This window comes from Ailuropoda melanoleuca, chromosome 2, assembly GCF_002007445.2.
Source record: "Ailuropoda melanoleuca isolate Jingjing chromosome 2, ASM200744v2, whole genome shotgun sequence".
Taxonomy (NCBI): Eukaryota; Metazoa; Chordata; class Mammalia; order Carnivora; family Ursidae; genus Ailuropoda; species Ailuropoda melanoleuca.
In genome coordinates, this window is record NC_048219.1 from 29056277 (window position 1) to 29124843 (window position 68567).

Below are 68567 nucleotides of genomic sequence, written 5' to 3' on the forward strand. Positions count from 1 at the left end.
AGTGGTGGCCACACCAATTCCCCAGCAGGGGGGCCTCCTCGCTGGCCCCGTCAAAGGCTGCCAGATGGTCGAAGTCACAGGTCCTGGTCAGGCTGTTGGGACCCTCCAGGTCCAGGTCCAGGAAGAACACCTTGACCTGGTAGCCCGGAGGCAGGCGGATGGTCCAGTGGCAGTGGACGTTGTTAGGGTAGGAGCTGGGGTACCGGGGACTGGAGAAGTTGCCCCGCACGGCCGTGTACACCTCCTGGCATTCTCCTGGGTTGGGGAGAGTGGGACAAAGGAACAATAAGGAGAAGGGTGGGGACTGTTGTCCTCTGCAGTACAGCTTGGGCAGTGGGCACCATAAAGGTCCTAAAACCACCCTGGCCGGTGGTGGGCACCGTGGTCAGCAAACCAGACAGTTGTTCCCAAAGCCTGCTTTAAAAGGAAACTAGCTTAAGGCTAGGACTCTCATTCCAACTGGTAGTCCACTTCACGAGTGCTGGTCCTGTTAGGAATTCAATAACCACACCTAATACTTGTCCTTGGAGTCCAAACTTGGACTTGACAGACAAGATGGCTCATGACATGACCTTGCTCATTTTCTCACTGCCCCTCATCCAGCCCTACCTTCCAGCCTCCACAAACACCTCCGAGCATACGAGCGCACTAAACCCTCTCTGTCCTCCCTGTCTTCATTCATACTGATCTCTCTGCCTGGAATACCCTTCCCTTCCTCCTGCCTCTGGCTAACTCCTTCAAAGCACTACTCCATTCTCTCCTCCTCCAGGAAGTCATCCATGATTCTTATTCTTAACACAGATCACAGTGGGTTGTCATTGTCTATTTCTTTCTCCATCTCCTCCACTGTCTAGCTCATTTCGCTGTCAAGGGTTCATTCATTCAATTGTATACACATTGATCCAATCCCTTCTATGTGGCAGGTACAGAGACAAACCCATAGGAACTCACAGTCAGGGAAGATCAACGTACCAACCACAAACATAAATATTAAGTGTTAGATCATTGCTGCAAAAACAAAAACAAAAAAGAAACAAACAAACAAAAAAACCCACAAAACCTCCAGAAGGAATTGAAAGGACTAATTCTGAGTCAATCAGGAAGACTTCACAGAGGAGGTAACGTGCTTATGCCTTGGCACTGGCCAGGCAGGGACATGCACAACATGCACAGGGGACTCAAGGTACAGCCCCAGCCCCTTCTACCTGAGAAGAAGTAGGCCTTGAAGCCCCGGCCTCCAATGTTAAAGTCGGACTTGAAGACCACCTGCAGCTCGTGGCCCAGTGACGTAAGAGTGGGGGGCCGGGTGCTGCCACAGTAATGATGCTCACGGGCGGGGCCAGGCCCCCCAAGCACAGCCACGTAGTCGTAGGTGCACTCCTCATTGCCCTCCACCTGGAAGTCCACGAACACCAGCTTGACGATGGCAGGGCCAGAGGCCCGGATCACCCAGCGGCACTCCACATTGTTGGGGTAGTTGTCCGGGTACTCGGGGCTGGTGAGGACCCCCGAAAGGCCCGTCAGGACGCCACCACACACATCTGCAAAGAAGCCCTCCTGAGCTGACCTTTCTTCCTCCCCGTGGCTCCCCACCCCCTTCCTTGGAAACTGGACACCCCCCAATGTACCACCTCCATGGGTATCTCATGGGAACCTTGTCACCATCCACTGAGCGCTTTGCTAAGTGGCAGGCACAGACCTGGCACTTGGCACTGATGCTGTCTTTTGATACCATTACTAGCACCCTAGGGGAATGCACAGTGGTTCTCCCCATTCTATGGTTGTGAAAATGGAGGCACGGAGAAGGTCAGTAACTTACCTGGGGGAGTCTGGTTTCACCCAGACAGACCCTGAGACAAGGGTGTGAGCACAAGGAGTTTATTTGGGAGATATAAGGGCCAGTAAAGGGCATTGTCAAGCCAGCTGCTGAGCCCTGCTGGGGAGCCCGGGGAATGGCATCGGGCACACAACTCAGAGTTATGTCACCCGAGAGAAAGGGAGCTGGGGCATTCGTACACCAGCTCCCGAGAGTCCAGGCCGAGGGCTGTGCGGATAGAGGTGACCTGCCAAGACTTCAGAAGAAGCCTTCACATAGAGATGGGGAGGTTGGCAGGAGCCACTGAAGTGACGAGGCCCCGGGAACCTGGGTGGGGCCTTGATGGCAGGCCACCCAGCTGATAACGGGGAAAGCAGGAATTGCCTGGTTGCAGAGCCTCCGCACTTGACCTTGTGATTCTCAATGTCCCCTCCCACCAGGCCCGTGGGGCACAGAGGGTGAGGTGCCCGAGTTCAGGAATATTCTCAAATCTCCCTAACAGAGGAAACTGAGGCCTGAAGAGAGTATCTGGCGAAGTGGAGATGGGCTTGAAGTCTGAAGACAGGTGTCCATCCTCAGCTCTGTCTCCTATGAGGGGTGTGACCCTGGGCAAGTGACCCAGCCTCCCTGAGCCTCGTGGGAATACGAGAAGTCAGAAGACTTGCCCAGCCTGATCCACCAGGCACAGGCTCGTGCAGTTTCGGAGGTTGATGAAAGCCCTTTGGAACCAGGCATTGCCAATCCAGCCCGGAGGTGGGTGATGATGAATGGCCTGACCAGCTGGAGGCACCGGCAGGGAGGGGCATGCTGCTGTTTCCTAAGACTCCAGAATCTCCCCCCAGGGCTTGGCTTGTGAATCAAGCGCTGCTCTGCTCTGGGCTGGGCGGCTAAGCCTTTGTGTCCCAGCATTCCTGCTCTCAGCAGCGTACCCTTGGGAAAACACACTCCCTCTCTGCTCTTAACTTTATTGTTTGTGAAATGAGAGGGCAGGTTTTGACAGTCTGTGAGAAAACCCTTAGCAGAGTCTTCTGAACTGTGCCCGGGAGCCTCGCAGCAGCCCCCTGGGGCATCTCTCTGGCCGTGGTGGGGGGGGGCTGAATTTCCCTGCTATGCTGTATTCCAGCACTCTTTAATGCGCTCAACAAAAGCGTCCACAGTCACAGGTCATACGCAAAAATTTCACTCATTGGAGGCCATCCACATTGACTTGTGTTTTCAGTGATTGGCTTATAATAAGTAAGTGTTAAAAATATGAACTTACAAAATACAGTAATTGCATACCAAGAAAATATTGCCTCTGTCTCTTTTATATATAAGGGATTAACATAAGCTCCCATTTGCTATAATGGTGCTCCTGTTTGTAAAATGCTGGAAGACATTGTTTATGGTATTTTGACTTTGATATCCTAACAGTTTAAAAACCTAAGAGTCTTAAATTCCAAAACTATGATGAGATCAGTCTGTGATTCTTGGGTTTTAGAATTTCGCAGTTCTGTGCCTCTAAAGCCAGCTCAGGGAGGGGTGTCCCACCTGAGCCCCCCAATGGTTGTTTGGGGACCCTGTGCCCCAGGAGCCTCTGCGGTTGTCTGTGGCTTGAGCTGACACGAGTAAGGCCTTGGGTTTGGGCCTTGGGAGAAGGAAGCAGGTTTGAGTATATGCAGAGAGGCCTGGAGACAGGACGCAAGGTGAGGAGAGCAAAGCCTCTGCCCCCCTCACTAGACTAAGGAGCAGGTTTCCAGGCTGAGGGAGGGAGGGTTAGGGATCTGCAATGGAAAAGGCATTAGGTAAGGCTTGGGGAGGAAGACTGTCACTGGCTCCACACAGATGGCCCTCGTGCATCTTTTACTCCAGAGGACTTGGGGTGGGGTGGGAGGGGGGTCCCTGCACCTGTGCAGTGATGGGGTGCCACAGAGGGACGGGCAGCAGGGACAGCATGGTGTCCTCTCATTCATCCTGATGCCACGGCATGGGATAAGAAGGCTGATAGCAAGCATAAGAGGCCTTGCTCCTGGGTACAGTGAGACCCTCCCAGGGCTCCCAGGACTGCCTTCATGAAGGTGGGAACCNCCCCGCCCGCTGCCTGGCCCCCCGTGCCTTTCTGGTAGCCGGCAGAAAAGCCGCGGCTGGCCACGTGCTTGTCTGAGTGGAAGACGACGGACATGACGTGCCAGGAGGAGGTGAAGGGCGGTGGGGGCACCTGGCCGCAGAACCTCCCCAGCAGGCTGCCCTTGTCCCCCGAGGCCCCGTTGTAGACCTCCAGGTAGTCGAAGCCACAGGAGTCGTGGTACTCCAGGTCGAAGGCATGGAAGGTGAGCAGCACCGAGGAGCCCTCGGCCACCACGATCAGCCAGCTGCACTCTGTGTTGTAGGGGTAGAGCCTCGGGAAGTTAGGGCTGGAGAAGTTTCCAGAAGGTGCTGAGAGCACACCCCCACATTTGACACCTGGGCAAGAGGGAAGAAGGGCTCGGTCAGCGCTGGGGTCCTGGGGGGTGGACCCGGGGTGAGGGAACATGAGGCTGTGACCCTAAATCAATTCATTGATGTGTATGTTTGCTCATTCATCTGCTTAATCCTCGAATACTTGGCAAGCACTCTTTTATTCATTCAACAAATACCGTCTGAGTGCTAGGCAATGTTCTGGGTGCTGGGGTTTCAGCAGGGACAGAACAGACAAAACTTCTTGCCTTCGTGGACTCTCCTGTGTGGCTCTGATGGGAACACAGATGATAAACAGTGAGTAAGATATAGAGCATCCTGAAGACTGATTAGTGCTATGGAGAAAAATAAAGCAGGGAGAAGACACAGAAATGTCGGGGCGGACCTGTCATTTTAGATGAAACAGTAATATGCCAGATCCTAGGTGTGTGCCGTAAGGGAATTTAAAAATTACAAATGATAATAGCCCTACCCTCAGTGAAGAGGCACACAGCCTACTGTACCGTCACAAGTACATTCTTTTTTTTTTTTTTAAGATTTTATTTATTTATTTGACAGAGATAGAGACAGCCAGCGAGAGAGGGAACACAAGCAGGGGGAGTGGGAGAAGAAGCAGGCTCATAGTGGAGGAGCCTGATGTGGGGCTCGATCCCACAACGCCAGGATCACGCCCTGAGCCGAAGGCAGATGCTTAACCGCTGTGCCACCCAGGCGCCCCCGTCACAAGTACATTCTTACATGCACATATTTGTTTATATTTTAAAAAGAAAACAATGGAAGGAAACTAATAAAAATGATTCTCTGTCAGGGCTAGGAGTAAACAGAGGGGAGGAAAACAGGCATGAAGCTAGACCTCTTTCAGTGAGACTTGTTTTATAATTTTGACTTTATAATCATGAATAACTTTTAATATAATTTTTAAATAACCCCTAAAAATCCAAAACTGGGGGTGCCTGGGGGTGGCTCAGTCGGTTAAGCATCTGCCTTCAGCTCAGGTCATGATCTCAGGGTCCTGGGATGGAGCCCCATGTCTGGTTCCCTGCTCTGCTGGGAATCTGCTTCTCCCTCTCCTGCTGCCCCTCCCACTCACCCCCCATCCCCCACCCCGCTTGTGGGTGCTCTCTCTTTCAAATAAATAAATAAAATTTTTAAAAAGAAAACACACAAGAAATATTTTTGAAAAGCCCCAAACTGAAACAAATAAACTTAACTATATATATCAAGTTGGAGGCACATTCATATGGGGGGAAATGATTTCAGAGGACTTGGAAATACACTTTTTTGACTATACATTCCTGGTGGGATATATCCCCGGGACAAAATGAAGCACAAAGAAATCTGAAACTTGACTCAGGAGACTTACTGTTTGTAATAACAGTCAGTACCGCTATTTTACAGTATTTTATAAATTGGAATAAAGCACGTCTGTTAATGTCAATAGAAGCTAAGATGTTCCGTGTAAGAGGAGAGCAACACAACCATAAAATTAAAAAATTAAATAGAATGCTTGTGATCCTCAATTTGAATTAAAGACAGTATGAATTTAAGGTTTATTTTTATTTCTAAAAAAAAAAGTAGTTTCTTAGCTCTGTTCACTGAAAAGGCACAAAGCGTGTCGCGGGCCCGGCTGACACAGCACAGGCCCCTCCCGCGGGAGTGCACTGTGGAATGGGGGGGGCGGTCAGCAGTGCTCTCGGGGGCCCGAGGGAGGGGGCTAATCTTGCTGGGCCAGCACTGTTGTGGGGGGACAGGATTCACAGGGAAGGTGATGCTTGAGTTTCACGAGGAGAGACAAGAAGGTTGTTAGCTGGGGACAATTTGGAGGGAGGAAATGGCACGAACTCACAGTCACCTAGCCTCCCCGAGCCTCAGTCACCCATCTGTGAAATGCTGTGAGCACCGATGACACAGAGCTGCTTCTTCAAGGGCCGCAGATGCACACCCAGTTCAGGTTGTCGGCTCCTGGCCTGGGCCCTGCGGCAGGCCGGGCAGGAACCCTGTCTGATTCATGCCATTATGGCAAGAGGACAGAGGGACATTCTGTCCTATGCCTGTCCTCGTCCTTCCCCCAGCCCTGACCATGGGACAGGAAAAGCCCTGGGAGTGTTGGAGCAGAATTCCGGTGGCCAAGGAGGCCCCAGGTGCCAGCAGAAGCGGAGGCCTTGTCCTCCGGGACTCAGCCAGACGCCCCAAACCCCAGGATCACCCTGGGGCTGCTATAGCCCCGGAAGCTGGAAAATGGGAACAGTTAGCTTCTCCCCTTACAGGAAGGAGTGAGACGCCTTAGTACCCAGCCCACCTCTGCCACGGACTAGGTGACAGACACATTCCCCTTTCCTTCTTTGAGCCCTACTTGAGCCTGCAGGAAAACCAGGCCCTGAGGGCTGCTTGCTGACCCCTCACAACATGCATGCCCCTTGAAGACCAGTGAAGTCATATTGCTTCACAGACGGGCACACAACACAACAGGGCTGGAGCAGCGCAAGGTGACCTGGGGCCAGGGTGCTGGCACAGGGTTCTGGGAGCTCCAAGGAGGAAGTATCTGAGGCTGATGGAAGGACGTGGAAGGCTTCCTGGAGGAGGTGGTGTTTGACCTGAGTTTGATAGATGAGCCACATGTTCTCAGAAGGGAAAAGAGAGCAGGGACCTTCCAGATGGAGGGTGAAGCATTTCCAGAAGGGGGTATGGTCCTCTGTCAGAGCGAGGGGTGCCCAAGGGACACAGGGGACCGAGGCTGGGTATTATATAGAGATTGGGGCCAAACCCGGGAGACCCCGAATGCCATCAGGAGGCACTCTGATTTCACCTGGCAGGCAGCGGGGAAGTACAGTAGGCTCTCAGGAGGAGACTAAAGCCTTCCTCCAGCAGTAAACCTTCTATGGTTCTCCGAGCCATTCCCTTAGCCCTTGGTAACTATGCCTCCTTGGACAGGTTACTTAACCTCTCTCTGCCTCAGTTTCTTCATCTGTAAAATGGAGGACTCATACCCACCTTGAAGTTTGTCATGAAGATGAAATGCAATCGTGTTTGTAAAGCATCCAGTGCATAGCAGGCACTCCACAAATACTGTCTTTCACCATCTCAAGCAAATACATCCTCAACTCTGCCAACTCCCCACCAAAAAGGCCTCCTGCTTTCTGGCCTCCCACATGGAAACCTCCTGAGACCCTGGCAGCCACCTGGCCACCCCTCCACGCCCTCCCAGAGCCTGCCTGTCCTCGGGAGCCCCTACCTTTCATGGCGTGGGTCCTGGGGCCTGGGCCCAGCAGCGCCACCGCCAGCAGCAGACAGGACCCCAGCTCTGCCAGCATCTCCTCACCGGGTCCCCCACGGGTTTGCAGAGTTCGGGGCAGGCCGGGAGCTGAAGGTCTGGAGCAGGGGAAAGAGACGTGGGTCTGAGAGGGCCTCCAAGTTAATGGTGGCCTGAATAATTCATCAGCCCCTCGAATTAGTAAGCTGATCCCCAGGTGGTTCCTTTACTCCACCCGAAGGTGACGGATCTAGTGTCACCGGCTTGACACATTCTGAGACTGGCACTGGCTGCACTGTATCGGGAAGGGAAGCATCTCAGGGAGGGAAGGGAATTTGGTGGTGGAGAAAGGGCATGCGTTTTGGGGCTAGGCAGATCTGGCAACCACCCTAGGTCAGCCTCTAGCCTGCTGGGTGGCCTTGAACAAGTCAATAGCTCCTCTGGGTCTCGGTCTTACTCATCCGTCCAGTGGGGCCATTCAGCACCGCCATAGAAAATGGGAGGCGGTGACCTGTACCGCAGCCCGATGGCTGTCCCATCACCCCCTCCCCACAGGGGAGCTGAAGGGACCTTCTAATTAGTGGACAAGTGGGACAAGCATCCTTCAGACATGCTTAGATTAGCTCAGAGGGAGAGCGAAGGAGGCTGTGGTGGGCAGCTGATGAGGGAAAAGTCTATTTTCATGGAAGGAAGCAGCCGGAATGACAGGATGGGAAAACTGCGTTGTGCATCTCCTGAAGCGACCACGGATCTGGGCCACAGTGTAAATTCTGGCGCGGAATATTTGCTATTCCCTCCTCAGCTGATCCACACACCCTGCCTGAGCACCCGTCTGTGCCAGGCTGGGTGTTAGGAGCGAGGCTGCAGGAACGCCCTGGGGTCGGTGACCGACAGGGAAGCAGGATCGGTTTCCTCTGGAAGCCGTGTTTGGTTCGGTTCAGCCCGGCGCTCGTTCGTACGCTCCTTCTCTGCGCGGTGCCCGCTCCGGGGAAACGCGGCGCGTTCCTGCCTCCCACGGCAGAGTCCGGCTCCGGTCGGGCCAGCAAGGTCTGAATCCCAGCTCTGCCACTGCTGCCGGGCTGGGGCCGCCTGGGAAGGCGGCCAACGTCTCTGAGGCCCGGCCTCCCGCGCGAGGAGCGGAGCGGAGAGCTAGGAGCCTGGCGTCTGCTGCGGGGATGCGATGAGACGGGGCGCGGGAAGGCTTAGCCTCCTGGCTCCACGCTAGGGAGAAGACACGAGACTTTTATGGAGCTCAGAGGAGCTCAGAGGGCCATGTGCCAGACCGCATGCTGCTTCTGTCCCGTCCTGGTGTCAGGAGGCCCCCAGGCAGCCCTCAGCTGCCGGCATGGGGTCACCTGCGAGGTGTTCAGCGAAGAGCGCCAGGGAGGCTCGGGCCTGCGGGGTTGGCTTACCTACGGGGTCTGACCGGCAGCAGCTGAAAGGCTCGCTGTCCTGGGCCGCCGGAGGGGACAGGCGCTTTCGTCGCACCCGCTGTGTGTGTGAGCGAGGGCGCGGGGCTCTTCCGACGACGGCACAGTGCGCGTCAGCCGCCCGCCTCGCAGAGGAGGAGCGAACGCCGGAAGCGCCTGAGCCCGCGTTGTGGGTCCAGTCGCGCCACAGGAAGACCCCGTGACAAGGACTCAAGGGCCAGTAGCTTCTTTGGGAGGCGATCCCAGGAAGCACAGGCGGGACAGTGGGCAAGTGAGCCAGGGATGAGAAGAAGCCAGTCAAGGGCATGCGGGTGAGCAGCTGCCATTGTGGACAACCAAGGCTCCACCCCCAGGTGACCTCCGGGGACGGTGGAGACTATGGCCCCACGTTGTTCCAGTGAGGGGTGAGGAATGGCCCAGAAGCGCAGGGGTTGCAGGCCGAAGCCGTCTGCCTGCCCAGGAATGGTGAAGAGCAGGGATGTGAGCGGGCCGTGGTGGCCTCCATGGAGTCATTCAGGACAGAAGACTGTCACCCTTCGCATGGCTTCACCCTTGACCTGCTATCCCTGGAATCAGCCACCTCTGAAGGGTTCATTCCACCCTGCGACAGCCGTCTCTTCCCATGCTCCCTGCAACCCCTGCTGTCTTGCCCCGCCCTTCTCCCCATACCTGGCACGCCCTTTGCCACATCTTCTCCGTTGGGCTCGGAGCCCAGGGTCAGGGCTGGTTTGCTCTTTCACAACATCTGCTGGACCAGCCCAGCTGGCCGCACCCTCCCCTGCGGGTCCGGACCTCTGAGCCCTGCTGGGCAGCGCACTGTCACCGTGTTTGCAACCCTGGCAGCTAGGAGCTCTGTGACCTCGAACAAGTCACTTTGCCTCTCTGGGCCTCTGTTTGCTCAGCTGTGAGATGAGAATGGCGGCCATCCGTCAGGCGCTGTGAGGACCAGACGGATGAAGGCACGTGGAGCGTGGAGAAGAGGGCCAGCACCCAACTCAGGTGCGTGCTCTCTCTTCCCCCACCTGCCGTCTGTGCGGACTCCCGGGGCTCCATGGCCCTCGGGTCAGCTTGCACTGCTCCTTTCACCTCTCCTGCAAGTCTCCTCTAGGTGGGGCCTCCCCTGCCCGGCTGCCCCTCCCTGCCATCAGCAGCCTGGCCTCCGCTTCTCTCCCGGTCCCGGGGGAGGTGGCGGAGAAGGAAGAAAGGCTGCCCGCAGCCTGCCCCCAGGGTTCTTAGGGAGCTGCCCATAGGACGGTCAACCCCAGGGACCCTGTGGCCTTCCAGTGCGGGGCTGTGCAGACTCCCACGGCCAAGCCCTGGGGACAAGCTCTCAAGCTTACAGGGGTGTCTTGGCATAAAGATGACTCTCCTCCCCGTGCCTGGCTCTGCAGCACTGCAGACACCCAGCGGACACAAGGGCTGTCCCTGAGGAGCGCTGTGAGCACGCCTGGGGTGGGGGGATGCTGCCACGTGTGCCTGCCCCCATCACTGTGCGGACTGGTCTGTCTCGGGGTGCACCTGTGTCATCAGCTGGTCGTGCTGCTTCCTCGGGCACACGAGCCCTTCTTCACGTCTAAGCATCAGGCACCAAGTACATTAATCTCTCTGTGGGTGACTGTTTCTGCGTGTGCACATGCCCTTTGCAACTGCACCCAACACCGCGCATTCAGAACTGTTTCTTTGCACACATGGCCATCTCCGTGCATTTGAGCGGATCACACCTACTGCGGCCTCTGCACAGACACGTGTCTCGATGTCTGTGGCTATGCACCGACACCTGCATGGACCCAGCTCTCTCTCTGGATATACACGAGTATTTCCGAGGGAATGTCCATCCCTGGTGTCCATCTGTGTCTTAAGTGCAAACGTCATAGCTGTGTGCATGCATGGCCGTGTCAGGGGATCTGCACCTCCCCACACGTACACGTTTATCTTTACAAGCTCATGTCTATTTCCATGGGTACACAGCTTATAGGTCTGTGTCTCAGTTGTGACCTCTGAGGCTCCTCTCCAAGCCAATTTTGTTTCCCCATCTGCATTCTGTCACTCCCCCTGGGTACGGGGAAGGTACCCACGGGATAGCAAGGGTGCTACCTCAAGCCGCCTTTTCCCAAAAAGGTCTGAGCTGACAAAAGGGGGTGTGGCAGAGGGCAGGGAGCAGGGAGATCGTGCCACACCAGGGGATTCCTGGCTGGGCCTCAGGGAGCCACATCTCTCCATTAACCAGGGCCCTGGGGACTTAAGGGAGCTTCCCATGAGGATGGGCCCGGTGGCAGAGGCCAGGAGGGAGGGACACCCGGGGAGCACCCACACCTCCTCCCGATGTTGGCAGGGACTGGCCCTGCAGGGTGGGAGGTGAGCATGTCACATCCCATACTTTCGCTGCTGGAGCCTGCTAGAAAGCCACGGGGTGGCACGGGGTGAGTGGGCGAGGATGTGAAGGAGGAGCAGAAGGGGAAAGGAGTGGAGATGGAATACGGACAGCCCACAACCAGGAGAACCAGTGAAGGGAAAAGGCGAAGAGCAAGGGGGAAAGCTGAAAGCAGGGGAGTTAGGTCGTGACTGAGACAAGGCCAGTGGTGGGCTGGGGTGGAGTCCCTGCGGGGGACAGCAGAAGGGGGCTGCCCCTCATAGCCTTGAGAGCCACAAACCGGCCTCAGGGCTGGGACACTGTGAAGAGGACACCGCCTCCCTCCCCCGTCTCTCCTCTGTGTCTCTGTTTTTCTCTCAGTCGCTCTGCCCTGTCCTTTCCCAAGGCTCTACTGCGAAGGCCACGTACCGGGAATGATGTCCCAGAAGAACAGATGGCCAAGGACCAGGTGTCCCGGGAGGCCCTGGACAAGGGCATGACCTTCACAGCCTCCAGCTCCTGGGCCAATGAGAAGAAAGTGAGGAGGGGGCCAGGATCGCCCCCATTTGTGGGGCTTGCCAGGCCCTGGGTCCTTCCACACTGTATCTCACTGAACCTCCCAACCACACAGGGAGGGGCTACTGCCCCACAGCACAGCCCAGGAGCAGGGCCTGGTCAGGGTGGACACCCTCCATCCTGGGACAGGGTAAGACCGGGGGCCAAGCAGAGAACGGGCCTCTCAGGGGCCCTGCTCACCCTCAGCAATGCTAGGGCACGGCTGTTAGTCAGGGTTGAGTGGAAAGGGTGGCGGGTCTGAGTTCAAATTGTTCTGGGCTTGGACCTGTGCTTCACATCTGATAGACAATGCAACTTCGGGCAAGTCACTCACTTGCCCCTGGAGCCCCGGTTTCCTCGTGTGTGAAGGGGGCTCACTAATCCCACTCTCCATCTCCCTGGGCTGCTGTGTGGACTAAATGCAAGGTCCGAGAGGCAAAAGGGCTTTGCAAACTGTGAAGACCCGTGCACCGTTGGTGTGGGGGGGGCTACACTAACAACTGGGGTGATCATGATAGTGAGCTGGGAAGTGGGCAGAGCACTTTGTGTAGGTTGGGTCGTCTCCTGTAATCCACACATCCCCTCCACGTAGGGCCCACCATCGCCCAGTGCATGGCCTGGGGCACAGTGATGACCCAGGACCACAGGCCTGTAAGTGGCAGGACTGGGATTCTGACCCAGGACTGTACTAAGTACTGGTGCTGAGTACTGGCTGGGATCTAGGGGAATCTGACCGAAGGGGCTCCCCGAAGAGGATTTGCAGGGCCAGGAGCAGAGGCGCGGGGGAGGCTCAGGAAGGAAGCTTCCTGCTGGCCCAGCTTCTCCCTTCCCCTCTCTTTGATGGCCAATGAGTCCTGCTTCTTTGGCGGGCTTTAACCTTTAACAGGGTTCCAGGGAAACTGCCCTGGTGTCCTTCCCTGCCTCAGGAGAGGAGGCTGGAATGGCTGTCCCAGGATTACAGCCTCCAGGGAGGTGCCTGGAGTCTTCTGCTGCTCCCTCTTACCCCTCTGGGCCCCCCCGTCCTTCTCACCTGCCCCCCACATTCCACCTCTTACAACTCCACCCATCCCCACCCAGAGCTCGCGCTCAGGGGAGCCTTCCAGAGCCTCCTGCCTTCACAGGATACCAAGCCTAAAACCTCCCTGCCTCACAGCAATTGTTGAGCTCCTACTGTTTGCCAGGCACATTCATATCCAGCCATATCCAAGCTCTGTGACCTTGGGCAGGTTCCTAACCTCTCCCTCTGTGCCCTGGCGAGGAGTACATTCTATTTACTAATTTAAATTCATTAACTTAAACAAAGTTAAAAATCTTTACAACGATTTCGCAAGGTGAGGATCACCAAACCCCAGTTTATGGTCTGGCAATCCGAGCTCAGAGAGAGTCGCTTTTATTAGTTCATTTTTTCGACAAGCATTAGGGCGCACCTACTGTGTGCCAGGCCAATGCTCCACATTTGTGCACCTTATCTCACTTCACCCTCACAGCTCTGTGGGGAGGTGTTAGTATCCCCCGAGGTTTCCAGACCCCTCCTGGCAGGCAGGACTACCCTGGGAGAGACCCGTGGCGGCTGTCTGTCTCCCCCAGCCCCTGATCACTGGGAGAACAGACACCTGTACTTTATCGTGGCTGTACTTCAGCCCATGGCACAGAGTAAGTGGTCAATAAATATCTGTTGAGAGAAGGAATAGAAGTATCCCTAGCTGACAGATGAGGAAAGTGAGGTTCAGAGTCACGAAGTGATTTGCCCAAGATCGCACAACTGCTCAGGGGTGGAGCTGGGATTTGAACCTGAGTATGACCAGCTCAAAAGCCCGTGTTCTTCCCATGACACTGATTCTACCCACACGGAGACCCGTTTTTAGGAGGAAGATGAGGTCTGAGCTGGTATGCAGACCTGGGACGGAGGGTTGAAGATGCCTGGAGTGGCAGAGCTGGGGGCCAAGATCCCTGCAGCCTTTTTCATCGAGAGCCCTGGTCCCTCCTGCCTCCCACCTGTCCCCCTGGCTTTCCCCTCAGGCCACTGGCCATCCTGGTCAGGGAAGCAGTGCTCCCTCATCAGGTCCGCCATCAAGAAGAGGGGCCAGCTGAGCTTCAGAAGTTCCAAACACAGAAGCTGCCACACTCAGCCTCCAGGGCCTCATCCTGCTGCTCGAAGGCTTACCCGGCAGTCAAGGTGACAGGGAAGGGCGCAGAGAGGAGGGGTGGGGCAGCCTGAGAAGGAGGGTGGGCTCGGGCCTTGGGCCATCTTGGTTTTTGGAAGAGACTTCAGAGAGCAAGTCCAACCCCCTTTCTCACCCATTTTCTGGCTGTGGAAACTGAGGGCCAGGGAATGCAGAAAGATAAGACAGAGGCCACCTTCACAGACGGTGTCCAGGTTGTGTAGGCAGAATGCCAGGCTCTTTCACATTTATTCTAATAGCTTCTGTGACCCTGGGGGATCGCAGACGCCTCCAAAGTCAGTGTCTTCAAGAACCCAGCAGAAAGCCTGCACACAAGCAGGCATTCAGAAATGCTTGCTGAATACACCAAGGAAGGAGTTACTTAGTTCTCAGAATAATCTGGAGAGGTAGGACTTATCACACCATTGAGGAAACAGGCTCAGAAAGGCGGGAATTGACAACAGCATCGCAGGCTGCTGGAAAATGACACCAGGCACACATGTGGGGTGGGCACCAGAGTGCAGGGGGTGGAGGAGCGAAGGGAGGTGAGAAAGGAGGCCCTGCAAGTTATAGGCAGCTTTTCAAGGAGAGGCTGAAAATATGGGCGGGAGGGAGGGCAGAAAGGTTGAGAGACCGAGGTTACGTTCTTCTCTGCAATAACATGGAGGGAAGACAGGCCATTGCTGGGTTTCATTGAGTTATCATGGGGGAAACTTGGATAGGCTTCAGGGTTGCTTGGACGGAGCCTGCAGAGACTTGCTGGAGACCCCCTGGCGCCCTCTCTCTGGAGCATAGGGGGCAGTTCCCCAAAGGTGGTCATGAACCTGGGCGGAAAGTTTCGCTTCTTGGCGCAGAGCCCTTAGAGGGGGCAGAGGAAGGAGATCACTGCTCACGGAGACCCCATTGCAGACCAGGCACAGCGCTGCACACTTTCCTTACACCAACTCAACCCTAACCCACGGTCATGTGACTCCGACCAGCTCATCCATTCAACAGACACCATGTCAACATTTGCTGGCCAAACATCGTGCTGTCTGGGGTGCTGGGGAGGGAGCAGGCCAGTGATGGACCCCTCCCCTCATGCAAGAACACCACTTTCTCTACCAGGTGCGTCACCTCTTGAGCATCTGTCTGTTTCTTTGCTGTAAAACAGGGAAGCTACTGCTCTCTAAAGATCGTGAGCACTAAGATGCCTTAATGGACCCTGTTCTGGTCCCACCTTTCCCAGACATGCACAAGGAGGAAGCTGCAGAAAGTCCCTACGAGCACCTGGCTCCTGCATCTGTCTGTCTGAGGGCTCCCCTGGCTGCCAGGCACTGAGCCCACCCCCGGGAGGCTGCAGGTGTGGGGAGTTGGTGCCCTGGAGCAAGCCTCACCCCCCTAGGGCACTTACTGCAGGCTGAGCCACTTAGAATCCAGGCAGACCTCTGCACCCTACAGTTACAAAGTTATTCTGTGTTCCTGGTTCTACACTCTATTTTCCATTCCACTGTTCCAAATTGTACGCTGCAACTTGGGGTTCTATGTTCAACATAATTGGCTTCAAGCCCAAATTCGATGTTCCTTGTTGCAAGCCCCCCATTACGTCCCTCCTCCCCTCCTTCCAGGAGCCCTTGTGGTCAGCCAGGCAGGAGGTGAAACTCGCCCCCCTCCAGGTGGAGGAGCTGTTGCAGGCTCACTTGCCCCTGAAGGTGGCGGTAGGCCTCCCACCCGGCCCGTTGTGCCCACCTGGCTGAGTGCTGGGTTCCAGGACCTGGTTAAGGCTGTCACCCCGCCCCGTTATAAGCTAGTGTGCTCCGTCAGCATCGGGAGCAAGGGACAGGATGACACAGTGGTGTCCAGCCAGAGCCTGTGGGATCCATGTGCAGACAGATTTGCCACCTCCCACTGTGTGAACCGCACACTCCCCTGCGTGGCACTGGTCCACGCCATCTATTTAGAGTGAGCCCTGTGGCACGAGCATTCCCGGACCCATGGGGGCCCTGTGCTAAATACCGGCCAGTCAGGGACCTGTGCAAACAGCACCCACCTGGGCAAGGCCCGCGGCTCCCACAACTCAAGGTCAATGCGAACGAGAAAATGAAAGTGATGCATCTGCACGGCCCCTCCTCAGGCCACACAGGCTGTCGCGTTCCTGTGCCTCTGGCTGGAATGATGTCAACCACGTGCAGCGCCCAGCTGGCTGTACAGATCAGAAGCTCTGAGGGGCAGCTAGCTATGTCTTTGATCAATAAAAAATGGGAGATAAATTAATAATGACTTAATACACGCAATTTGGGATCAAAATCTTCCAAAGCATGGGGAAAATAGTAAGAAGGGGAGTTCTGCAGAGTGGAAAGTTTAAGAACGAGTGCTGTTCTCAGAGGCCAGCCCTGAGCCAGGCACTGCTGGGGCCACCAGGGAGACAAGAGAGAGGAGGAGCTAGCTGCGCTCTCACACCCGCTCTGTGCGAGGGGCCCTGCTTGAGCACCGCACGTTCCCTTCCTCCTCACACAGCCCTGGGAGACGGCGCAGCTGCCCCCGTTTTGTAGATGAGTAAACTGAGGCTCAGAGAGGCCAGGTTATTTGCTCTGGATACTTACACCATTGGCAAGAGATTTGAATCTAAGCCTGCCTCACTTAAAAAGGAAAAGCGAAACAAACGAACGAGTCCCAAACTGTGGTGTCTACAGAGTCACTCTGCTTTGCATTTATGAGGGAAAGCAGAGGGAACAGCATGTAAGCTGAATGCCAAGGCTGCTTCTCCTACTTACTGTGGTACCCGGACCAGGGCACACAGTAGGTGCTCACTACAGTTTCAAATAGAAGCCGGACAGGCCTGGAGGCATAAACGGGCACAGCCTGTCCCGAGGGAGGTGGGGATGACTGTGTTTCAGCCTCTCCTTCCTGAAGCACAGTGACTGGCGGCATTTAGTCGTCTTTTTTTAATCTTTCTTTATGAAACGATTTCAAACACAGAAAAAGCAGACATCAGTGACCCCATCACCCAGAGTCACCTGATGTTCGTGTCTGGCCATCTTCATTTCAAATGTTTTTATATTGAAGTGATGCAGATAAAAAAGAACCCTCACCCCACGCCCCACCCCCTCGAGGTCATCACCACCTGTGCAGTCGGTGTATCCCCTTCCTGAGCATTTGGCATTATTTTGTGTTTTTAAACTTTCAAAATATTGGTATCTCACTGTACCATGCCTTCTACAATTTGATTTTCACGCAATTATTATGTTTTCTTTAATTGAGTCTATGTTGATACATGTAGATATAGTTCATTCATTTTAATTGCTATGCGTTATTTTACTGGATGAATATAGAACTGTTTATTTCTCTATTCTCTTATTGATGGACATATGGGCAGTTTTTATTTGCTATTTCAAATAGTGCAGCAAAGAAAATCTTTATACACGTTTCCTGGTGCATTCACATGTCACATATAACCTTTATAACAACGGCAGCATGTGGGAATTCGTGCATCCGTACGTGACCTTGTAGAATTGCTTAATGTCTTGGAAGCTTGGTTTTCCTCATCAGCAGATTGGGGTAATAAAATTTGGGGGACAATCCGGTGCTTCAACACAGAGGAGATACATTTTGCAACCTGTAAAGGACTCCATGTATATCCCCTTTTTATTATGCGGGTATTTGACATTCGGGATGTGCCAAGCACACTCCCACGCTGGGACCCAATGCACAGGCCCCAGGACAGGCCCATGACGTGCTCCCCTGCAAACGAGGCCGTTGGAAAGCCGCCACTGCAGCAGGACGCACGAGAACCCGCTTGCTAACCCGGCCTGCAGTGGTGGAGGCGGGAGCGGCTTCGGAGAGGAAGGGAGAGTGAGCCGAGTAAGTCCTCAGAGGACCAGGAGGCCAAGACGAGTGGAAGAGGGCGGAAGGATGGCCCAGACCCAGAGAGCAGCAAATGGGAAGGGCCGTAATGACTTGAGAGCAAGAGTGCTGGGGCAGAACCTGAGAGCTGGGGGCGAGAGGCCAAGGACCAAAATAAGTCTGGAGAGGAAGGCAGAGCTGCGACGACACTGTATCCTAGGGCAAGAGGGAGCCACTGAAGGACTTTCAGCAAGGGAGTGACGGGCTCAGATCTGCATGAGATCTGCTGTTGAACACTGTACCTTCAGTCGACAATAATGTCCTGCGCACACAATCTGTTAGGAGGGTAGATCTCATGTTGTGTTCTTATCAGAGTTGCAAAACCAGGTCTGGCTGCAGTATGGCAGGCATGAGGGGAGAGGCTGGCGGACCAGTGAGGGGAACGTGGAAGTGCTGCAGGCAAAACACCGAGGGGCCCAAACTCAGGCATCCTTTGGCTACCATCACCCTGACAGCATGCCCCCCCATGCCATGCGGTGGGTGTGGCTTCATCAGGAGGGATGGGCAGAACTGGCCAGCCAACAGAGCCCATCCTCATACACCCCAACTCGTGCCCTTCCTTGGCTCACTTACCATCTTGCAAGGCAGGAGCTTTCCAGTCTCTGGATGATATGAGCCCTTTTGGCATTTTGGTACCAAGGGCATGGCTGGGTCTTCACCATCATCCCACGATAAGAGACCCCACTGTATCCAGACTGTATGGATGCCATGTGGGGTGAGGGGAAGGGGAGGGTGGCACATTCTAGGACAAGAGGGGCTGATGGCTATTGTGGAGTGGCTGTGTCTAACATCTTAACATCCAATATATAAAATGGGACAAAGACACAAAAGAACCACCCCACACCCTCATTTCTTATGTGGGGACTCCCTACCACCCCGAACTCTGAGTGACAGTATTGCCTTTGAAGCCTCTACCCTTGGGGCAGTGGCATGTCCCTGGCCCCCTAGAATAGGCGAAAAGCCCTTGCTAGGTATTCATACTTCCCTTTCTAGAACACTCATCCCTTTTAGAATTAGGGGTTTAATTTCCGCACTCCTTGTCGGGCTATAAGCTGTGTGACGGAGTGACCCTGGTGCCGAGAACAGAGTCTGGCTGAGGACAGGCCCTCCAGGAGCATCTGTGAGGAGCATCCATCAACAGAATGTACTGGGGGAGGGGAAAGGCGGGAGGAAGACGCCCACATTTCAGAGGCCTGGAGGGAGAAGTGTCTTGCCCAAGTCACAGGAGAGGCAGGAAGAGATCACAGCTCCTGCTCGGGACCTCTGAGGCTTTAGTGCGGGCCTTGCTGCTCACTAACCCTGCTGCAAGGGCGCCGTGCCACAGACCAGCGTGTCCCAGAGCACAGTCCACGGAATGCTGGTCTCAAAAGATTCTAGTGGACAGACCTATTCTACAGGTAAATGAGCTTGGGAAACTGAGTTAAACAAAATGAAAAAAATCCCTGGACCGCTGTACTTTTCCAATCTGCTCACGTGTGTAGGATTCTTGGGGAAGTTCCCAGGCAGTCTTCCCCATCTCTAAGTGACCGTCGAATCCTGCGTGGGAATCACAGTGTGAAACCTCGGGCACTGTCCCCCAGATGCCCGCCAGGGCTGTTTCCTGGACACAGCCCAGCACGGAGATGTGCTGCAACTTTTTGGGCTGTGCAGGAATACCCTTTCTCACAAATGGAGATGACTGCTAACTCTGATATATTAATGGGATATCCAGAACTGCTCTGGTTGCAGGGGGTCTGGAGACCCCGTGTGGCTGTCCCCTCACTGCTGCCATGCCTGGAACCCTACTGTCCTATGGAGTTCAGTCTGAAAATCACCGGTTACCCAACTCTCAGTACAGGTAACATCAGGGGACCTGGCTTCTCATGCCAGCTCGGCCGCGAACTGTTTACCTTGGGCATATCTCTTCGCCTCACGGGGCCTCCTTGCTTTCCCCATTCACACAATGAGTCTATTAGACGGGATGCTTTCTGGAGTCCTGAACTTTAATCTCTGGGATGAGGGGGGCTGTGATTCCATGACTATAAAGTTCTCACTCTGATTCTGTGATTTCATGGCTTAGTATTCCGATTCCGGGAGTACCCGTAGCCAGCCCGAGCCGGGGCAGCACAGTGGAGGCCGGGCGCTGGAAAGCACGATTGGTTACCGGCAGTGCGCTGCCTGGGAGCGCCAGGTCCCGGGGGAGGGCTTGCCCCACGCAGGATGGAGGGGCATGGTGGGGAGGGCAGTGGGGGTGGAGCGGAATCAGCAGCGGCTCAGTGGGCAGAGCAGCGAGAGGGACCCAGGTCTCCTGGCTCCTGCTCTATCTTTAGATCTCCATAGCAACTGTCACCAGGGCTGCGGAGCTGAGGGCGGGCTGAGCTGGCCGCCTGCAGGAAGGAGGGGTGTTTGTTTCTGTACCTCTTTGGGTCAGGAAGGACTCTGGGCTGGGCTCTTGAGCCACGGAAGGGAGACGGAGAGCCAAGCTGTTTGCAGCAGGAAATGCCTGGGCCCAGTACAAAATAAAGGTAATCCAGGGCCCACCTTACTTGGAGAATGCGGTCAGGTCATGGAGCCTGAGACTGCCGTGTCAGGCTGGAGGCAAGTTCCTCCTCCAAAGAGCTCTTAGCTACCCCTATGGTCATTCCCTGAACACTCAGCAAGCAACGCATCTGAGCCAGCCCTGAGGCCACAGCAGGGACACAGTTTCCAGGGGAAGCAGGCTTTAGAACAGGCATTTCTAGGGCAGGGTGGGATGGGAGTGCCCAAACCCTCTCATCTGAGGCATCTGGGAAGCCCCTCCTGCACCTTCTCCTGCCAGCTCTTACCCGTCCGGGGCCTGGCATAGACCTGGCTTTCTCCCTGGAGTCCTAACGGATTCCCACACCCCCGTCCCTGGGGCTCCTGCAGCCCCATCTTCCCTCCACACAGCAATCCGTCTGCCTGAGGGAGTTGGCAACCTGGAGGGGTAGATGAGAGCTAGAGGTGCACAGAGGTAGACATTCCCCTAAGGTCACCTGGCCAGTGAGTGGTGGGGCCAGGCCTGCACTCCATGTCTTCTGACTCCAGTCTGTGCTTCTTCCAGTGTTCCAGGGGCAGGATCCGGGCCAGGGCTTCGGAAGGGAGGCCAGGGCTAGAAGAGGAAGTAGGAGTCTTCAGCCAGGCCTGCGCGCAGCAGGCACCTGGCCATGTCCTTGGTAAACTCGGCTGAGCCACAGACCAATGCAAAGGGCTTTCTGCGACAGGAGCCAACCAGCTCTTCAATCAGGCCCTGGGCCAGGCGGCCAAAACGGGTCTTCTCCCGGTAACTCCAGGGAAGCTTCTCCAGGGAGTTCTCCTGAGACAATGAGAAATAGTGCAGGTGACTACTGGGAAGTCTTCAGAGTTCACGCAGTTCACAGTTGAAAGAGGAAACTGAGGCAGAGGGGCGGGAAGGCAACCTTCAGCTAGTCCTACCACAGGCCAGGGACTTCCTGGCACGGGGACTCTGGCTACCCTCATAACAAGCCCAGGGGGAGAGAGGGACACTTATCTTCCCACAACAGGTGAGGCACAGGGAGGAGGAGGGACATCCCAGGGCACGCAATGAGGCAGGTCCCAATTCTTACTGCCTCCCAGGGACTGCTGCACCTGTCACTCCAGGGGACGTCTTCTCCCCAAGACTGGGGGTCTCCCAGTACCTTTGTAAGGTTGTCCGCCACCATCACCCTGGGAGCATAACATGCGTTCCTTTGTTTCATCAGGCTTTCCACCTTATTGATGGGACGAATATTTACTGAGCGGGCACTCTGTGCCTGGCACCGTGCTGGGCACTGGGATGTGGCAGCTGTTCGAAACACACAAGCTTCCTGCTCTCGCTCCGGCTGTGTGTGTTGGGGATCTGAGGCAGCAGTGCCTTAACCGAGAGGGGGGCCTACTGCTCACATAAAAGGCTGGAGGTAGGATTCCAGGGAGCATGGTGCCCGAGTGACCCAGGCTTCTCTCTTTTTGCTCCTCCAGCCTTTGCTGGTGGCTTTCATCTTTGGGATCACAAAAGAAAAGCTCCACCTCCAACTTACTTGGAGGAACTTCGCTTTTTTAAGTGGACGTTTTATTGAAGTACAATACATGTATAGAAAAGCACATAAATCAGTAAGTATATGTAGTTTAAAAATTCTAACGGAGAGAAGACGGAGATGTAACCAGCATCGAAACAAACAAAAACAGAACAGCACCATCCCCTCTGCAGACCCTATTTGGGCGAGCTTCCAGCTTCTGGGGCTAAGCAGAGAGACGGGAAGACAGAGGGGCCGGGTCTGAGCTCTGCCGCCATGTCCCAGCTGAGTGACCCTGACCTCTGTGGGCCACTGTGACGAGTGCAGGCCTCTTCTCCGGCACACTCACAGTGCCTCGGAGGCCCGCGCTGCAGAGCTCATCTGACCCCACTGCGGCGCTCCGAGGGGACCCTCGCTGATGACCTGGAGCCTCCCATGCCCCCTCCATGCTCTGACCCACCCAAAGGGCCCGTGAGGGCCAAGACCAGCAGGGCCCACTGGCTTCACCTCTCCCTCCCACTGCCCAATTCCCCCAGGCTAGTTAGGTTTGGCATAGCCCCCCTCTGCAACTGCACACCCAGAGATGCAGTGGGTCTGGCTGCTGCCAGGTGGGGTGGGGGACCCGTAATCAGGGACGGCGCTGCAGGGTAGATGCTGTCAAGGAGGAGAGCCCGGCTATGGCAGCAGAAACACCTATGCCAGTCTGGGGGGTCTAGAGAAGTTTCCAGGATAGAGTCACACCTCAGCAGAGAGATGTGAGGGGTGAGTAGGCATTAGTTGAGGAAGTGGGGCAAAGTGCTCCTGGAAGGGAGAACAGCACCAGCACAGGCAGGCCCAGCAGCTGGAAAAGCACGGTGCACTCGCAGCCAGGAGCAGACCAGAGACGCCTGGACACACAGGGAGGGTGTGCCAGGAGACAAGGCCACAGAGGTTAGTACAGCCCTGCAGGCTGGGCCATCATCCTGAGAGCAGTGGGGAGCCAGGGAAGGGCTGGAAGCAGGGTGGTGGAGTCAGAAGGGCCGATTGGCAGGGAGTATCTGGAGAGGGAGACCCGCGGGGCCGCTGTGGCTGCAGCCTGGGGGAGAACCCTAGGTCAAGGAGGCACCTCCCACCGCACGGCCCCTCACCTGCCCCTGCCTTTGGCAGCCAGCCCACTCAGCTGCCCAGCCCCAGGCGACTGGCTTCACCAGAGCCCCGGCCCAGGGCTGAAGGCCCTTTATTGCTGGTCAACTTTAACTCTGCCCTCAAGCCCAGGCTCAATGCCGGCTCCTCTGTGAAGCCCTCCCTGCTTGCTGCCAGCATCTTCAGCACCCTCCATGTGGCCCCCTCCCTGTGCTGTCTTATACCAACAAGCAGTAAAAGCAGGGCGTCTGGAGCAGGACCACCTTGGTTCACACTTAACCCTCCACCAACTTGCTGTGTTACCTTGGTCAAGGTTCTTACTCTCTCTGTGCCGCATCTATAAAACGGGCATGATGGCAGTATAAGCCTCCTAGGATTGTGGTGGGATTAAATGATTTAACACGCACAGAGAAGGTGGTCAGTGAAGCCATCCCTGTGGCTGTCTCCCCTTAGAAAGGTGAGTGCCTGGAGGGCAGGGGGCAGGTCATCTTCACTTCCCTATCCCGGGCACCAGGCATGCGGTCGGGGGACAGGAAGGCTGGCCAACAGCCGGGTGATTCTGCCACTCCCCCACCTTCCTTGAGCTAGCCCTCGAGCAGAGCTGACCGGGCCAGCCCGGGCACACGAGTCAGGCTGCTCACTGGTCTCTGCTTCATTTCCGGCCTTCAGCACCTCCCACCGCTGCGAATGCTCACCAGGCATGGCCCTCCTGACGTTCGGGCCACTGACCCTTCCGTCCCACGGACAGGCCCACAGAAGCGGGCCACCGAGGATCTCACGACCTCTGGAACTGGGGAGGGAAACCTGGTTTCCTGACACCCCCCCCCACCCAGTCACGATGGGGAAGACCATGCCAGACTTTAGGGACACTCTAAAGCTGCCTCAAGTGGGACACTGATGAGACGGGTACTCCAAATACTGGGCAGCGAGGCCGGCCCCGAGCAACACAGAACGGAGGGGAGGCCCCAGCAGGGACCCCAGCCCCGGGGGCACACGGAAGAGAAACAAAGCTACAGCCCATGGGGAAGGCAGCGCAGGGCCTGGCTTGGGATAAGGAATAAGATGGCCCCCGACCACGGGCCAGAGGGGAGGGCCCGGGCAGAGTGGCCGGAATACGTGCAGGGGGCAGAGAAGCTGAGGGGCAGGGGGCAGGGGGCAGAGTTGCTTCCAGTTCTGGTATCGGCAGCCTGAAGAATCTGGAAGCAGCTTTTCTCCCGTGTGGGGGCAAAGTTCTGTGGTGGGAGCCCTACTAAATGCAGTGATCCCAGATCCACTTGCTCACCAATAGTTGATGGCGTGTGTGCCTGCTCTGTGCGTGGCACGCTGCCAAGCACCGAAGAGAGCCTGGTGATCCAGACATGTGATCCCCGCCCCGAAGGAGCTTGTCCCGGGCCTTGGGGACATCTGCGGCCTGGCCCACTGACTCCACACACAGGCCCCCAGCGCATACAGCGGGTGAGGCCAGAGGGCAGCTGGCAGGCGGCAAAGTACGATGGGGGAGGGCTGGAGCTCAGCCCGGGGCTCCAGTCCTGGCTTCACCCCAGCCGGCAGCACGGACAGGCCAGCACCTCCACCTCTCTGGGCATCAGTTCCCGCACCCACACACACCAAACAGAACCAGACCTGCCCCCCTTGCCGGGCACGTGGTGACAGTAGATTCCTACTGTAGTCCGGGGCAGGGAGGCCACAGCAGATCCTCAGGATGGGTGCAAGGGGCCAGCACAGTCTCAATCAGGGAAGGAAGTCACCACGCTGGGCTCACCTGGCTGAGGACAAAGAAGGTTCGGACATTCCAGAAACGGGCCTGCTCCTGCAGGAAGGTCTTTAGGTAGATGCCCTCAAAAGTCTTAAAGCAGCCGACCAGGGTGACAAAGGTCTCGTCCTCTGCGTTGTCTGTTATGCTCTGCAGGACGGGCACCATGGGGGCCAGGCCAGTGCCTGAAGCCAGCATGAGGAGCTCAGCGTACTGGGAAACAGAACGGGGACATGGCAGGTCTCAGCCCACCCACCCACCACATGGCCTTTTCTTGGGCTTGCTTGAACTGCCCAGTATAGCACAGCCCTTCCCAGGGGGTCCCACCCGTCTGAGGTCCCCTCTCTACATCTTCCAGGAAGCCATCCTTGCTTGTGAAAGTCTACAGCTTGTGAGGTCTGTGTCACAGAAATCATGGAATCCGAAATGGAATGTAAAATGGTGTAGCCCATCCTACGAGTGGCTTAGCTGCTTTCCTACCCAACTCCACAGGACTTTGCTTACACACTTCTCTTGACAGGGAGCCCACTCCCTCCCAAAGCAGTTTGCTCTGTTATGGCTGACTCCCCTTTCCAGAGAGGTCTTCCCACCTCACACTGAGCTGAAACCTGCTCCCTCCAAAGCCTAGTCCACTGGCCCTACCCCGGCCCTGCCCTCTGGGCTGCCTGCAGAGATCTGAGGGCCCTGGCTTGGATCCTGGAGCCTGCTGTTCTCTAGACTGAGATACTTACTACACATAAGTGCCTAGCACAGTGTTGGCACAGAAGAGCCACAAAATAAAAGGGAATTTCTTCCCCAAGAAGCCCCAATTCCATCAACCCATCACTAAATCCACGAATGCATCTCCTGGCTCTAGGTCTCTTCGGGAGGCGTGATCTTCTTTAAGATCAGTGCTTTAGAGGTTAGTGCCTGACCTACGCAGCAAGGGAGTCACCTCCTTCATTCTAGAGATTAGGCCTCTGAGAAGTAGTCCAAGTTTCCATTAGCTTTATCGACAGCTAATGCATATCACTTGAAATGCATGAAATACTACATGAAATACTTCGAGTATCAGTCATGCAGATCTGGGTCTAAATCCTCAGCCATATGATGTGGCCAAGTGCTTTCACTTCTCTGAGCCTTGGTTTCCTCACGGGTAAAAAAAAATAACAGCTCCTCCCCATAGCAGCATGTGTCTCAGAATTGTCATGGGGGTTTAACGAGACGCCATCAAGTGCCTGGTGCGGATCCCGGTGCTCCACACAGTTCAAGCCCTTCCCTCAATGAGCCCTGCTGCTGGCCGCACAGCCCTGTCCTGTGCGTGGGTCCCCAGCCTCCTGGTCGCCAGTACGCGTGCTCCTCCTCTTTCTCCCACCACCGCTCAGGGTCTCTTCTGGAAGGTCTTCCCTGAGCCAGCAGCATGTGAGGGGTCCCTCCTTTGCATCCCCACAGTTGTCTGTGCACCCTCCTCATGACACCGGTCACGCCGTATTGCCGTCATGTGTGTGGGCATCTGTCCCCCATCACACTGTGAGCTTCTGGAGGACAGGGCCTCGTCCGCCCCGTGTGTGGCCCCGCATGGAGACCTGAGAACGTCTGGAAGGAGTGCACATACAGATGCTCACGTGCCAGCCTCAGGGCGGCCACAACATCCATCTACAATGAAGACGACTGCAGAGTGGCAAGACAGGGCAAGGACAGGGCCAGAGCAGCCCCGTGTCCCTATGGGTGCAGAACCGCGCCTTAGCCCGTCTCAGCGGCTGAATGTTTCTGCGTGACATGCCATCTCTTCTCCCTCACCGCCTGGCCCTACAACCTCCCCGGACAGGAAATACGAGGCTCTGCAGGGGTGTTTTGTGGACACACGGGAGGCTCCAGCGGGAAAGGGTGTGCCCTCTAGGTCAGGAGGGAACAGGGACAATCCCGGTCCCTGCTTTCAGGGGCCTGGGGGACAGGGCGACACCCTCAGCTAAAATGCAAGGCTGAGCAAGGCTGAGGCCAGGAGCACGCTGCAGGACAGTATTACAACATCCACACTGCACACGTCTGTCAAATGGGGGTAGCACTGCCTAAGAGCTGTGGTGAGGATAAAACAAAATTTTAGCATAGCAAGTGTGAATATCAGAGCCTGGCATGTCCGCAGCGCCACGCACATCGTCTCATAGTACTGTTACACACGTACGTGGGTGCGTGCACGGGTGTTCCACCCATGTGCGGAAGGGGAGCTGTAAAGTTATCTGCCAAGGTAGTGAGACTGGTGCATCTGGGTAGATGGCCTGCAGGTGTTCTTTCCTCTCTTCTTCTTGCCTCTCTAAGTCTGATTTTTTTTTTTTGGTAATGTACATTTTTTGTGTTTGTAATAAGAAAAAAAACAATAAAAACTATTTTTATATTAAACGAAAATAATGGAGAGAAAGGAATGATTCATTCTTTTTCATCTGCTTTTGTTCTGTTTCTTAATTATAAAAGTAATAGGTGCTCATTGTGGATAATTTGGAAGGTAGAATGAAGAAAACAAAAATCACCCATAATTCTACCACCCAGAGCCGCTGACATTGCATTGCATTTTCTTTTCACGTTTTTTTCTGTGCATTTAAGCTTTGTTTCCCAACCTGTTGTTTTGTACAGTGTTTGTCACCTGATCTTACACCATAAGCATATAACATCATTTATAAACACAATTTTAAAATCCAGGATAATATTCTATCCAGTACCTGTAACCCAGTGCCCTTAACTGTTCCCCTGTGGCTGGATAGTCGGTTTCTTCCAATTTCCTGCTTTTATAAATAAAGCCTCCGTGAACATGTGCACAAGAGGCAGCATTTGGATTCTTTCCATAAGACAGACTTTCAGGAGTGGAATCACTGGGTCAAAGGATTTGAAGATTCTTAAGATGCTTGGTACACACTGCCAAGCTGCCTTCCAGATAGGCACCAGCTGATGAGAAATTACTAATTCTTCTCGGGCACAACAGGGAAGGAGATGAACATGCCAGGAGGATGAGGGGAAGAGCCTTCCGGCTGGGAAGCACTGGGCTCCCAAGCAGAGAGCGATGGGGAGTATTTAAGGGAGGGGCCTCCGTGGTTTTGTAGCTGGAATGTGAAAGTGGAAAGCCATCGGAGGGCCTGACGGCAAGGGCATCCCGAGTTCCAGGTACGTGAGTGTGATTCCCTAAGCGATGGGCCGCCCTGGATAGCTGCAGAGCGTATGCAGGTGGTTCTGTCTCTTCGTGCCCCTTCTGTCTCCTCCCAGGTCCAACCCCAGGGATGCTCTTGGGATTGGGCTTGGGCTCAGGAAGAATGGCACAGTGTGATTCCACAGCCTGCCACGTGGAAACCGTGGTCCTGGAGGCTCAGGCAGGAGGCGTCTCATGAGGACCTAATGTGCTGGCACTGACCTGGTTTGCCTTATAGAAGAAGTCGCCGAAAGGTCCTCGCCAGAAAGCCGTGTCTCCTGTGCTCCAGGACTGGACGTACCGGGACATCAGCCCGGTCGGGTAGCACTGGGAGCAAACACAGGGAGACCTTATTGGGACACGTATGCTGCCAGTACAAGCCACGTCAGCCACGAACGTGCAGCCCCTCCGGCAGGCCAAGTGCCTGACAGGTGCGTGTCAGAGGACCCTCCTGGTCACCCCAGAGTTGGTACTGTCATTCCCAATTTTCAGATGAGGCCTGGAAGCCTATCCAGAAGGGAAATGGTGAGGCTGGGATAAGAACCACAGGACCGACAGCCTACCTGAAGAGGTCTCAGACCCACATGACTACAGGCCCTGAACGTAACATCACTGAGTAAAGAACTGGGTATGAGATGATTAATTGCAATTAATTAAATCCTTCTCAGTATCAGGGAGACAACAGGGGGTGGTGGGGACCGTGGTAAATTGGTGAGTACAAGAATGCTCCTTCTAAAGGAGGAAGTCACTTTGCAGATTCCAGGATGCAATGTGTGGGGCTGATGATGCCCTATCTTCTGATTTTCTAAGAGGGGCAGGAGATCCAAATTTTTACGTAAAATTCTCCCATTTTTGAAATGTCAGAAATTAATTCTAAATTTCTAAAACGCTGTGTAGGCCCAAACCAAATATATTTCTGTGCTGCAATCTGTTCTCAGGCCACTCATTTGCAACCTCTGCATTACCTGTTATTGTCTCCTGGCTGGCTGAAAGTAAAGGTTGTGGAGGGGATTCCTTCATGGGGGTGAGCGGTCCACATTTCCTGTGGGCCTGCCCACTCTGGGCGACGCACCATGCTGGGGCTGCAGGGAAGACAGCTAGCTTAAGCTCCATGAAGGTAGCCAGTGCCTGGACCTTGGGAAAGACTTCATAAATATCTCTGAATGAATGAATGAATGAATGAATGAATGAATGAATGAATCCATCAATCCAGATTCAGGACCTCTCCTCAAGGAGCTCACAAACTAAGAGGGACCAAAGTCTTGCACATTCAAGGTAGAGATACCTAATACCCCATGAAAAGGACAGCATGCTGAGAGAGCCCTGACGAGGTACAGTCACCTCCAATGGAGTAGGATCAAGGATGGCTTTCTGGAGGAGGTGGCATTTGGGCTGGACCTTGCGGGCTAGCAAGATTGCATTCACTAGGGACACCTGGGTGGCTCAGTCGGTTAAGTGGCTGCCTTCAGCTCAGGTTATGATCCCAGGGTCCTGGGATCAAGTCCCTCACTGGGCTCCTTGCTCAGTGGGGAGCCTCCTTCTCCCTCTGCCTGCCACTTCCCCTGCTTGTGCTCTTTCTCTCTCTGACATATAAATAAATAAAATCTTAAAAAATAAAAAAAGACTGCATTCACTAGGGATGGGAGCAGGAAGGCAGAGAGGGTTCTGGGCATCAGGTGTGGTATGGTCAAGGACAGGACAGCCCAAGATACAGGAATGTGAGGGGGAGGGTGAGATCTGATAGGACTGGAAGGGTTTTATTTTCTTTTTTTTTAAGATTTTATTTATTTATTTGACAGAGATAGAGACAGCTAGCGAGAGAGGGAACACAAGCAGGGGGAGTGGGAGAGGAAGAAGCAGGCTCATAGCAGAGGAGCCTGATGTGGGGCTCGAACCCATAACGCCGGGATCACGCCCTGAGCCGAAGGCAGATGCTTAACAACTGCGCCACCCAGGCACCCCTGGAAGGGTGTTTAGAGTCAGAATATAACCAAGTTTAAAGAAGACTGGGCTTTGGTCACCAGACATGCTTTTAAGTAGCCACAGCAACCTCTGGTAGCATCTCTAACTTCGCTGGTACCATATACATAAAGCAAGGGAAGTGCTCAGCCTCCTGCAAGAAGTCTGGGAGGGAGGCTACAGTTCTCCTCCTAACTTGCTGGAGGCTTGTCTCCGAGCACACCTGTTTTCTGGCCCCAGTCTTGGGGGAGGCACAGCCCCAGCTGGGGCTTTAGCAGCCCTATGGCACAGCCGGCACTCAAGGAGAAAGGAAGGATCCTTCTGTGTCGCCAGCACCCACACGGAGCCTGCTCGATACATACTTGTTACACAGACCTGACACTGAACTTCTGCTCTTCCATGTGGGGTCACATTACCCAAGGGGCCTTGGGACAGTGACATCATCACTCTGAGCTTCAGTTTCTCCATCCGTAAAGTGGGATAATAAGATCTATTCTGCAAGATGGTTACGAGGTTGAAAGGAGACGACGAATATGAAGAGCCGGAAAGAGGGCCTGGTGCCCAGAAGGTGCCTGAGGAATGGCAGCTCCTCCCTCCCATCCACACGGGGGTAAACCTAAAAACCCGCCTGCCTTCCCAATTTGCAAAGACATTTCCAGCTCTTCCCAGCCAGCGGCTTAGGGATAATTAAGCATCTCTCTAAAGAGAGGCTTTCCGGTAAACGAAGGAGAAAATCAGCCTTGCAGCTGGGAGAGATCCAGCTGCCCTGAAGAACTGTCTCCAGGCTTATCCTTTCAACAGAAACACACCCAGACAAGCAGCTTGGGGAAGCAGGCCATTTGGAGAGGATTTGTGGAATCTCCCAGACAAACAGTTGCGTGGAGGAGGGATCCCATCCAAGCTTCTGTGTGAGGGAATAAACACTCAGGCTTTGATGCAGTCAGGGAAGGCAGGAGCCAAGACAGTGCTGGGGTCCTGGAGTCAGGAGGCCAGGCTCACTCACTGGCCACACTTCTTACTCCCTGTGGAGCCTTGGGTCCTCCTGGGGTCTCAGTTCGCTTATCAATGGAAGGCGAGTAATAATTCCCATCCTACAAGGGTGATAAAGGACGTGAAAGCTATTCTCAAATATCAGCGTTCCCTAGGATTCTGTTTGGGAAATGACGATGTCAACTATATATTAGGTTGACCTGTATGAGACCACTGTTTCTGTAAGTCAAAAATCTTAGAGTATCAGAAGTTTCACATAGTTCAACCTAATTATTTTTTCCACATAATCGGATCTTTAAGACCTCTTATACATCCAGTGCTGAGTCCGTGGGTCCTGGAGGGGAGGGTTGCGGGGGGGATTTTTCCCAGGCCATCTTGTTCATCTCATCTCTGCCAAGTGCCCCACCCACCTCGGCTGTCCACACGAGCACCCCTCTTCCAGTTCAGACTGGGTACAGTTGCCACAGACCCTGTCTCACCCCTCCTTGCCTTTGGTCATCTGTCCAGGCCGAGGCCTGGAAGGCCACTCCCTGCCACTGCCAATTTGTATTCCTGCTTCAAGGCCCAACTCCAATGCCCCAGGCCCTGTCTACTCCCTGAGAACGGTCTCAGGTTAGCTCTGTTCACGAGGTGCTCCATGCCCCACCTTCTGCCTGCTTGTCCCCTTCTACTCAGGGACAAGTGACTGACAGCACCCCCAGCCGTGCCTCCTTTGCTGTTGTGCGTGCTGTTCCGGGCACCGAGTGCGTCCTTCCCACCCTGCCCTCCCGGTTCTCCACTCCTTCACTTCAACACGCAGCTCAAACTCAGCTTCTACTAGGAAGCCCCGCTGCCTTCCCTGCACCCCTACTGCCCTGAATTGGGTTGGGACCTCCTGTCATGGCGTCTGTCACATCGTCCTGCCCTGGTCTGGCCCCCTATCCAAGGGTGGGCACTGTATCTCTGACTCATCTCTGGAGCCCAGCAACCAGTGCACAGTAGGGTCCAGGTGACTTGGCTGCCCCTTCCCCTGGGCCCAGTGCTCGCTCTCCATGAATAGCTGAGAAAGCGAGAGGGAACAGCACTACCTTTCTCAGTCTGAGCCTCCTTTTCCTGAAATCAGTCTCTGTTGGGGTCTAAGGTGGCAGCCCCCTCTCCCGGGGAAAGGAGATGGGAGAAGGCTTCCTTTACTCTCCCTTCCAGCCTCCTCCCATGTGAACACTGGCCTTTCCCATATGGCTGGGCACTACCCCATCCCAACCCGGCTGGCAAACGGAGTCCAGTCCATACCATCTTAAGGGCACCCATGTGGGTCAGCTCACCTTGATTAAAACTTCGAAGTATCCTTCTGCGTTGGCAGGGCTGATGGGTGTATAGGCTCTCTGAATTTCTAAGCCATCCACCTTCCCTCTGGGAAAGAGAAGTATACGGTCAGGCAGTCAGCCAGGCTTTCAACAAACCCTTACAGATACCTCCTCTGTGCCAGGCAGCTGAAAGCGGGGCCCAGTGGTCCCCAGTGGTCCTCACTGAAGGTGGAGCAGAAAAAAGGGGTGCTGGTTCCCCCTCTGCCACGTGCTGGCTGTGAGACCCAGGCAGGTCACTGATCCCTTAGCTGCCCCTCTGTAAAGTGGGGACAACCATGTGTGTCCCTGTCGTGTGGCGCTACTGGGATCACAAATGGGAAAGTCTCGTTCAAAGAGTCCACTGATGATGTGAGCTGTTTTTAGGACATCACTGTGATGTTCCCTGACCTCCTCTTGACCACAGAATGAGAAAGATAAAGACTGTTAATGTTTATTAAATACTTCCTACCATGTACCAGGAGCATTAGAATTAGAAGGATCCTCAAAGGTGCCCTAGTCCAAAGCCTGACCTCATGCATGAATCTTCTCTACGATGTTATCAACAAGGGGGCCAGGATGATGATCACAAGTAATAATAGTAGCAGCCATGTTGATTAAATACCTACTAGGCACCAAGAATATTGTGCACATTATCTCACCTAACAAATAGTAACCCAGGGGGGCTCCTGGGTGGCTCAGTCGGTTGAGCATCTGCCTTCGGCTCGTGTCGTGACCCCAGGGTCCTGGGATGGAGCCCCATGTCATCAGGCTCCCGGCTCACTGGGGAGTCTGCTTCTCCTTCTCCCTCTGCCCCTCCCCCAGCTCATGAGTACGCATGCTCTCTCTCTCTTTCTCTCAAATAAATAAAATCTTAAAAAAACAAAAACAAAACCCAATAACCCACATGAAGAAACCAAGGCTTAGGATGTTACTTGCCTGAGGTCACACAGCTAGAATTCATTCTTAGCTCTGTCTGACTCCAGAGCTGGATTCCGCACATGACACCTCAGCGCCTTCCAGAAGCACCCAAGCTCTCCTCTTTTGAGTCTTACTGTGTGCAAAACTTTCTTCTCAGACATATGTAAAGATTAAAAAGGCCCCATGCTGGGGCACCTGGGTGGCTCAGTCAGTTAAGCATCCAACTCTTGGCTTTGGCTCCGGTCATGATCTCAGGGTGCTGGGACCAAGCCCCCATTTCGGACTCTGTGCTCACTGGGGAGTCTGCTTGAGATTCTCACCCTCTGCCCCTTCCTTCCCCACTCAGGCATGCACACTCTCTAACAAATAAATAAATCTTTAAAAAAATAATAAAAAATTAAAAGGCCCCATCTTAGTGCATCAAACCCAGAAGCTAGACCAAAATATTCAAGAAATGGTTAGGGAACAAACAAGGAAGTACTACACACCAGACGTGGCATGGCGGGCGTGGGTGCAAAGAGCACCGTAACATCTGCTGTCCCAGACGTAAACACGCACACGCTCCACACGGAGGGCCCACTCTCATCTGGGGAGCTACAGGAGGCCTCCTGGAGATTTGCTACCCTCCTGGGTATGAAAGAGGCAGGCCACTAACAGGTGACAGTGGGGACAGGACAGGAAGGAATTCCAGGCAGAGGGCACAGCCTGGGCAAAAGCTTAGAGGTAGGAAATGCGGAGCAAGCCAGGAACTTGCTCCACGAGTCTGGAGCAAGGCGCAAGTGCGAGGGAGGAGCACGGAGAACTTGGTGGGAAAGGAAACGAGCCCTGGGGAGCCTCCTCGGAACACCAGAAGGGGGCAACATGGTTAGCTACCGGTGTTAGGAATGTCGCTGGAGCAGCAGAGAGGGTGGAGGAGAGAGACGAAGCTAAGGGCATGGAGTGCTGGGTACCCCTGACTTATGGGCCTGTGACTTGCCCTGGAGCCACTGGTATAGTGAGATTTAGGGACAGCCAGCCAGGCCACAGGCCGGACACACTGGGCACAAACACCAGGGGTTGGCATGAGTGGCTAGAGTGTGACCGGTAGTAAGACATTCTCCTCCTCCTGTCTGCTTTGTTGGCTCCTCCCCTTCTTGCCGATACCAAAAATGCTGGAGTTGCCAAGATTCGGTCCTCTGTTCTTCCCTCTTGCCACACCACGTACACCCCAAATGCCGTCCAGGTGCTGGCTGATGACTCCCACGCTCACATCTAGAGCTCATCTCTCTCTGCTAAGCCTCAGACCCAGAATCAACCATCTGGCAGATGCCTCCACCTGCAGGTCCCAAAGGGCCTTGTCCCTGGGCAGGTTGGGGGGTTGTGAGGGAGGGGAATGGGGGATAGGGCAGAAGGAGGCTGGGAAGAGGAAGGAACTTCAGAGGAGTGGTGGAGTGTAGCTGGGGAGCCAGGCTGGGAGTCTGAATCTGGCTGCAGGACTTATTAGCTGTGTGGTCCCAGGCAAGTCCCTTATTCTCGAGGACCAGCGTCCTTCCTCTCAACTGGCACTAATATTAGATGAATACCAGAGGCTCTAGAGTCAGACTGCTTGCCTTCAAATCCTCGCTCCACCACTTCCTAACTGTGTGACCTTGGGCAAGTTACTGAACTTCTGACTTCAGTTTCCTCTTGCGAATGATAACAGTACTTACCATACACGGTTTTGTGAGGATTCCATGAGTTCCTAGGTGTGCGCATGCAGAACTGTGTATTGGAGAGTAAATGCCATGAAAATATTTGCTGTTGCTGCTCTTAGTTGTTAGGAAAACCCAATCCCAGAACCCTCTGAGTCAGGTAGCACTACGTTTATCTTAAAGGTGATAAATGGAAGGAGGCTTAAGGGAGGCTCAGCAAGCTGCCCTTGGCCCCACAGCAAGCAAATGGCAAAGAGGGGCCGCGAAGCTTTGGCCTCCCGTGACCTGAGTGTACCGTAAGATGAGGTGCTGGCCAGGCCGTAGGCCGAGCTGGCAGTTCCTGGGTAGTGCAAACCGGACACGGTAAGTGTCCTCGGTGAGTCTGTCCATGGCACTGATGCGGAAGGCCAGGAAGGTCTCTGGGCTCAGCTGGGATGGGCAGCTCTGCAACAGGAAAAAATCCAACAGCTAGGACCTGGGGCACAACACACACGCAAGCACCCTTCTCGCTTTCCCCCGGGACAGGCTACCTATCTCTGTGGGAGAGTTTTCCAAATAATAGAGAGTAGTCCCGCCTCACCTGCCTTTCATGCTCTGATCTAAGAAGGCCCGAGCTTTTCACACTGAGCTCCTCCTGCTCAGAAGCCTTCCGGGGCTCCTTCAGCCCCAGGATAAAGGGCAGCCTCCGTGGCTGGACACTCCAGGGCCCTGCGGATGAACCTCAAGCCTCATTTTCTCTCCCATGCATCAGATGCTGAACTTTTCTCTGTTCTCCCAAGAATACCCTGCTGCTTCCTATCTGGGAGCCTTTGCTCAAGCTGTGCCCTTTCCCAGAACACTCATCTCCAATGCAGGAAATACCTACTCATCCTTCAAACCTGCCAAAAATCCAGATTTACAAAATTTAGAAATTGATGGGACCTTAAGATGATCTAATCCAATATCCTTATTTTCCATGTGGGGAAAATGAGGCCTGAGTGGCAGTAGTTTGCTTGTCCAAGGTCACACCCTGAGCAGGAATTCAAATTCATGTTTTCTAAGTCTCAGCCCATTGCCTTTAACATTCCTCCCACCTGTATCTCCTCCAGGAAGCCTTCTCTGAATGTCATGACTTACAGATCTCTCTCCTGTAAAATGCCCAAACCTCATTCACTCCTGGGATGACCTCATGCCCAGCTCCGGGTTATGCTTTGAACCTGGATCTGTCTGCTTCCATTAAACACACCCTTTTCTCTCTGCTGTGCAGAGTCAGGGGAAGCTTCCCCACACAGGTGCACTGTGCAGGGCCGGGGCCAGGCTGACCCTGCCACCCTGACCCCTCTTGTCTGAGGAGCAACCCTCCCTTACCTGTGACTCCTGCCCACTCAGCAGGCTCCTGTCCTTGCTGGCTCGGGCTGCCTCCCACCTTGCCAGCTCTCGGTGATAGAGGTCAAACACACAAGGTGAGCAGCCACTGCCACAGCATTGGGAGGGCAAGGGCTCCACCGGCCGAAGCTGCAGCCAGGCTTCCTCATCGGCATCCGCCTCCGTCTCATCCATCATCAGTGGGGTTTGTGCAGCCCAGGAGGGACAACTTGGTGCTCTTCCCAGAGCAGGTCTGACTCTGTGAGGCCACGGGCCCGGGCCCTCCTTTTTTGGCCTGAGAGAGGGAAAACATGTGGGTTACACTCTGGTTGCCTCGATTGCTCTCATTCTCCCTGAGGCCTGCAAGTGCCACGCTCTGTGTGAGCACTGGGACAAGGATGAATCAATCCTGAGACCTGCTGCCTGGCAGGAGAGCCAGGCAGACGGGGCCCAACAATCAGAGCTGGTGCCCAAATGCTGACTGTTTCCTGTGCTTTGAGTGCTGGATTAAGCACTTTACACAGCAAAGCTCATTTGTGTACAAACTTAACCACCATAGTTCAGCTTTGCCCGGTTTTTACCTTTACGTCAACAGAATCATACCACTGTATTCTTTTGTGTCTAATTTCTTTTTGAAATAGTATTTTTAAAAGATTTTTTATTTATTTTTGCAAGAGAGAGAGTGAGATAAAGCATGGGTGTGGGGGGGAAGCAGACTCCCCACTGAGCAGGGAGCCTGATGAGGGACTCAATCCCAGTACTCTGAAATCATGACCTGAGCCGAAGGCAGATGCTTAACCAACTGAACCACCCAGGAGCCCCTTGTGTCTAGTTTCACTCAGGTCAGTCACCCACAAAATTGCTGTATTTCATTTAATCTTTATAATGAGGCTGGTACTAGAGATGTCATTTTTTAAATGGGAAAACTGGGGTCTGGGGTGGTGGGTTAATAAATTACCCAAGGTCACATAACTCCTAATAGACAGGAAGGTCCCGTTTCTCTGTTACCGATCACTTCCCACGATTCCTAACCTTTAAGACCTTTTCTACTTTTCCTGTTTCCCATGTCCATTTACACTGGAGCTTCCCATGGTCCCAGGGGATGTGCTTCCAGTCTCTCCCTACACCATCCATCAGCACATCTGCCACCAGTTCTGATCACACCAGCCTCCCTCTTAGCAATCTTTAAAAGCTCCCCAATTGCCTACTGGCTCGAATTCAATCTTCTTGCCTGGTACCCCAGGCTCCTTCTGATCAGAACTTGTCCAAATCCTCTTACCACGTGGTTTTAGAAGGGCAGTCCCTCTGTGTGCAATACATCTTTCTCTTACACAAGAAGGGGCTTGGTTTCAGAAAACTTGGTTCTACTGTTCATGAGCTCTATGACTTCAGGAAGGTTTAGCAGGCTGCAGCCCCCTTGAGGGCAAGGATGAGGTCTTATTCTTTCTGTACTCTACCACCAAGCACAAGCCTGGCATATGGAAGGCTCCAGTGAATGGTGAGTGCTCATTCAGTTTATAGATAAGGTCTGAGAGCCAGGCACAGTGCTAGATGCTGGGACATAAGACATAAATAGGACACAGGCTCTCTACCTTTATAGAGATTGCAGCCTAGCATGGTGTTATATCAATTCAACCCATTTTTATTTTGTGCTATGGACCAGGTATGCATGGTGAGTGAATGAAGTCTGGAGCCCTCCTTATGCCTTTTTTCCTGAAATTTTTGCAAGATAAGTAGGAGAAGGGAAAGCTCTATTAAATGTAAACTACAAGACAGCGTGAGGGCTATTCCTATCAGTATTTGCCTTAAACTTACCTTCTCTGTGTCTTAATTACCCTACTTTCTTTCGTATTGAAGTCGCCCAAGTCCGTCATGAACTCTAAAGACCTGATTCCTGCCTCCACCTAGCTTCCACCTCTTCAGTCTAAGAAGCACTACCTTTAAGCCAGGTCTTGATACATGCTGTTGTCTCTGGTGGGATGGCTCTCCCCACCCTTCAGGCCTTCTTTAAAGGTTACTTCCTCTCAGAGGCCCACCCTGAACCTCCCCCTTCTCTTTCTCTATCAAGTACTCTATTTATTTCTATTATGTATTGATTCATTTAGCATATATTTACTAGTGCTAGGCACTGTTCTAGGTGCAGGGGATAGAGCAGTGAGGAAGCAAAACCCCCTGCACTCATGGAGTTTACATTCTGGTGGAAGAGACAGTCGTTAGACAAGATCAAAATGGAAAATGTGACATTTAGTGTTAAATGCTAAAACGAAAAATAACTGGGGAAAAGGAATAATGTGTTCCAATTGCTTATTTATTGACGTTGCTTGTTTTCTGCCCATACATTCTACATTCCATAGATATTTTAATCACCAACGCAAACCCACTGCTCACCACAGCGCCCGACACGCTGCAAGCACTCCATAAATCGATGTTGGAGCAAGGAGCAAAGAACATCTCCAGGGCTCGGGCCTTGCTTCTAGGAGGCAGACAGGAAAACCTCGAGAAAAAGGGAGAAAACTAGCTCCCTCTTGACGCTGGGGAAGGGGCGCACGTTGGATGCGGCGCTGGTGGGGTGGACAGGGCCACTCTCGGGCTCGGGGAGGGGCAGCGGTCAAGGCTCGGCAGCAGAGTGAGAAGTGGGTGGTGAGGCGGGAAACTTCAGTGCACCCGCTATGGGCCCGGCCCAAGCTTCAACTTCCCGTAAGCGGTCAAGGTTGCCCTAAATTCGGGTTTGAAGTACGGGTATTCTACTCCCAGCCCTACCCAGCCTTTACCGGGACCACTCACCTACACACCTACGCCTCCCCTCGAGAGAGGTTTCTCCAGGTCCCGCCCCCCACCCCCCGCCCAGGGAGGCGGGAAGTCCCTTGCTGGGTCTCACCTATGAGAAAATGAAAATAGCCTGCGGGGTGGGACAAGGCAAGCATATCTTAAATATGATTGGTTGAAGTGGCTGCCACTCATAAAACGAGCCTTGGCGCCCAGCCCCTTTCACTTCCAGCAGGCCTTGCGCCCGGGAACATGGCGGCGTCCAGGTGGATTTCTTGAGGGGGACCCAGTTGGTATGGCGTTGGCGTCGGGGCCCGCGAGGTGGGCACTGGTTCGCCCAGGGCGGCTCGGCCTTGGGGACTGTGGGGCTCCGAGACGCGGGGCGTACGAGTGGGGCGTGCGCTCCACGCGGAAGCCCGAGCCTCGTCCCCTGGACAGGGTGTACGAGATCCCTGGACTGGAGCCCGTCACGTACGCGGGGAAGATGCACTTCATGCCAGGGCTGGCGCGGCCGGTGTTCCCGCCCTGGGACCCCGGTTGGACGCACCCAAAGTTCCGCCGCCCGATCCCGGTTCACGAGCAGCCGCTGTACAAGGATCAGGCCTGCTACGTCTTCCACCAGCGTTGCCGCCTCCTTGAGGGTGAGGTCCTAGGACGGGCAGGAGGGGACCTCGTTCCTCCGCCCAGCACTGACCCCAGTCCTCCATGGCCTTGAAACTTTGTGGGTCTTGGTTTCTTCGTCCGCGAAGTGGGTAGTGATTACGTCTTCTGAGGGTTTCAGAATTAAGTGGGATGAGAAGTGCTGTGTTGTGTGAGGCAGTTTTACAGAGGTTGAGTGGCGACGTGGGAAGACCTGGTTTCTGGCCTAGCCCTGCCTCCATCCAACTCTCTGATTTGGGGCAAGTGGCTGAAATTTCCGGAGCCTCCATTTTCTGTGAACTCAGTAGTTTTAACTGGATGGTCCACATTGACCCTTCCAGCTCTTAACACCCTGGAGATGTAACTGTACATTGAATAATTAGATGGAGGGAGTTTATAGTGGAAAGAGACAGCAGAAATCATGCTTAATCTCCTGGCCTATGGCCTCATTTCACAGGATTGGCGAATGTGACAGAGAGGGACCTGATTTGCCCACACACGTGCTCTGGGTTAATAGTGAAGCCAGGGCTGCCTTTCTGGTTTCCTAGGTCAATGTCCTCTGTCAGAGGTCAGAGCTGAGATGTTTTCAAGGAAGGGTTCTGGACCTAAAAGCCATCTAGCCTATTTCTGCTCCCCTTTCACTAAGAACAGATCAAGATGACTGAGCCAAATGAAACCAGTCTGTGTGTCTAGAGCAGAAATTATTTTAGAGTCCATGGGGGGGGGGACTTGTTTATTGAGAGTCCCTTTTCCTATTCTTAACTGTTCTTCCTTAGTCCCCAAGTCACTTTGGGGATAGGGCAGGTTCTGAAAACACAAAATGGTCAAGGTCAGTCAGTGGGAGCAGTATTTGCCAAGGACTGATTAGGAAAGAAAGAGACCTGGCAGGATTTGGGGACTAAACCAAAGAATAAATCCTAGATTTGAAAAAAACTTAACTGGCCAGCCTCTTAAGCTACTCAAGCCCATTCCTGAAAGCTGAATTTCCAGCATCTAAACATTCCCATTGCCCTACCAGGGTATTGTAATGGATCTCACAAGACATGGCATCCCCCCACTTTTTTAAATTTAAGTAGGCTCCACACCCAGCATGGTGCTTGAACTCGCGACCCTGAGATTAAGAGTCCTGTGCTCTACCAGCTGAGCTAGCCAGGCGCCCCAGCCTTGAATGACCCTGGTATAATTTCCAGGCTTTCGGGTGGACAGACTCCACCATCACTTACAGGGTATGTGACTTGAAACAAATTCTTTAGTCTCTGAATTTCATCCTCAATTTCATAAAATCCCATCCGATTTGTAGATAAAGATCCTGGCACAGGGTAGTTGGTGATGCTTAGTAAATGGCAGCTCTAATGAGTACATATTATTCATATACTAGTGAGCCATAAAATCTCAATTTTTTAATCCACTGTCAAATTTAAGGAATAACGACAATGTCAGAACTAAAATTCAGGTTATCTGACTCCAGTCCAGGGTTTTTCCTGCTGCACCATAAAATCCGGAAGTTACATTTCTAAATGTTTGTATTTCTCATGTCCTACAAGCCTCAAAGTGAAACGTCTGATTGCCCTCATAGCATTTCATTTATTAGCACAAAGGAAATTGAGAGTGTCTCCCCCAAAGTATCCTAGGCTCTGTTTAATCCCAGGCGTAGCTTTACAAATGAAGATGGTCTCAAACAGTGGTGTTTGCCCTGCTGAGAGTAGCCTGCTAACCAAAGCAGTCAGCAGCGGCTGTTAATTTGTGATTACAGTCATGGACAAGAATGTAGTATTACCTTTGTTCTCAGGGTAGGGGACTGGTATTTGGATTTGGTGCAGAATTTAGTTTCCTAGGGTGGGGCTGGTTTTTCCCTCAGGGAAGTCAGATTTGGGGAAGGTGAAGCAAGGGACTTCTGCTTGGCGTCACAGCCCATCCCACTGACTGTAGCTTCATCCCTTAATGTTTAAAAATGAAGCAACCTGAATCAAATCTATTTTTGTTTATTTATATTCCATCTTTCCCCCCAAAATATTTCAGGCATCTTACAGAAACTTTACAGCACAGCCAAATTAAATTAAAAACATATAGGTGAGGGAATCTACACAAAGGCGAAATAAAACAGTGAGGTGAATACAAAAAATCCATTTTGTGAGGTTCCGCTTGCTAAATGGGACCCCCAAACTTGGCTCTCAGCCAAGTAGAGAGCCGGGGTCAGCTGACTAGGCCAGTTGCCTGTTTCTGTAAATAGTTTCAGAACACAGCCACACCCACTTGTTTACTTGTAGTCCCTGGCTGCTTTCATTGCTACAGTGGCAGAGATGAGTAGTAGTGACAGAATGTATGGCTCAGAAGCTGAAAATATTTATTACCTAGCCGTTTAGAGAAAAGTTTGTTGACCCCTGGTATAGGGAAGAGCATTTTCAGTTATGTAGTTCACCGTGTCCATAAGACAAAAGTGTGCTATCCCAGGAAAAGCCCAACCTTGTGGTACGAAGGCCAGGGAAGATCCTGTGTGATAAATAGAACATGTGATCCTTTGACAAATACAGGAGTACATTTCACAGGACTTATGCATACAAAAATCTGCTTAAAGATAGCTCAGTATAGAAGCTCAGGGTTGGGTGAGATATGAAAGTTTATCTGTTTAAGTGCTCCCAAACTCAGGGCCCCTCAAGTTATTCATGATTCATAAGTTATTTCAGTAAGTTATTCTCAAAAGCTGTTTTCTCTTGATACAGCAGTATGGGCTCAATCCTTGGCCCGCAGCTAATGGGTCTGTTTGGTAGACATGGGCTTTTACAGTCAGGGACTTGGATGTGGGTTAATAAAGGGATCTAGGATTTGAAATGCTGGCATCCATTGATCTAGTCCTCTAGTCTGGAGTCTGTCTGAATCTTGCAGGCAACAGATGGACCCTTTCCCCCAAGATTCAGCCTTACGATCCCAGCCGTCTTCGCTGCTGTTTGAATCCCTCCTGTGAGGGCGCTCACTACCTCAGCCCGCTGCTGGCCATCCTCAGGTAGACAGCCATTCCTGCAGTCGAGTTGAAATCTGGCTGTCCTAGCTTCCACTCTTATATTGGTTCTGACTCCTCAGATGTCACAGCACAAATCCTGTCTCTCTCAAGCCAGACCTTTCCCCAAGATGCTGTTGGGAGGCTTAAGCAACTCTTACTGAATTGTCTTTTTTTTTTTTTTGGTTTTTGGTTTTTGTGATTGATTACCCCAAAGGTGTAAAGCAGGCCCTCTGGCTTACCAAGGCCAAGTTAATAGAAGGCCTTCCTGAGAAAGTGCTTAGCCTTGTTGCTGATCCAAAGAACTGCATCGAGAACCAAGATGAACGTCTTCTGAACGTGATCTCTCATGCCCGTCTCTGGCACTCCACTGAAGATACCCCCAAGAGAGAGGCCTACTGGTACGTTTCCCCCAAGTCAGTAACATTTCTAGTCGGTGGATCTTAGAGTCAGCCTTTTGCTTTACATGTCCAAATCTCTTCTTTCCTCCAAGCCCAGTCATTGTGGACAGTCTGATACAGCTGTGTAGATCCCAGATTCTCAAGCATCCCTCTCTGGCCAGGCGGATCTATGCCAAAAACTACACGTTATCCACCACCTGGAATCGAGGTAGGTTATCTTGGTCTGTTTTTTATCTTTCTACTCTTAGCCCCACTACCAGCTCACCACCACCATGTCCATACCTGTGCTCATTTCCATCCTTCGCAGACCACTTTTGTAGGCTCAGACACATCCTCCTATCATTAGCCGCCGACCAGTCTTTTATTATTTTTTTTTTTTAAGGTTGAGGCGGGAAGGGCAAAGGGAGAGGGAAAGAGAGAATCTTAAGCAGGCTCCATATCTCACGCGGAGCTCGACTTGGGGCTTAATCTCACAACCCTGACATCATGACCTGAGCTGAAATTAAGACTAGGACACTTAACCAACTGAGCCCCAGGTGCTCCTCGGTCCTTTTTGTTTTTAATCACTTCTTCCCGTAACTTAATTCAGCTGTATTGAGTGCCCATGAGTGCCTAAATGTTGAAGATAAGTAATGAAGTGCAGGCGGTCTCTGCCTTCACAAAGCTCATACTCGATTGTAAGAGCCTTCTTACCCCATTCATGCTTTTCTCCTTTTCCAAATCCATTTTCCACGTAGTTGCTAGAGTGATTTTTCTAAAGTGCACTTCCCTCCCCTGTTTCAGATCCTTCACTGCCTCCCAGGAACTTAAACCATTTATCATCGGATCCAACCCATTGATTTGGCCACCAGCTGGTCTTTCTGGTCTTGTCTCCTTCTTGCTACCCCCACCCCCACCATACTCCCCCAGGCCAAATTTACACGTTAGCCGCTTGCAGCTTTTTGGCATCAAGCTTTTATACCTTTTGCACTGTGCTGTGCGCTCTGTCTGGAATGCTTTTTTCTACTTTCTTCATTTGGCTAAATTCTGCTTGTCTGCAAGGCTCGGCTCCAGCCCCCTTCCTGTGTGAACGCAGACATTAGCTAGTGCACTTCTGTGCTCCTAATGCCCCTCGTGCCTGTTTTTATTAGAGCACATGTTGTACTGTATCGGAATTCTCTAATATCTCCTCTGTCTGCCCCGCTAAACTGAACTCCTGACAGCCGGGACCGTGTCTCACTCATTTTTGTGCTTGGCGTCTAACAGTTCATGGCACGTGAGCAGTGCTGACTGAGGGACGGGTGGGTGATTACCACCCTGAGGCGTTTCCAGCAGGATGGTCCACGCACACCAGTGTTCTGACTGCTGGAATCCTGGAGCAGGGAAACCGGCTGTGGAATGTTTTGGGATTTTCAGGGCATCTGCTTGGTCAGGTTTCTCCAGCTCGCCCCTTTTGAGTATGGACTTCCTGGCAAGGAGTCAGCTCTGCAGAGGTAATGGCACCACTAAGGAAATTAGTGAACCTCATTAATAGAGTAGTACTTGTTGGCCCATCATCAACTTTTCCCTCTAATTAAACTGCCCCATTTGGAGCTGTCACTGGAGGAGGGATGTGGAGGGAATTGAATTGGAAACCACACTAGAGTGGTCTGTGGGGAAAATGTAAAACCCAAGGTTAGGAGAGGTCCAGGCACATTTATCTTCCCTGCAGATTGTATGCGAGGAAACAGGAAGTACTTCAGAAAACCGTTCTTGAGGTGTGGGTGTGACGTATTTAACAAGCGGCTCAGAGCTTACCCATCCGCAGAGCTAGTAACCCTGCTTTCCACACCCAGTGAGGGAGACCGCATGCTCCTCACGGGACAGTGCTGCTGACCAGACCAGCTTTTAGATGTGGCAGACCGCCGCCCTTGATCCGTTACCATCGCGTTGTGACTTGACGGTTTCTAAACACCCAAAGCACCTTCAGAGGAAGATTTGCCTCCATGGAGAATCTTCAGGAGGCCATTCACAGGGAGCCTTTCGGGCACATTGTGCCTGGTGGCATGCAGCCTCCTGTGGGGACCTCTGTGAGGGGCATGTGCACACGCTCACAGTGGCAGCTTTGCTGATGTGTCAGGCGTGAGTGTGTTTCCTCATAACTTAGGTCTGTGTAGCAAGTACGCTGGTCTGTCTTAGCTGAGGCTTTCTGACTGGCCTGATTTTCCCTCAGTGTCGGCTGTTGAGGACAACTTGGCCCCTTTCCTGAGTTTAAGAGCCTTTCTCCTTAGCCTCTAGTTCCTGCCTCCCTCCCTCTGTCCCCCCTTCCTTCCCCACCACATTCTGCTCTAGTCCCCTGGGTTTGTCTCCCTAGACTCTACGGCAGGGGAGCACACCTCCGTGCCTTTGCACATGTTCCCCCTCCTGAACTAAAATGCTTTTCCTTCCCTTTTCTTGCCTGGGCAAACTTAACCAGCCAAAGGCAGTTTTGCCCCCTAAGGGAGATTTGGCGATGTCTGGAGACATTTTTGATCGTCATGATTTGGACGAGAGGAGTTCTGGCATCTGATGGGTGGGAGCAGGGATGCGGCCAACCTCTGCAGTACACAGGACAGTTTCCCTCACCAAAGAATTATCCAGTCCAAAATGAGAATAGTGCCAAAGTTAAGAAACTCTGCTCTTATCCATCCTTCAGAAACTAGTTGGAAGGCATACCACTTACAGGAAGCTTTCCAGGCCTCCCAGAGGAGGTCAGTTTTCCCCACCTCTGCTGTCTCTGAGTATGGTTCATACTTCGTATGCGCTTACTACCTAGGAAGCTTCTTGAGAGCAAAGGGTAACTCTTACTCATTTCAGGGTTCGGTCCCCAGCATAGAGCAGGTGCTTGGGAAGCTCTGGGGGGGGGGCAGCCCTGCACCCACAGAGACTGCCAGGCGGCCTCAGGACTCGTTGGCAAGGGAACACAGGAAGAAGAGTGCATTGTCTGGTCCCTTTCTCAACATCTCGACCAAAGTTTTGTTTTCTGTGAGCAGGCTGCTCAGCTAGGAAAGCAGTAAGACTTGAGCATGGCAGGATGAAGGCTCTGGGCTTGGCTGAGCTGAGGTAAGGCTTTAGACCAGGGTAGACTAATCATCTTTCTCCCCTTTTAGGGTCTTTTCTCCTTCAGGTCCATGGTTCCAGTGGAGCCCAACTGAACACCAAGGATCCGTTGCCCGCCATCGCCTCCAGAGAGGAGGTCGAAGCTACTAAGAGTCATGTTCTTGAGACCTTCTATCCCATATCTCCCACTATTGATCTTCAGGAATGCAACGTTTATGAGGTGAAAGACACCACGGGTAAGGGTCACAGCCAGGCCGCGTGAGGATGCGGGCCGCGCTTCTTCTGAAGGGAAGGAGCATATCGAATACTTACTATGTGCTCTGCACCTCACACGCGTCTTCTCCTGAGAGCCGTGTAGCAGCCTGGCCCCACTTTGCTTTTGACCCCCAAGAGCTAACTCTGCGACATCACAGTTGTCACGGGTGGCTGAGCGGCTCTGGGCCGGGTGCCAAGTGTTTCCTTTATTCACAGGTCCCTTGAAAGACACCCCTCTTTCTGTGCACCCTGTAAACACTGGCCAACCTCCTGCTAGGACTGAGGAAGCCCCACAGGCCTTGAGTGGGGCTATTATCTAAACTCCATCGAATAAGGCACCACCATCTCCCCGGCTGCCACGACAGAAAGTAGAGCATCAGGGCGCCTGGGGGGCTCGGTCGTTAAGCGTCTGCCTTCGGCCCAGGGCGTGATCCCAGGGTCCTGGGATGAAGCCCCACATCGGGCACCCTGCTCCGCTGGGAGCCTGCCTCTTCCTCTCCCACTCCCCCTGCTTGTGTTCCCTCTCTCGCTGTGTCTGTCTCTATCAAATAAATGAATAAAATCTTTAAAAAAAAAAAAAAAAAAGAAAGAAACTAGAGCATCGGGCCAGGCAGGCCCACGGCTCCCGCCCTCCAGTCCGCCCCTAGAAGTTGTCCTTCTAACCTCCTCATCTCCACGGCAGCAGCCTCCGGCAGGCCCAGCCTGTTGCCACAACCTCCCAGCTAGCTGGCCAGCCTGACTGGGCTGTTTTCTCTTGGTCCATCTGGTTCCCGGTTCCAGAGGCACCCTTCTGAAACACGATTCCGTCCCTCCCTTCCACGCCTCTGTGCGCACTCCCCAGTGCCTGTCGGGTACGGGTGGAACTCCTGAGGGCCTGCAGGTCTGGTCTCAGACCCCTCTCCGGCCTCACCTTGGTCTCCTTGTAGACCCCCCCGCCCCCGGTAGTCCAGCTGCATATAAACCCTCGTGCCCTCTCTCAGCACAGGCTCTGGCACGTCCTTGTCCCTCTGCCTGGGTGGCCATCAGCCTCTTTGTGTCTTCCCCTTAGTACTTCATCTGTCCCAGTTCATCTTCGGAATCGCTTCTTTCCAGAAATGCTCTGGGGTCTTCCCTTGTCATCAGGGGCCTTTCCTCTGTCCTTCCCCAGCCCCCAACTCACCCCACCCGGATCTTCACAGGTCCCTCCATGTGTTCCCCTCCAGACCGAACCCCTCAAAGGCAGGGACGGGCTGCGCTTGGCCTCTGCTCCTGGCCCGTCTGTCCTTGACGCCCGTGTCAGGCTGGGCGCACGGGGAGTGCTGAACAGCGGAAGTGAGGCCAGAGGCCCACGGGAGGGCGTCTTTCAAGTAGTGCTTGCCTCTGGGATTTTCAGAGCCCATGTTTCCCCAGCTCCTTCCTCCTTGTCACCCACTTTCACTACTCCAGGTGACTCATTCTGGAAGCTGCCAGCCTACCAAGGTTTTCCTCCTAGCTGTGCAGGGGTTGAGAACGATGGCATGGCAGGGTTGTGGCTGGGATGAGCTGGGGCTCAGCTCTGACCCTCAGTGCCAGTATTTGCCGATCACTTGTGAGGGATGAAGCAAGTCATTTACTGCTAATAATAAAGTATGGAATTTTGCAAATGATTGGCTTTGAAAAAAATAATTACTATAGTTTTCAGGTTTCCTCCTACTAACATCACTGTTGCCTCTGTGCTTGAATGAGCGAGAAAGGGGTGGAGTTAGAGCTAGCACGCCAGAATCACCCGGCACAGGTTGGCAACAGTTTCAGTAAAGAGCCAAATAGTCAATATTTCAGATTTGCAGGCCACGTGTGGGCTCTGGGACAGCTACTCCGTAGACATTGTGTAAGTGATGGGCATGGCTGTGCTCCAGTCACACCTTTATAAAACAGGCGGGGGGGAGGGGGCGATGTGGCTGGCAGACTGGTTTGCCATCCCCCGAGCCACAGTGACAACATCTGCCTTTAAGGAGTCTCTGTGGTGCCTGGCACTGAGCCAAGGTGAGGTGACTTTCCAGAGGCTTTGGGACAGGCTGATAATCCTTTCTGTTCCTCTGCATGATTATGTATCTTACAGGATTCCAGGAGGGTTATCCTTACCCCTATCCCCACACCCTGTATCTCCTGGAGACAGCCAATTTACGACCACACCGCTTTCAACCAGACCAGCTGCGGGCCAAGATGATCCTGTTTGCCTTTGGCAATGCCCTGGCTCAGGCCCGGCGCCTCTACGGGGTATGTATGTGGAGAAGACCGCCGAGCTGCTTTGTGTGGTGTTGGCCTCCTGCCTTACGCTGCTCAAAGAAAGAAGGGAGGTAACGGGGGAGTCCTTGCTCGACTGAGGAGTTCTAGGGACAGGCACTTCCACTCACCCTATGGAGGTAAACTGACGTCTGCTGGGGGCCTCCTGTGCACCCACCTGTCTTTTACGTAAGACACCTCATTTGGTCATCAGAATAGCCCACAGGGTTTCTTTATCATCCCCATTTTCCAGCTATGTCCCTGAACCGTAGGAAGGCTAAGCAGCTTGTCCCCCATGACATGGCAGCGACTGGGGGAGAGAGAGTCAGAACTAGGTGTGCCCGGCTCCCAAGGCTTTAGTTGTCCGTGCTCTGGGACACCCCCTCGGTTCTGTGAGAGCAGAACTGGAGCACGAGGCTGCATGGTCAGGAGGAGGTGAAGCAGCAGAGATGATGTGGACCTGTCCGCCCAGTGAGGATGGGCTCGGGGACCAAGATACCACTTGGTGACAGCGCCTTGATTCTGAGAGAGGTCTCAAGGACCTGGGTGGTGTAGGATCCAAGCTGGGTGGTGTAGGATCCAAGCTGGGTGGTGGTCCCACAGAGCTATCCGCAAAATGGGGGAAAGCCTGGCCTGGGAGCAAAGGCCTCCAGGGAGGGAGTAGGGAATGGCAGTATGGGATTCCCCGAGCAGGCCTGGGACACTGGCTCCTGGGGTGTGTGTGTGCATGCGTGCGTGTGTGTGTGTGTGTGTGTGTGTGTGTGTGTGTGTGTTGGCGGAGTGCTGAGAGCTGCCGGCTCCCAGGTCTGAGGCCCTTGCGATGTTGTTCCCGCTGTTGCCCGTCCTGTGTGGTCTAGGAGCGAGGTGGGGTTGGAGAGGTGTGGTTGGGTGAACGAGATAGGGGGTGGAGTGGACCTTGCCTGTCTGGAGCATTGGCTCCATGCCAGACAGTTAGGGTTCTTCATATCAGCGATTCTCAGAGCGTGGTCCTGTGTCAGCGGCATGAGCGTCTGCCTGGAACTTGGGGGGAGTACAGATTCTGCATCAGAAACGGGGGGGGGGGCGCCCAGCTAACCAGTGTTGTCAGAACCCCTGCAGGCGATGCTGGTATCAGCTCGGGGTTCAAAACCACAGCACTAAGATTTGAGAGCCACTGCGTTGTTCAGTCCTTGTAGCAACCCTCTGGGGCAGATGCTCCTAGCCTCGTTTTACAGCTGAAGACACTGAGCTCAGGGAGGCTCTGTACCTTTCCCGGTGTCACACAGCCAAGAGATTGGCAGCTGTTACATCTTTATGTGACCTTCTTGTGTCTTCCAGTCCTTGGAGGTTAGCTTTGTTCCCATTCTTTGACTACATACTCATGAAGGCCTTGGAACATGAAGTGACTTGCCCAAGATCCCACAGCTTTTACGTGGGGAAGCAAGCACTGAGCCCTGATCCCTCTAGCTTCAGAAGACGTGCTGCCTCTCAGCTCTGGGGCAGGAGAAAGCAGCAGACGTGGTCACATGCCAGGGACCGTCTGCAGCCTCCTCGTAGCTTCGGTGCCAGCTATTGCCAGCAGAGCGTGGGTAGCGATGCTGCCGCTAATTGCCACCCAGTTGAGTAGGAGGGGAGACCTCCCCCACCCCCTCCAGGTACAAATTATTCCTGGGGATGTGAAGTTGAGCAATTATGGGAAGAGCCTCCATGTAAAAGGTGAAATCGCTGAGAAATTTATGTACTACCTGCAGTTTTATTGATCTGTAGAGGGAGATAAGAGTCAATACAGAATTCTCAGCTAACACTTAGAGGTACTTTTCTTTTTATTTATTTCTCATGCAGCTAAGAACAGGTATTTCCAAGGCCAGCAGTCCCGGTGTGGCCCACCCCGAGGTCTGACATTAACTCTTCCTAATGTCACATTCAGCTCTGGAGGGGTGAACGTAGGCAGCATTTTTGGATCAAAGATGGTGTGCTTCACGGGGCCTGCCTACTGGATCTGTGCCCTGCGGGTGCCCATCACCCAGCTGGACTGTTGCGAAGCCTGGCGGGGGGCGGTGAACATGTAATTTCTCATCCACCCTGGGAAGCTCCTGGGAGCGAAAGGAGGTACTCCTGCCGGATACTGCGGGATGCTGGGTGTCGGCCACGACGGTAGGGGTTTCAGCGATTTCCTAGCGTGGGGTCTGATGCTGGCTCACGTCTCTTGGGCAGCCTTGGACAAATTATACTACCGCTCCGCGCCTCAGTTTCCCCATCTGTGAAGTGGGAATGGATGCTGGATTCGTGAGATGACCGGTGACTGTAAAGCCGGCGTCGCGCCTGGCCCGTGCGAGGTGTGCAGGAGCTGGGTGCCGCCTTGAAAGTGGTGTGACTCGAGAGCGTCGGCACATGCGCCGCCGGGTGAAAGCTGCTGCTGACACGGTGGTGTGGCCGCCCTGGCGATCTGCCGCCTTCTCAGAGCCGCCCCGGGAGCGTGAAGCCCAGGTCCGGAGACAGCTGCAGGGCCGGGCGTTGCGGGGCACCAGGCCCTTCGGATCGAGGCAGGGTGGAAACTGAGCAGACCGTAGCGCCCGCCGGGGCGCGTCCCGGGGCCACACAGCTGCGTGACGTCACACACGTCTAGCCTTGCTCAGTCTCGGTTTCCTCGTCTGTCAAGTAGGGTGAGAACAGAGTGAGCTTATATAGTCACTGACCCTCCAGCTTAACCTTTGATGGAACCGATATCACTGTTGTCGCCGTGAGGTGATGCCGCGGGTTTGAGGGGTTTCCCGGCGTTATCTGCCATCAGCTTCCGGTACCCTGCGCCGGCCGGCGTCACCCCCACGGCAGGAATTACTACTTTCATGTGCTCGTTAACCAGGAGGCGCAGGTCAGGCGGAGCCAGGCGCGGGGAGGGAGAGGGACGGCCTCGCCTGGTCGGTGCCCTGAACTCCTGTTTCCGTCGCCGTGTGGTGAGAGCCTTAAATGGGAGCAGGCATCTGTTGTAGGGGCCGGGGCTAGAAGCTGCGTGTCCTGCGCTGTTCTGCACACCCCACCGTTTCTGGTTTGATTTACTTGTCCCCTTCTCCTCTCAGAACGACACTAAGGTTTTGGAGCAGCCAGTAGTCGTGCAGAGTGTGGGCACCGACGGACGCGTCTTCCAGTTCCTGGTGCTGCAGCTGAACACCACGGAGCTGGCCTCCGACGAGGGCATCAAGAATCTGGTCTGGGTGGACTCCGACCAGCTCCTCTATCAGCATTTTTGGTGTCGCCCAGTGATCAAAAAGAAGGTGGTTGTGGTAAGTCCAGCCGTCTGCAGCCTGGTGATTGGACCAGAGCCATGACTCCAGGTGCCCAGAGTGAGCCAGGGGTGGAGTTGAAGGGATGCTTACGAGTGGGACCCCGGCTTTAGGGACTTCCTGCCCAGGATCTCTAGCTGGAGGGCTCCTTCCACCCTGCCTGTCGCCTAGAACGGCACCTTCCACCCTGGGCCCTGCCTGGTCCCCCACGCTCCCCCGCTTCCCTGTGCCCCCGCCGCGGCCAGCTCCTCACCACGCCCCGCATGCCCTGCCACTGGTAGCCTGGGCCTTCGTAGGTGCTGCTGCTGTTGTGTGGGAGGCTTTTCCCTTCTCCCCCCACCCTCCATTTCTCTGTCTGGCTGTCCTCTCCTTGTCCTTCCGGGTTTAGCATAAGGACCCACCGTCCCGCTGCTGGCCTCACTGCAGTGCCTCGGACGGGTCCCCATAGCCCCTGTGTGTTTCCCCATCGCAACACAGTCCTGCTGCCGTCTCCAGGTTTTTCTCCCCCACCAAACCGAGCTCCAAGCTTCTTGGAGGTAGGGCCCATGGATGAGACCTTCATTCATTTCTTCACGCGGACATGGGACTCTTCCGGAGCCTTGCCACTGTCGCACCGCGGTGCTCCCCTGGCAGAGTCCCGGCCTGCTTTCTGTGCAGCAGGCAGTGACCATTTGTAAATTCATAATGTGCGGTCAGGCAGTGATACACACTCTGGAGGACGAGGCGGCGTGGGGGGCTGCGAGAGAGCTGAACGCGGGTGCTGCTGGGTCTGCGGCTAGCTGTGTCCTGGGTCCCGCACGGGCCTGAGCAGATGTGCTGCAGGGAGCTGGCGTTGGGCCTTTGAACAGAGTCGGCGTGTCAGCTGCCTAGTTCTCTCTCCAGCCTCTGTTGGTGCGGTTTCTGCCCTGGAAACGTCTCCTGGTCTGGGCCCTTCTCTTTGGCCCCAGACACCGTTGTGTGTCACCTGCAGCCACACCAGCTACCTCTGCACTCTCTGCTCTTATCCTGCCCTCCTCCCCTACACATCTCTGGGTTCTCCCTTCTAGAACACACTGACTTAGTGGCAGACACATCCTGGCTGGTCAGCTGGCTCCTCCTGTGCCTCTCCGCCCCCGGCCCCCAGCCCCCGGCCCCGGCGCGGGGCTCCAGCCTCGCCGTTCTACTTCTGCCTTGGCGCGTAGACTCCTCTCTCAGACGCCGCTGCCTTTTCTTTCTCTTTCTGGTCCATTCTGCTTGCCCTCTAAGACTCATTCATACGTATGGGAGAACGTGTGTGAGCCATCTTCTCCCCTGCTTTCTGAGCATCTTTTCCCTACGTCTGCTATGAGGCCCGTCAGCTTTCATCATCACGGTTGGAACATCTGGCTGTAAGCTCCTCGAGGGCAGAGCCAGAGTCAAGCCACTGTCGGGTTTCTAGCACGGGGCACAGGCCCAGTGCAGAGCGAAGGGGCCTGCTCAGCGTGTGTGGAGTGAGGGATTATTGTCCCTGGGAATGAAAGGGGGGGCAGCAGACCATTGGTTCATGGCTGCGGTTGAGGGGGGAGGAAGAGGGGATGAGGGCGGTGCGAGCACATGGTCTGGCGAAAGTGCTGGGGTGCTTCGTGTCCTCTGGCCTAGCGCCTCGGGCGCCTCTTCACTGGTGCCCCTCTTTGGTCCACGAGAGGGGAAGACAGTGATGATCCAGGCATTTAGGAGTTACGTAAAACCAGCCTTGCCTTTGCTGCCATTAAACCTAGTAGCAGGATCCTAATGGGCTGCGTTCTTTCCAGGAACCTGTTGGGCCGACTGGTTTCCAGCCAGAGACATTCAGGAAGTTTTTAGCTCTGTATTTGCACGGCGCCGTGTGAGCCCAGGACCATTCTGAGGTCTGAAGTCCCCTGGCCCCGTCCCGCAGAAGATCCTGTGTCCAGGGCTGCGCTGGGCCTGCCCGGAGCGTCCGTGCACGTCCGGCCCGCGGTCTCGCTGCCAATAAAGAGCCTTGCGCTGACTGGGGCCTGGGTCTGGTGCGGGGCCATCAGGAGGGGCGCCGGTGCAGGCCCTGGAACCTGACCTGCCCCGCCTCGAGCCCAGCTCTGCCCACTGCCCACCCTGCCTTTAGATAAGAATCTTCGGCTCTTTAAGTTTCACCTTCTTCACCTGAAACTTGAGGATAACGTGACCGTTTGGAAGACAGACTGTAGGTGATGCGTGTGGAGCGTCGGCTGCAGGATGGGTGCTCTGATGCTCGCGGGGGCCTCACGGAACTCTCTAAATTGCAGGCACATCTCATAATGACTGTGTGAACTCTGAGTAGAACATTCATTGTAGCTTTCTTCCTAGCATCCGGGTTAATAGACCAAGTGCGTCCCTGGTTCGGCTGGCCTCTCTCTGTTCACATCACGTCCAAGTCCTGCTCTGGGCCCAGCACCTTAGACACAGCACCCTCTTTAAGCCTCGTGTCATTTCCACATTCAGGAAAGCGGTTGAACGCCCGCGTGCCGAGCACTGGCCTGGGCCCTCAAGATAAGGCACGTCAGGTAGTATAAGGTGTCCCAGGTCACACAGCGGCGATACAGGTCAGCTTCCTCAGAAGACACTCGGAGATGTGCAGGCGAGTCTGGGGAGGACCTCGAGGACCAGCCCCTGTGGGGAGCATGGGGGCAGTGCCGGCCAGAGCGCCTGAGCTCGGTGGGTTTGTGCCTGTGGTCTCGGCCGGCGCCAGCTCTGCGGGTGCTCCGCGGCTGCGCTGCCGTGCCCGGGGGTGCGGAGCTGAGCCTTTCCGCACACCCCGCTGGCCTGCACACAGTTGCTCAGAGCAGGAGAGACCTGAGGTTAGGTGGGTGGAGGGCGACTCCCAGAGGGACTTGGCTGAGCACCTTAGCCAGGGAGGCAGTTAGGCCACCCCTGCTGGAGGGCCTCCCAGGAGAGATCTGGGAGTAGCCTCAGAGCCGCTAGAGCTTGTGAATGGCTAAGTGGTGCTCTGGCCCCGTGTGTCTGGCTCCCAGGCTCGTCCTCCAGCCACTTTGCAACTTACCTTTTAGGCTTGGGACTGTGCAGGCTTGAAACCAGGCTGGGCTGGCGGAAACCCCTGGAGACCAGTGGAAGCGGGAGGGGGCGGGGGGAGGGCGAAGCCAGCCACTGGAGCCTGTGGGAGGGAGGCTGGGAATCCCCCCACCATGCCAGACAACCCCAGCCCACCACCAGCAGATGCCCTTGCAGTTCAAGGACAACCCTGGGAGTGGCCAGTGTTGCAGGTTGGGCCGGGCGGCAGCCCACCCTGAGTGAGGACGGCCCTAGTGGCTGGCCTCGATGTGGCCCCCGTGGATCTCGGAGCTGAGCCCTGGGTGCCCGCTGCACTCTGGGCCAGCGCCACCGATCTGCAAGCTGAGACCGCCAGGAGTGCCGGTTTCTACCTTCCCCCTACAGATGGGGGAACTGAGGCAGAGACCAGGTGGTGTAGTGCGAAGAGCTGGAAATCTCATGTGATGACCGCTGCCTTTTCCATAGAGAGGTGTCCAGTTCCCCCAAATCCTAATTGCGTGCCTAGCTCAGCCTCACCACCTGCCGCCAGGGTGGGCTTGCTGCCAGGGGTGCAGAGTCCAGCCCCTCGACAGCAGGACAGCCCCTTCTAGCTCTCTGTCCCCACCCCCTCCAACACACAGCTCATGGGTCTCCTTAACCCCAGCCGGACCAGGATGGAACCTGAGGCTAGGGCAGGACCGGGGACTACAGACGTCCTCTAGACACACACAGCAACACCTGCCGTGTGCCCGGCCTCGTGCCGGGAGCAGAGCGACAGAATGAGCCCCGCTTTCTCCTCCAGGAGCTCCGTCTGCCAAAGCAGGAAGCCGTGAATGCCACCTTCCCTCTGCCTGAGCACCTGCCCCCAGGGGACGGTACACAGGGGTGACTACCCAACAAACGTCCAGTTCCTCGGTGAACAACTGAGCACCTGCTGGGTGATTCTGGGGACAAGGAATACTCAGGTGTCCCCAGCTTTGAGGAACGCCCTGCCTGAGGGGGTTGCTGGGGTACGGGGGCGCTTGGTGTTCTTACCCCGCAAACAGGTGGGGGGGACGGTGAGGCACGAGGCAGGATCCCCTTCAGCTCAGCACCGCCACACTTATGGCTCCCGCCCGCCTGGAGAGCAGAGGCTCCGTGCTTGTGGAACAAAACCCTTCAGAGCTGTAAGTGCGGGTCAGTCCCAGACTGAGTGCCAGCTGCGCAGTCGTGCAGAGGTGTCTGGAGGAAGAGCCCAGACACCTTGTTCAAGAGGAGGGAAGGGCAAGATGCGAGTTTCTGGGTCCTCCCAGCTACTCCCGTCACTCCCTTTCAGACTCCCCCTCCCAACCAGGAGTGCCTGAGCACTAACAGCTACCACGCTGCTCCTACGGGTACAAGGCGCCCTTCTGAACCCCACAAACACCCTGAGGGAGGTAAGCCATCGTCCCCGTTTATAGACGAGGAAACAGGACACGGGTGGGAACTAATCCCCATGGCCACACAGGTAAGTAGAGGCAGAGACAGGATCTGAAACTGGCAATTTGCATCTGGAAGGGTCAGACCTTGTAAAGGTGTACTGAGCCCACATTTGGCTCCTATACGGTTTCCCTCCCCTCCTGCGGGCCCGGAGCACGGTCCCAGGAGCTCCAGGGAAGCAGAAAGTGTGACTTTCTCAACGTTCAAACCCGCACACCCCACTGCTTCCCTCGCCCCAGGCTCCACTTGCGTGGACGGTGGCTGGGACTGGTGGCTGGGACTGGATCTCCGCACGTCTGCCCAGCCCCACCCAGCCACCTTCCAGAACGCCAGAGGCTACTCTGAAATCCTCCAAGGGCTCCCCCTTGCCTTGGCGGTGAAAACAAGACCAAACTGAAAACAGGAAAATTGGTGTCCGCAGGGGCCCCCAGCCTAGGCCCAGGGAAGGCCTCAGGGCCCCCACTGGCCTGTGCAGACTCTGTGGAAGACGGCACCAGGAGCCTTTTCTACTCCCTGAAAAATACCTTCTGGCAAACCAGTGTGTGTGTGTGTGTGTGTGTGTGTGTGTGTGAAACAAAAAGCTGAAGGTGGATTTTAGAATGCCCCCTCATATTTGAAAGGAGATGGCTATCTTCCCTCCCCACCCCCTTTCCCAAAGGCCACTATGACCACGTACAGCAAATGCAGATTAACATGCCCTGGAAAAGAGGGTGGACACCTTGAACACAAAACACGATCTTGCTATGCACCAGGAAAAAAACCTGCCCAACGGGTCACCTTGCATTCTGTAGTCCGCATAATAAACTCCGACCCAGGTCCCCTACCCCCCCCCCAGCCCCGCAAACATGTCAGGAAGGGCTGCGGAAAAAAGATGTCCCTTTAATAAAACGTTATCAACATATATCGTACACAAACTACAATGTATCATAATTACTTTTTTTTTTCCTCTCTTAATTCAGAACCAGACTACAAGGTAAGAAAAAACACAGAAACAGCTACAATGTTCCCAATAATCCGCACAAGGTCTTTTTTCAGGCAGATGGTATCTCACATAGTATGATATACATGGATCAGGGAGGGAGGGAGAACAGACAGCAGCTACAGGGGTGCGGGGAGGAGGGGCTGTAAATGTACAAAGAATTCAGGTGTCTTCAGGGCAAGACACGAAGGAGGTTTCGATGGGAGCAGTGAGGTGAGGGAGGCCGTGAGTCACACCCCTCCTGGGAGGGGACAGGCTCCACTGTCGCAATTTGTCGGTTTTTGAAAATAAAAACAGGACCAGAAACAGCACGTCTGTTTGGTTGGTGCCCCCCGCCCCCCACAGCTATTCCAAAGTCTTTCCATCCAGTTCCAAGCGAATACAGAGCAATTCTGGTAATTTCCCATCTTTGAAAAAGAAGCAAGAATCAAGAGAAAAAAAACAAAAGAAAACCCAAATTCCAGCCCTACAGTGCCCACACACACGACGAGGACGATGCGAGTCAGGGCCATGGGACGAGAACGCGGGGGTCACAGTTGCCATGTCCCAGGTCATAGCCATCCTGTCGGGGGCGGCCTCCCCCACTGCGCTCCGTCCAGGCCACCACCCAGCTGGCAGGATTCTCGCTGGGAAGACTGGGGTGGGGGCTGAGGAGGGGGCTGGAGCGGCAGGGAGGCCGGGCAGAGGAAGGTCCAGAAGAGAGAGGAGGAAGCAGTCCTGGGAACACAGTGCATGCCACCGGGTCACAGCGCGTCTCCGCCACGGCGGAGTCCTGAAAGCGGTCGGGCCCCTTGGGCCACAGAGTGGGGCTGGGGGGCGGTTCTGGGGTCTCAGGTGTGCAGCTGCTGGCGCCACCTCGGCCGGGAGAAACCAAGCAAAACCAAAACAGGTTCCTGACCCTCCCTTGCCCATCCACACAAACGAAAAACCCCAAGTGGAGAAAGGGGACTTTCTTTTCTCTTTCCAAAAAAGGCCTTTTGAAAGAAACCACCGATTGTAAACTGCCCAGTTTATTATTATCATCATCATTATTTTTAGATGGCTACAAAGACAGCGTGAGACCTCACACCTAGACTAGCTTTCCTGGTGGAAGGGCTTGGGTACAGACAGACAGCAGGGCTTGGGTTTGTTTTTTTTTTTTTGTCCTTTTTTCCTTTTTTTTTTTTTTTAAAGAAGAAAGCAAAGGGGTGGGGTGGGGTGGGGGGGCTTGCTAAAAGCTTCCATTTTTAAAAATTTCCCCCCAAAAAAACCCCCCAAAAACAAATTAAAAAATCCCAATAACGGTAAAACCCCAAACAAAAAAGAAAAACAACAAAAAAGTGTCACGTACATAAAAGGTCCTTTTGGGAATGGGCAAGGGGTGGGATTTTTCTGGTCTTTGACTTGAAATATATTTTTATTTTGAGTTTTGTCCTTCATGTTTTATGGAATAAAAAGTTCGGCCTTTTTATTGCATGAAACTAAAATTGGGATAGGTGGGGGGACTGGAGGAGGAGGGTGGGGGCTGAGGGGGAGCAGGGAGAAGCCCCTCCCCCAGCTCCTGGGTAATGACACCTCACTTCTTCTTGCATAATTTCTGGCATCTTCCCGCCTGCAATGCCGGCTCTCTCAGCGTCTTGGAGAAGAGGAGGGGATCACACGCTCATCGTCATGCTTGGAGAATACTGGAAGAGGAGAAGCAGAGACGGGTTGTGAGGGCCAGGGTGTGGGAGCCTTGGGGGCTGGAGAGGGCCAGTCTGGGGCTGTGGCTGGGTGGGGAAGCCTGGGATGGCTCTGCCCACTCAGCACTAGCCTATGCCCCGCCAGGGTGGGAGCTCCAGGGGCTGCCATTAGCACCCCCCCCCCAGGTTCCCCTCTTCCTCTTCTCAAATCTCCCCTTCTTTCCAGCTGAGGAAGCAGCAGACACTGCCCCCCCCCCCAACAGGGCCGGCTGGGCTGCTTTCCTGCAGAGTGAGCCAGGGCTCTGCCAGGGTGCCCTGCGGGGGAGCCAGTCCGGGGTTCTCAAAAGCTGCTGGAGCACGATGTTGTTTCTTCAAATGAGATTGTAAGTAGAGGCCAGCCCCTCTGCATGGAGACCCCAGGAAATCTCCAATTTCATGAACCTTCTTCCCCAGGACAGACAGAAGTGGTCCCCCAGAGACCATGCTGCCCAGAGGCCCAGAGCGCCAGAGCCCAGGCTTCCTAAGTCCCCTCTTCCAGCCACATCAGCTTTCTCAGTGTTGGAGGCATTGTGCCTCCCTGTAGACGCCTCCAGAAGGACCTGACCGGGACCAGGGTGGCAGTGGTTGTTGGGGCCATGCTGGGGGGGTGGGGGTGGGGCTCTGCACTTTGTGGAGAAAAATGACCAAGGAGAAAGCCAGCAGCATGGCTGCTGGGACACAGCCAGCCAGGCTGGTCTTGGCCAGCAAGCTCCACAACCTGTTAAACAGTCCCTGGCCCCAGGGGTAAGAGGATGACTCCAGGGGCAAAATGGGAGTGGGGGGTGGAGGCAGCACTTACATTGTCATTCTGGAAGGAGTGGAGGAAGTTCCCTCCTAGCTCACCATCGTCTCGAGGGGTGCCTGGAGGATTGCTAATGCCACTTATGTTGTTAGGAGAATTCTGGAGAGAGGAGAGAGAAGGTGAGCCCCAGCGCCCCAGCAACCTGCCCACCGGATGGGGAGACAAGCTTTCTGGGGCCTCGGAGCTGGGGCAGGGTGGATGTTGTCAGGGAGGAAACAGAATACACTCACTTTTGGAAGTCCATCTATGTCACCTGATCCTGGAAGGAAGGAAGACTCGGATTCAGTTTCTTGTTTGCTCTTCCGTAGAGAGGCCTCCAAACCCACCCAAATCCCACATTACTTCTGTGCAGAGAAACTTCTGCCCTGGCTAGACCTCTGGGGATCTTCCTATGAGCCCAGCCAAGGCCAGTGGGGGAGACCAGGCCTGGCTGAGACGGCCGCCTGGGCAGGACTGGGCAGGGTGCAGTGTGACCACGGGGCCGGCACCCGCTTACCTAACGATCCATTCATGTGGTGGGGCTCCATGCCGCCCATGCCTCCCATCGGGCCGTCCGAGCCTGGACCCATCGGGAACTGAGGGAGAAGCACAGGGCGTGGTGGCTGAGTGGGCCCCAGGCCCTTTGCAGCGCTCTCACAGCCCCCCCCCCCCCGCACCCAGCTGCAAAAGAGCTGTGCCCTCAGGGAGCATCCATTCTGGCGGGGCCCCTCTGTCAGGCACATGGAGATATTGGTTGGAGCAGGCCCCTCATGGAGGTATTGGTTGGAGCAGGCCCCTCTCCTTGGCCCTCGGAGCTGTGAAGGGCAGAGGTGCTCAGCCCTACGCACGAAATGAGGAAACAAACCCAGAGAGGGAAAGACGCTGGGCCGAGGCCACACAGTGGCATACTGGGACAGCTCTCTAACCAGGTGGCACGGACTTGGGCTCTCTCTATCCCTGGGCAAGTGCGCGGCTCACCAGTCAGAGCCTCACACTCACACTCACAGACACGCACACATGCACAAATGGATGACCGATTGCGCCCAGCCAGGGGCTGAAAGTGTTAATGCTTCTCCCCCCCCCACTGTATAGATAAGGAAACTGAAGCACAAAGACAGTGGGAAATGCTTTGCCAGAGGCCGCCCCCCCGCCCCACGACCCTGGGGATGGGGGAGCTGGGACAGGGCAGGGGCAGCTCATCCCCAGCCTCTGAGTGCCTCCTCAGAAATGACAGAGTTCCATGGGGCAGGTGAGGAGATGGGGTCTACTGAGCGCCTGGGGGGGAAGGGAGAAGCTGGGCAGGGTAAGGTGGAGAGGGAGGCCACTGAAGACGTCCCTGTGCCGAAGCGTGCAGAAGCGGTGGTGCAGGCTGGTCAGAGGCCAGAGGAGGAATCTACCCTAGCCCCAGGCTCAGGCCTGCGGGGAACTATCAAACCATCTCAGAAAAGCAGCAACCAAAGGCCAGAGGGTCACAAAGGGAGGGCTGAGCCCCGGCTGGAGAGTCAAGGCCCTGGGATGCAGACCGGGCATCAGGGTGGACAGGAGTGGACTGTTTGGCGTCTGGCCCATGCTGGGGGCTAGGGACACAGAGCCGAGTCACGGCTGGGCCTCAGCCTCGAAGAGGAGCCCACAGCTACGGACACCCAACTACCCCAGGGGACAGACACGCTGAGTTCCAAAGGGAGCTGCAGACAAGGAAGGGCCGAGGCTTCAGGAAGAGGCACTGGGGAGAGCGCAGAGAAATCCGAACACGCTGCACGGGGGAGGCGGCAGAGGGCCAAAATAATTGAGGAACAGGATTTAGGCAGGCAGAGACAGGTCGTGGAGCCCATTCTAGGGAGGGGTCCTGCGCAAGCACAGAAGAGCAGGTGGCAGCAGGGAGCGCCGGAGCAGAGCGGAGTGCGCCCAGACTGCTGGGGCAGGGCTGGGGCACAGGCGTTCCCTCTCGCCCATCCGCCCACCATGGTCCACCACACCCGATCCACCACAGCCGCAGCCTCCGCGCCTGCCTGCCGCCGCTCCCGAGGCTCCCCAAGGCCACTCACAGGCCCCGGGCACATTTCTGACATCTAGCAACAAACTCCACACTTACTAATCCAAATGAGATGAGGAGGAGGGGGATGGACGTTTTAGGGAGTCAACTTAGGACACAGCCCCATATCAGACAAAACGACCCCCAAGCATGATAATGTTATGAACGTATGACTCTAACTTATTTTTAAAAAATCGAAGTTATATATCATTGTGGTTTTTTGTGTATTATTATTATATCATTTTAAGTAGGCTCCACGCCCTGCGTAGAGCCCAACACGGGGCTTGAACTCATGACGCTGAGATCAAGACCTGAGCTGAGATCAGGAGTCAGATGCTTCACCAACTGAGCCACCGAGGCGCCCCTCTTGTGTGTTATTTTTAACAGCTTTACTGAGATACAATTCACATACCACACAATCGGCCCACTTCAAGCGTACAATTCAGTGGTTTCTCGTGTTTTCAGAGTTGTTCAACCACCACCACAATCCATTTTAGAGCCTTTTCATCACCCCATAAAGAAGCCCTGTACCCGTTAGCAGTCCCTCTCCGCTCCCCCTCAAACCCCCAGCCCCAGACAACCATGAACTTGTTTCCTGTCTCTCTGGGTTTGCCTATTCTGGACACTGTGTATAAACGGAGTCGTGTAAGAGCTTTTGTGGCTGGCTTCCTTCACTCAGTCTGTCTTCGAGGTTCACTCATGGTGGGGTGTGAGTCAGTGCTTCATTCCTTCTTCTGGCCAAATCTGCTCCACGGATGGACAGACTGCATTTCATCTACTCCTCCGGTCAGTGGACACGGAGGCCGTTCCCGCTTTCTCGCCATTATGAGCACCGCTGCTCTGAGCACTTGTGTCCCACTACCGCGTGCGCACGTCTTCTCGCGGGCACGGAGCCGGGCTGGAAGCATCATGCCACGGGGTGACTCTGTGTAGCCTTTCGAGGAGCGGCCAGCCTGCTCTCCACAGCAGCTGCATCATCCTCCATTCCCCCCGGTGCTGGAGGAGGGCTCCGAGGAGTTGCCGGCGTCGCCCCTACTTGGGCGCATGGTCTCCTGGCGGCAGCCGTCGTGGTGAGCTGCGGGGCTGAGCTCGCTGTTTCCACGTGCGCGTCCCTGGCCACCACGAGGCGGGCCGTCTTTGCGTGCTTCGGATACCAGCTGTGGGTACGCCTTTGGAGTAATGTCTGTTCAGATTCTCGGCCCACTTTTTAAATTGGGTTTTTTCATGACCGTGTTAGTTCTTTGCATATTTTGGATTCGAATCCTGAATCAGGGATGTGATTTGCACATGTTCTCTCCACGCCGTGGGCTGTGTTTTTACCTTCGGGATGGCGCCCCTTTGAAGCGCACAAGTCTTAATCTTGATGAAGTGCCATCTATCTGCTTTCTGCTTCTGTCACTTGTGCTTCCAGTGTCACAGGAAAGAAGGCTTTGCTCTCACCCAGGCCGCAGAGATGGACGCCTCCGCTTTCCTCCAAGTGTTCTCCCGCTTCGGCACCGCCGGGCAGATCGAGAGCAGACTCTGCGCGGATTCTGGGTCTCGGTGTGAACCGCGGTCCGACCTCACGCACTTGCCTGGGGACAGCCAGCTGTCCCTGTGCCGCTGTTTATTCTGTGTTAGTGACTTTGTTACATAAATGCTATTATCTCAATAAAGCCATATTAAGGCTAGTTAATGGGAGCAGTGAATAGAGGACTAGTTAAATAAATGGTGTGAGAAAAACATAACATTTTTATAATGTTTGTCCTTTAATACAGTAATTTATTTGAGCTCTTTATTGGATATTTAAATTTTGTAGGCTATTATTACTATGTACTCTTAAACAAATGTAAGGGTTTTTTTTTTTAAAGCTAAATGCAATGGACTGATTAAACTGATACTACTTGTTTGATTTTTTAAAATCCCATTTCTTGGGGGCACCTGAGTGGCTCAGTTGGTTAAGTGTCTCACTCTTGATTTCAGCTCAGGTCACGATCTCAGGGTCGTGGGATCGAACCCTGAGTCAGGCTCCGTGCTCAGTGGAGTTGGGAGTCCGCTGGAGATTTTTTTTTTTTCTCTCTCTCTCCCCCTTACCCTTCCTCCTCCCCTCTCCCCCCACTCCCACACAAGCTCACGTACTCGCTCTCTCAAATAAATAAATTTTAAAAGACTTCTTGTTCATTTGAGAGAGCGCACAAGCAAGAGCACAAGTGGGGCAGAGGGAGAGGGAGAAGCGGACTCCCCACTGAGCAGGGAGCCAGATGCGGGACTCGATCCCAGGACCCTGAGACCATGACCTGAGCTGAAGGCAGACGCTTAACCGACTGAGCCACCCATGCGCCCCAATAAATATTTTAAAAATCGTTGTTTCTTTTTGTCCTATATTATAATAGGGCATTTTTGCTCTGCCCCTCCCCCCCTAAATAAAGATTAGAAATAAGTTTTGTACAAAGAGGTAGTTAGCATGGTTCCTCTGTCAGGTTAGGTATCTTGGATAATCCATTCAAGGTCATTTGTCCAACCCGATGAAGCCTAGGATATCCTGAGCATCCGGATGGAAACACAGTTGGCCACATTTCTGGATGTGTCCGGGCCAGGCTGAGAAGACATGGCCAGAGTGCGAACCTGGGCTGAGTTTTCTCCAAGAGCTGCAGTGGAGCTGCTGGGGTAACCCATCTTGCTTTCGTGGCTGCAACACGGCAGAAGGTGCCTGCTTTCCCCCCAGTACTTCCCTGGATTGCCCGCAGCCTCTAGGCCATGCTTTTTAATTTCTTTAGGTAGTGGTAAACGGAATACAGAGGCAAATGCAAAACTCACTGTGACCTGCCACTCTGCTCTTATCACACCCTGTTGTCAGTCCAACACAGAAATACCCTCTCCCCAAAACGCCTGTGCGTGGAATACATGGGATGTTACTGACTCACACAGGTTTTTGCACCTGCAGGAACTCCCTCCCAGTGCTCCTAAGAGGTCTGTCACACTCTGTATCTACAGGCTGGTTTAGGGGCACCAGCACTTGCCCGTCGGGTCCTCTGCATCCCTAAATCCAGCAGCCGGGCTGCCTTGTCTCAGACGTCCATCACCATTAAGCGTTCCAAAGCACCGCGGATGTCATTCTTGCTTAAACCTCTCTCTCTGGGAAAATGGTTTAAAGCACAGAGGTGATATGAACTTGTGAGATCCAAGTAAGTTACAGGTTTTTTTTTAAAAATTTTCTTTATTTATTAGAGAGAGAGAGAGAGAGAGCACGTGCGAGAGCAGGGGGGAGGAGCAGAGGGAGAGGGAGAAGCAGACTCCCCGCTGAGCAGGGAGCCGGACGCGGGGCTCCATCCCAGGACCCTGGGATCATGACCTGAGCCAAAGGCAGACACTTAACTGACTGAGCCTCCCAGGCGCCCTGCAAGTTAGTTTTAATCAAGAAGCTGAGAGAGTTCTATTTAATGTGGCTGCCCTTTACTGGTGACAGATTTTGATTTGTCAGGCAATCTCATTTCCAAAACACAAGTCCCTACACTTTGGCCGATTAGTTTTGATGCAACCCCCTCAACCACCCCCAATGACTCAGGCGCGGTCTGCTCATCCTCTTCGAGGCTCCTGGTGGCTTCCTGAAAGATCACTGAACGGTTCTAAAGCCACAGCACACACACTTCCATGTATGGAACGTCCTTCCTGTAATTCCTCTCTACATTCTCGTCTCAGCATAGTTCCCATGAGAGAAGGACGTCACGGCGGGCTGACCTTTTAACATCCCTTCTACGGCCGGCAGTAACACTACCCACCGTGCAGGCACAAGTTGGGCCTCTCTCCACTTCGACAAAGTCTAAAGTCCCGTGAAGTGTGTCTGCACGTTGAAGAGGTTGACAGGTGACCAAAACCTTTCGTTACGAAAGCCTGGTACCATAGGTAAGCAAGCCATACCCTTCGGCAGCAGTGCCGGGGACAAGGTGCGCGGGACGGTTAGCAGGTAACTTCATACACCAAATGAAACGTGCCTCATTAACTGTGTGCCTCTGCCGAATACACTGATAGATGGGCCAGGTCGAGCTTGCACTTGGACAACAGAAGAGTCGTCTTTGATTTGTTTTCTGCGGTTTCATTAAAATCGGCGCAGAATCCAACAGCCCGATGTGAAGCTCCATCCAGCTTCTGAGTCGAAGTGCTGGAGAGCTAGGGGACGTGTTTTTGTCACCATGACATGAGGCACCACTTGACAATCCCAACTGCTGGCAAGGGCTGGCAGAACCCGCTTGACATGGAAGCTGTGTCTCCTGCTGACACACAGGACTTGGGCGCAGCCCTGGAACCCGGAAATGGAGCCTCCTAGGTTCCCGGAGCCACAGAGGGAACGGTGCAGTGGCGGTGACATCTGGGGGCCGCGCGAAAACCAACCTGCTGGCCGCTCTCCCCACTCTGGGGCATCTCTCGGGCTGCGTGAGAAGCTGTGCTGTCTGGCGGGACCTGCGCACCAGGGCCCCCTGCCGCCTTCTGCCCACCGCGTGGGACCCCCAAGTCCGTCACTCCCCTCCCTCACGCGCTGTGTGTTCTCCCACGTGGCCCCGCTGTTGGGGCGAGCTCGGGGGCGCGCAGGAGCTGCCATTCTGCACCTTTTCAGCCTCTCGACCCGGAAAGCACGGCGCCTGAACTCACGACGTGAAAAATGAGGCCTGCGTGATCTTGACACAGCAGGGAGTCTGCAGGCAGAGCCCAGGCGGACCCCGTCCGGGCCCCTGTACGCTGGAGCTGCAGCCCCCGGAACGCCACAGCATGGACGGTCCACTGGGAGCCGCAGGCCACGAGCGCTGGGTGCCGCGGCAGGAGGGTCCCTCTGTGCCACTTCCGCTGTCGCGAAGCCCAGTGAGCTCAGGCCCTGGTTGTGGGGCCGTCAGAGCCTCACACCCTTCCACCCGGCCTTCTGCATCGACTGCCAAAGCCCTGGACACTCGGTGTCCTGGGAAGTCGTCCCCTGGGACATAGGGCTTTTAGCTAGAACCTGATGGCTGGTCACCCTAATGAGAAGCAGGGGTGATGGGGGTACTGGCTGCCCAGGAGAGGGACAGGGATGGCAGAGCAAGGGTTAAGGAGTGTGGTTCCCACACTCCTCAGTCGCGTGATCCTTGGCTTAGGTCCCTTTCTGCATCCAGCAGGCATCCAGAGACGCTGACTTCAGAGGCTGCCAGACGACTGAACAAGGGAGTGTGCAGTGCAGGGCAGCCCCCAATCAGTGTTTAGCCCAGTGGTAATTAAGATGTCACATTAGGACCTAAACCCACAAAAGCAAATGAAGCACCCCAAAAGGCCAGAATAACTTGGGGGCCCCAAGCCTACCCTCTGGCTCTGCAGTCCCGACTGTTCGTTTGGTCCCCCAGCAGCCTCCTTTCCAGACATGCTCCCCGAGGCAAGGCCAACGTTGAGTCACCACCCCCGCCTGGTGCAGAAGGGCTGTCTGCAGAGGTGAGTCAGACCAGCCCTCTCCTCAGGGAGCTCCCAGCCGGGAGACGGAGACAGGCCACAGCTGCAGAGTCAGAGGGCCATCCGGCACAGGACAGGGGCATGAAGGGAGCGGGTGAGCAGGAATCAAAGTGGAATGTGAGCTGCGACATCACCGAGGCCTGGCACTTGGAGAAGCCCAGAACGGAGGGAGTGGCTTCTATGCCAGGCAGTGACGCAAGGGGAGGCCAAGAAGCCGCGAGGTGCAGGAGTCACGTGGCTCCCAAAGGGGCTGGAGACACAGGGCAGGCGAGTCCCCAGATGGCCCCAGGAACCCACAGCTCCAGACCCAAGAGGGTGACGGGCCTCATGGGGCAGCACAGCCGTCAGCAGGGCAGGGTGGGGCCCGGGTCCCCCTGCAGCCTAGTGCTTCTCCCTCACTGACACCCCACTCTGAGTGGCGGGGATCCTCAGTGAGGCCGGGTGCCCCGCTCTGACTGGAGGGGAGGGCATCACACTACCCCCCTCTCCCAGCTATGAAATGGGAACCGAGTTCCCCAAGAGTTAATCGCTTTTCTGATGGTTTATTTTATTCATCTTTGGTAACAAATGGCTGAAATCAATTAAACGTGCTTTCCCCTCAGCTGATGAAGTTAATTATGATTTGTTATGGTATCTGATATGTAAATTATTAGAAAGCGGACTTACGTTGGACCGGCTGCCTCCAGGCGGCACTGGATTAATCATTGTGTAGATGTTGTCACTGGAATTTGTTGAATCTGTAGAACAGTGGAAACCCACAAGTCGGGGTGATTAATTCATTTCTTAATTAAAACAAACTCGTGGCACTTGAACTCATTCTTTTGTATTTTATCACCTAAAATCTCCTCTAAGTACCACCATTTTCTGGCTAATTTGTATTTAATGAAGATTCACAAAGTTTTTAATCATAGAAAATTCAACTGTGAAAACCACTCAACCCTGAAACGAAGAATTCCAGGATATTTGGACAGCAGTGTGAATGTGGCAAAGGGGGGGTGGCAGGTTCGAATTCTCGTCTCCCCACCCCAAACCCAACCTGGTCCCCAGACACTGCCAGGGAACGTACAGGGACGGCCACCTGCACTCTCCCCCGATCCTGCCCAGCGGCTTTAATCAAACCGGGGAAAGAGAAATGCCACAAATTACCCTGGGGCCACCTTGCCAAGCCGATGGGGCAGGAGGGAGAGGCAAGGATGGGGCTGGAGACGCATTAACATATGGAGCGGTTTAATGTGACCCAGTCTGAATGTAGGTCATGCAGCTCATCAAAATGCAGCAGCAGAAAGAGGGAGCGGGAGTGGGAGCCGGAACATCACAGCCGCCAGCTCCAGCACGGCAGCTGAGCGGCTCCCCTGCTACTTGGGGGCCGGGGAGTCTGGCGACAGGGGGACCCCTCCGTCTCCCCCAATTAACTAGAAAAGTCTCCTTAGAA

General features: G+C 54.4%; 4 protein-coding genes across 4 annotated transcripts in view; 1 reads left to right on the top strand and 3 right to left on the bottom strand.

The window, feature by feature from the left end:
• The window catches only part of CDCP2 (CUB domain containing protein 2), a 14520-nt gene extending 6957 nt beyond the window's left edge, over positions 1-7563 (bottom strand). Inside the window, exons 1-4 of the mRNA XM_034643681.1 lie at positions 7485-7563; positions 3911-4258; positions 1206-1541; positions 1-255 (exon numbers count right to left, since the gene is read on the bottom strand). The exon at positions 1-255 is cut by the window's left edge and continues 99 nt beyond it. Of these exons, the coding sequence (XP_034499572.1) occupies positions 1-255; positions 1206-1541; positions 3911-4258; positions 7485-7563 (1018 nt within the window). The remainder of the gene's footprint in view (positions 256-1205; positions 1542-3910; positions 4259-7484) is intronic.
• Positions 7564-17249: 9686 nt separating this feature from the next.
• LOC100467553 (NADH-cytochrome b5 reductase-like) lies at positions 17250-38954 on the bottom strand. The gene is made up of 7 exons (XM_002915749.4): positions 38908-38954; positions 36127-36418; positions 35075-35223; positions 32171-32258; positions 28143-28247; positions 24776-24979; positions 17250-21194 (listed from the first exon to the last, which is right to left on the bottom strand). The coding sequence occupies exons 2-7, from the start codon at positions 36319-36321 to the stop codon at positions 20991-20993; spliced, it is 945 nt and encodes a 314-aa protein (XP_002915795.1). The 5' UTR covers positions 36322-36418; positions 38908-38954; the 3' UTR covers positions 17250-20990.
• A 150-nt stretch (positions 38955-39104) lies between these two features.
• Positions 39105-54090, top strand: MRPL37 (mitochondrial ribosomal protein L37). Its single transcript, XM_002915750.4, has 7 exons — positions 39105-39530; positions 42741-42924; positions 43017-43132; positions 46032-46217; positions 48314-48471; positions 51534-51737; positions 53507-54090. The coding sequence occupies exons 1-7, from the start codon at positions 39185-39187 to the stop codon at positions 53582-53584; spliced, it is 1272 nt and encodes a 423-aa protein (XP_002915796.1). The 5' UTR covers positions 39105-39184; the 3' UTR covers positions 53585-54090.
• A 2964-nt stretch (positions 54091-57054) lies between these two features.
• SSBP3 (single stranded DNA binding protein 3) overlaps positions 57055-68567 on the bottom strand; it is a gene marked incomplete at its 5' end in the record, with an annotated part of 169266 nt that continues 157753 nt past the window's right edge. The window contains 5 exons of the mRNA XM_019795857.2: positions 57055-58838; positions 59674-59775; positions 59907-59935; positions 60173-60251; positions 67802-67872. Of these exons, the coding sequence (XP_019651416.1) occupies positions 58809-58838; positions 59674-59775; positions 59907-59935; positions 60173-60251; positions 67802-67872 (311 nt within the window). The remainder of the gene's footprint in view (positions 58839-59673; positions 59776-59906; positions 59936-60172; positions 60252-67801; positions 67873-68567) is intronic.

What these genes read in the sequence shown, in the direction of transcription:
- MRPL37 (XM_002915750.4), top strand. Translation starts at nt 39,185, where the DNA reads ATGGCGTTGGCGTCGGGGCCCGCGAGGTGGGCACTGGTTCGCCCAGGG. An exon ending in GCGTTGCCGCCTCCTTGAGG is followed by an intron (nt 39,531 to 42,740) that starts GTGAGGTCCTAG and finishes ATTACCCCAAAG; the next exon opens with GTGTAAAGCAGGCCCTCTGG. An exon ending in TCAAAAAGAAGGTGGTTGTG is followed by an intron (nt 51,738 to 53,506) that starts GTAAGTCCAGCC and finishes CGTTCTTTCCAG; the next exon opens with GAACCTGTTGGGCCGACTGG.
- LOC100467553 (XM_002915749.4), bottom strand. Translation starts at nt 36,321, where the DNA reads ATGATGGATGAGACGGAGGCGGATGCCGATGAGGAAGCCTGGCTGCAG. An exon ending in TCTTCTATAAGGCAAACCAG is followed by an intron (nt 24,980 to 28,142) that starts GTCAGTGCCAGC and finishes TCTGTTTCCCAG; the next exon opens with TACGCTGAGCTCCTCATGCT. An exon ending in CCTTCTTTGTCCTCAGCCAG is followed by an intron (nt 21,195 to 24,775) that starts GTGAGCCCAGCG and finishes TCATTGTCTCAG; the next exon opens with GAGAACTCCCTGGAGAAGCT.